The 72,089-nt window shown below is 36.2% G+C and overlaps 3 protein-coding genes across 4 annotated transcripts in view; 1 reads left to right on the top strand and 2 right to left on the bottom strand.

The window, feature by feature from the left end:
* Positions 1-22,342: 22,342 nt before the first annotated feature.
* Positions 22,343-29,238, top strand: LOC121425341 (coiled-coil domain-containing protein 172-like). The gene is made up of 7 exons (XM_041621369.1): positions 22,343-22,348; positions 22,918-23,034; positions 23,661-23,826; positions 26,033-26,134; positions 26,831-26,933; positions 27,439-27,607; positions 28,631-29,238. Exons 1-7 carry the CDS (start codon positions 22,343-22,345, stop codon positions 28,823-28,825), a joined length of 858 nt encoding a protein of 285 aa, XP_041477303.1. The 3' UTR covers positions 28,826-29,238.
* An 8,535-nt stretch (positions 29,239-37,773) lies between these two features.
* LOC121425174 lies at positions 37,774-65,641 on the bottom strand. Of its 2 annotated transcripts, none has more exons than XM_041621176.1 (12): positions 65,608-65,641; positions 58,358-60,759; positions 57,818-57,977; positions 52,414-52,844; positions 51,658-51,719; positions 50,250-51,146; positions 45,321-45,655; positions 44,556-44,634; positions 44,070-44,253; positions 40,262-41,125; positions 39,641-39,787; positions 37,774-39,016 (listed from the first exon to the last, which is right to left on the bottom strand). In XM_041621176.1, exons 2-12 carry the CDS (start codon positions 60,681-60,683, stop codon positions 38,142-38,144), a joined length of 6,360 nt encoding a protein of 2,119 aa, XP_041477110.1. In that variant the 5' UTR covers positions 60,684-60,759; positions 65,608-65,641; the 3' UTR covers positions 37,774-38,141. The 2 variants fall into 2 exon arrangements, with proteins under 2 accessions (XP_041477110.1, XP_041477111.1); XM_041621177.1 differs by having other exon boundaries at positions 65,612-65,641.
* Positions 65,642-71,997: 6,356 nt separating this feature from the next.
* The window catches only part of LOC121424661 (short-chain collagen C4-like), an 8,561-nt gene continuing 8,469 nt past the window's right edge, over positions 71,998-72,089 (bottom strand). The window contains exon 5 of the mRNA XM_041620397.1: positions 71,998-72,089. This exon is cut by the window's right edge and continues 1,719 nt beyond it. The gene's annotated coding sequence lies outside the window, so the exon portion shown is untranslated.

Raw genomic sequence — 72,089 nt, 5'->3', positions numbered from 1 at the left:
ATAAATGATAAAAATCAATTACAAATCAATTACAAATCAAACCAGAATCTGACCAAACGGCAAATTCAAATCAAAGTTCCGGACCGGTGATCGTTGCTTGTCAGAAAGCACGACGAAGCGTTACTTCTTCTCATTCTACTGCAATTGCTTCTGCTGTTGCTACTACTATCACCACTACTACTACTACCAGATTGACTACAACCACCTTAATACTTCTACTGCTACTAATAGTGACGTCATAAGCTAAAATGTGTTGATAAAAGTCGCAAGCGAGCGAGAAAAATAATATTATTATTTTATTCGGCATTTCAACAAGATGAAGTTACAAGGTACATGAGTACAAAGAGGGAAAAAAACCAGGATGTCTAAGTCCAGGTTGCCTGGGTAGGTAAAAAGTAAAACAACATACTGTAGCCCGCATGCTTTCCACCCCGACCTGGACTTGTAAAAATCTTTTTAAAAATCTTAAAAATCCACATTTTATTGTTCAAAATAGACACCAGAAATGAAATACTCCGAAAATGTGTTTTGCCCAATTGATCGTGGGCCCGGCAGCCGCTGTGCAGCGCCAGATCGACGAGGCTCTATCCCTTTAATTGTTGAACGCCAAACAGGGTAGCAGCAACTCCCATCTTTTAACGTCTTTTGGTCTGACAAGGCCGGAGTTTGAACCCCGACCTCCCGGTTGTGAGACGAACGCTCTACCAACTGAGCCAACACACCGGTAATGTTACATTAAATAATAATAATACGGCTATAACAACATTTTTTTAATTATACGTAGAAGAACACGAAAATGTATTTAAAAAAAAACTTATGAGAAATACGTGAAAATTGTAATTTTATGGCAAACAAAGTATTGGACTGATAATGATAATAATGCAAGTAAAAGACAGGAATTAAATGGTTTGCAATTAATGAACGTTGGTTATACAAAAAGCAAGGTTATCAGTTCCATAATTATACACAGTTGATATAAAAACTGGGGGATCATAATTTTCACGTACATTGACCGAAATCCAAATTAAAGTTCATGTATATATTATATCAAGGCAATACTGGTAAGGAAATATAAAATGATGTTATTTAATCATCAGCTGCCTCATCCTGGCCCGTTGCAGAAAGAGTTGCAATCGATCGCAACTCTAAAAATCACGCGTAATTTGATTTTCAACCAATCAACAGCATTTGGGACTTGCGATTGAATTTTTGACTTGCGTTTAAACGCAACTCTTTTTTTGCAACGGACCCCTGGTCGGTTTGTATTTTCTCCTTTTTATTTTCTTCTTCGTGGAACTTTGGGGGTAATTTTCAATTACATTTTTTTGTCAAAGAAGTTGTTAAGTCCAGTATCCCTACTATCATTTCCGATGTACGGTTGCCCTAATTCTTTCCCGTCTCTACCACGGTTTCCATATTTTAGCTATAAATTATACTAGCAATTCTAATGGGAAGCCGCAGTGTGATGTCATTCTCAATGTTACTTCCCTTATAAAATGTAAAGTTATTTAAATGAATATTAATCGAGCTTGATTTCTGGAAATATTTGACAATATGACACCAATAAGGGCTATACCCTGCATGTGGAAATGAAATGTGAATAATGAATAAATAAATAAATGAATAAACAAACAAATAAATTAATAAATTAATACATGAAATAATAAATAAATAAATAAATAAATAAATAAATAAATGAATAAATAAATAAATAAATAAATAAATATATATATATATATATATGTATATATGGTATTATTCGTAAATCGCGAATAGCGATGTAGCGAGTGGGGAACCTTCGCAGAAATTTTGATAGCCTTCTTCTCGTTACCTTCTTCAGTTCCCACAGTGAGCACCAGGCGATCATTCAGGGTTTTTTTTAATAATAATCTACATGTTTTTGTCCCCTTGATATGACCATGCTACTATCTCGAACTCACAAGATGTCGATTTTACTAGCGTAATTACAAGGGAGGGGGCGCTTATAAAAGCCACCAGGAAGAGAGAGAGAGAGAGCTGTGAGGGAGGGCATGGCCTTACGTATATATAGGAGAAATGATATAAAAATAAACAAATGAATAAATGAAATAAATAAATAGATAAAATGAATAAATGAAATAAATAAATTAATCAATTAATTAATAAATAGATACATAAATAAATAAATATATAAATGAATGAATGAATGGATATATAAATAAAAACAACAACAACATAACAAACAAACAAATAAAAGCATTTTGCACAAAAAAAATCACAGCATTCCAGCACCAGATCGTTCAATTCGAATCCAAAGATACAAAAAGCATTGTTTTTGTTCACCTCAGTTCAATAGCTTGCTTGTACGTATTCTTGAACAATTTAAGCATATTTGTATTTTTTATTTTAGGAAGAAGCTTCTGGGTATGAAGCCAATTTGGGAGGGGGTGGGGGTTACTCGCCCCTTGGTTACCTTAAGCAATTTACTCGCTACGTTAGGTACATAAAGTTCAAACCCCTCCCCACCTTCCAAAGAAAGTGGACGTGATAAGGTGGCCCATCTTATCTACGGTAGAGAAATTGGGAGGAGGGAGATGGAGCGAATTAGGCCATTTTTTTTACTCGAATGAATGACTGCCACCCCTCAAGACAGCAGTCCTTATAGGTATAGTAGCTCACTGCATCCTACAACTGAATAAATAATGATAGATATAGTCAGACAGTACTAAAAACAAACACACCACCATTTAGTGGTAATAGTATGCTCCTCTTCAGTAACCGTAACCGCTTGAACAAAAAAAAAACAATCGAGAGCAGAACAAGTTCCTGTTTGACTGTTGGTAGACGCCAATAACGGAAATGGTTTATGGGATATCAAGATGGATGAGCTTCCGGGGCAAGTGTCAAGGCCCCCATTACACTGGTCATAAGACTTAAATGGCCTTTCGCTTCACTGGTTCAAGTTGTTGAAAATGTTGATGTAGGCAAACTTGAAATGTTTATCTTAAACTTGGTTTTCCTTTCTGATAACTTGTGTTTGTATTATTACTATCATGAGTAAGAGCAAGAAATTACTTTCTGATCTGATCAGGTAATCGAATGACAAGATTTTTTTTTCAACCAGGATATATTGTCAAGGACAAGAGCCTGGATGACCCACACAATGGCTTACATTGGTCTCTAGAGTCTTTATGAAACAATTTCTTCGGGCATACCTTACTTGGTACATTCATAAAAATACCAATACTAAAATTCGAAATTATTATTACAAATCAACAGTGATTGTTAGTAAATGTAATATTTGAAAATGGAATCCTGGTAAGACCGTTGTCTCGCTTGTTGGAATTAATCAAAATGCAGATGATAATCATGGCACGTGTGCTTATTTAAATCACGGCGTTTTTTAGAGAAAATTTATGAGACGTAAAAATACAGTGTATCATCACGTTACATCATCAACAATCAAATAACTTTTAACTGCTCCAGATGTGTCTATATATATTTTTCTTTTAACAAATCCACTTCTTTGGAGCATCTATTAGAATTAATCTGGCCAACATTGATGAAAAATGCGAGTGAACGAGAGACAGAAAGCCAGAAAGGAAAGCGCGCGTAAGAGTAATATCATTCCCTACATCACGGACAGGCTTGGCTCTTGCCAATATGGAAATCAATACAGAGAAAATCATTTCCTTTTGGAATCAAATCGAAATCAGAATTGCTCTGGAATAGGTGAATGTGATAATTAGTGACTGCGATTCTTGCCAAAACGAGTTAGCTTGACAACAAAACCCAAACCGTAACACTAGTCTTTAAGTCCATGCGTTTTATGACTTTAGTACACGCTAAAATATGATTAGGAGGAAAGGGGTAAATCACTCTTTAAAAGGGATGAGGAGTGAGATTAGGAGTGTCAATCCTCGGCCCTTTTCCGCCCTTTTTGCCTTTTTTTTAGAGTGTATAATCACTATCCTATAACCTCTCACCTGCTTTCTAAAGTATTACATCAATTCATATGGGATCTAATACTACTGTTTTTATTTTGAAAGTCCTGTGAAAAAAAATAGTACAACTACCACGTCAGTAATAATTCGGTGTTCCTTTTAAAAGCAGTGCTGAATGACAAGACTAGTTCTGTAGTGTGTCATAAGAGTGAACTGATGTCGAACATAATCATGAATATAAATATGATATTCTGTGACACTGTCACTGGCTCTGCCGCTATACGCAATTGAGATATAATTGGTAGTGACGCGATCCGATCTCTTTAATCATTTTAAGTTTAGACATCTGCTCCATTCATTCCTTTCTTCATCATTTCAATTCAGTAAAAAAAAATGTTTCCACTTCTTTACTCATCTTTGTTTATCATCTCTTAAAAGTCTACATTTTTTTATTTGTTTGTTAGAATACAGAATTTGATTGATACTGATTTGTCATTATAACGGGGAAATGAAAAGATAGTCCAGTCTCTTTTTAATCCATTTTAACTCTATAACAGAGTTTTGACATCTATGATTGAAATTTAAAAATACTTGTATTTGAATTTCATCGTATATTGTATCGGCTGATATCATACCAGTAACAAAGTAAACCCACTAGAGGAAAAATCTGAAGTAAAAAGGCACTTTTTTTGTTATTTTTCAATTTTCTCACCGTTTATCTAACAAATATTGGATCACTCCCATACCAGCCCTTTAAATAATACATGTAGTCCATCAAACCATGTGATATCAGAATTATAATAGATTGTACCTTTATTTCACCTTGTCTATTTTTCCGTATACCCTCGCATTAGTGATGTCATTTTACCGAAATCATAGGCTTTTACAAGACTATCCTCATACAATTCATGAAGGATTGTTTTGTACGACACACTGATTGCGTAATACAAAATGTTGAGAGATTGGTCTTGAACACGTGATATATCAATAACCTCTAATCGTTTTGTATATCAATTCATCTTTTGGTCACTGCGGTATGATGGAAAATTCAATATCCAAAACATAACCTATTGAACGAATCCTGCAAGTAAGCCTTCCAGAAGAAAAGCAAAAGTATGCGAATATGACTGAGCACTGTGCAAAATCACGTTTTCGGCGCACCAAGGACGCGCTGCGTCCAAATTTCGGCAGCATCGTGGGGATCCCATTTTACTTTATACAAACAGAAAAACTTAAAGATACTCTTATCTTACCGCTAACTTACGGATTTATAACGTAATACAAAGTTCTTTTGGTCATATAAGAATTACAGAAACGAGCGATGGTCTGAAGTCGACTTTAACGTAACTCGGTAGTGAATTTCCGTTGTTGTATTCATCGTCCAGACAGACTGTAAATCCAGACAAGACATTGTTTTTTGCCAGAAGTAATGTCGGAAAGTATTACTCAAATCAAATTGTCATAATCATTCTAGATAGAAATATTTTATGAATTAAAAACAGAAAAGATGCCACTCCGGACATCCAAGCACCTGTTGCCTCATTTATTATTTTATGGCACATTGATTACATAACAGATGGCTGCCACGGCTGCTTTACAAGGGTATAATACCTATCACTTATTTTTTTATTTATTTATGTAATGTTAATGAAGAAAATTGTAGATTTTCAACGAATTACTACAAAGAGATCAATTAATTATCAAGTGATAATCATGAATGAAACATAGAATGAAAGATAGGGATTAATAAATGATAGTTAAAAAATAAGGTAGAAAAAGAAATAAGGAGATAGTAAAAAATAAACAGACAGAAACAGCCAAAGAGTGAAGGAAATAAAGAAAGACAGAAAAGACAGAAATACAGAAAACTGTGAAAGTACAATGGATGGAAAAAGGAATAAATGAGTCGAGAAAGAAGCTACAAACAATGATAGACAGAATGCAAAATTTACCCCCCCCCAAAAAAAAAAAAGGAAAAGGGAGAGAAAGTGAAAGGAAGGAAGAAAGAAAGAAAGGAAGGAAGGAAGAAAGAAAAAAAGAAAGAAAGAAAGAAAAAAAAGAAAGAAAGAAAGAAAAAAGAAAGAAAGAAAGATGGAGGAAGGAAGCAAGCAAGGAAGCAAGGAAGCAAGAAAACTGAGAGAGAGAAAAAATAAAAGAATTAATACATGTGCATGATATTCTCTAAATATAAAGAAAGAATGCAATAATCTAGACGATGAAATGCAATACTAGTACGCAAAGGTTTTCAGAATATCTTAGTGTGTTTTCTCATATACGAATGGGTGATATTTTTCTATCAAAATAAATAAGAAAACTAATAGTGCATTTAGAACGTGTACATAAATACAAGTTATCATATTAAAAAGTTGGGCCTATACGTCATTAAATACCCAATTAACACACAAACTCGTCGATGAAGAGAAGGTCCAAAACAGGGTGCAGCAGAGAAGCTCACAGTGTCATGATAAATCAGTTAAATTGACTTAAATCGGTGTATTGGAGTTATCTTTCAATCATTGTTTGCCCTTCAAACTTCACGCTGTGGTTGGGATTCTATCTCATTCGGGCAGGTGGCCTTACAATAAAACAGTTCACTTTTGACTGATCCAACTGATCAATGGTTCTAATAAGAGGGATGGGGCATATGTCCTCCTAACTTTGGGAAGGGGCTGGTTTGTCAAACCCCTTTTAAGGGGATTTGGCACAGTATCGCTGATAATAATTAGGTCATGTAGGTAAAAATCGCATTTGACATAATATTGTTGCATTTTTTTCTTCTTCAGAATTATTTGTGTGGCTGTGTGTATTTTCTTTAATTTTTAATTTAATTAGGGCACTTTGATTAATTACCTTACGAATTTTGTGATTGGATATCGAAAAACAGCAGATAAAGTTTATATCATGACCGCGATACCCAATTGCAAGGTTGAGAAATGGGGGGAGCCGTCAAATATTGAATTCTTATTGGCCACCCAACCAAAAAAATAAAATCATGCAAATTGCTTAATCTATCACATTTCTGCTTTACAATCTCCAATACCATATATGCTTTAGACATACAATTTGTAATGAATTATTAGATTGACATGATATATATGCTTTAGCGTTTCCTGATTCAGGGACTTACATCGACTATCTAACCATCTCTCACATCTGACAGCAAATGTTAAGGTATGGAGCCACTTGTTGCTGGTTACTCATAGGGCCAGGTTTATTATGGCGACCACAAAGTGCCAGTTAAATTCGATAAAGCTCCAAAACGAGCTCCTTAACAGAGTTTTCCAGCCGTATTACTAAACTGAAGTAGACATGAGTTAAATCCCTCACCTGATCAGCACGGCACGAGAGTGTCCCGGATCAAAATAACAATATGGATACCATCGCGAGAAGCTGGGTAACAAAAGATAATCGAGAGAGGAAACGATCCAAACGGCGAACAGGTTTTTATATATTACCACATACCCTTAATCGCCCCTTTCTATTTTTTCTCCCTCTCGTTCCCTTTTTCTTTCTCTCAATCTCTCTTCCAGATTTTCTTAAGAAACAATTACCTTGAACTTTTAACAAAGATGGGGCAACATTACGTCACTCACAGACATTATGACAGACGAAAGTTGTTTTAATCACAAACTTATTTGATAATTATATGGTAATATATATCATGGATAGTAATTATACAGTCGATATAAAGATACGAAGTTTTACGCCGACATTTTAACATGATAAATGTCATAGTTTGTAGATACTTCTGAGAAGGGAACAAGGAGGAGAGAACTAGTAAAATTGACTCCGTGACGGGGCTTTAATCCTAATAAGGGTATTTTGGAGCGGAAATGATCGGAAGAAATCAATGTTTTTATAAAAATAAAAAATAAAAATAAAAATTTAAAAAATCTAGTAAATTGTTATATTACACACGTGAAACCAAACTTAAAAAGCATATTTCCAGCATAACCCCTTTCAAGGTCTTGGTGTTTTTAATACAAAACATATAGCTGAATCCATGGACTTGTGCTGAAACCATCACATAAGTGCATATCAGTCCAGTACATGCCACTTGTGACTCTAATTCTGACCCAAATGACGATACTTATGACATCATCATAATTCATTCGATTTCACTAAGCAGGAAGTTTATATTCATTCTATTGAGGAAGGGGAAAATGTTATGCATTGTATTCGTAAATCTACACATTATATTCCTCATCAAGCAATATAAAATTGAATCTAATCGGTTGGATAGCTTCCAGGCTCGGCATGAGACGGGCTGATGTTAAAGAGAAAGTTATCTAAGTAGAGCCTATATACGCGTAGGGACTACTTCAAATTGGGATTGAAATTAAGTGAGGTTATGGTGTAAACTACGATAAGAAGTCGTTTTATTGTGTTGCTTTTCTTTTTATAAAAAAGTTGATGATTAATCAATTTAGTTGATTCATAAATAGGCCACTATCGACCAATGTCAAAAGAAAGCATTGGGCAGTTTATTCGGTCGTGCGTTATCATTTCTAAATTGAATGTTCACATACGTTCCCTTTGAGACGACTATAGAGTTGATTGATAATCATTATTTCCGCTCACCCACTCATCCTATGTTTTAAGTTAAACATTAACACGGCAGCAGGGGTGTACGTACTTTCTTTTGTATATCATCTGAGTTGGTGAGGTGTACAGAATTTCAAAATCACTCTATAATATGATGCTTTTTGGAGATTTAGAGCCTCCCTTATATCAAACTATTTTGTTATCAACTTGCCAATGTAATTATATATGGATTTGAATTGCTTAACCGGGTGAAATATGAATACAGAAATGAATAAAACTAATTAAATTTTATTAATACATATAACTATTTCATACGGATAAAAAAATAGAGGCAACTACTGTTGGTCGTGTTCATTGTATCGCTAAGGACACCCCCCCCCCACACACACACACACACTCATCTCCGAGACTTAAGTTATATAGTTCAATTTCTAACATGACTATCTTAATCAGTGTCCCCAAATTTCTTTGAAATAAGCTCCAACCCATTCAGTGTTTTATTTTTTATATGTCTATGATAAATGTACTTGTAGATAAATAGAGATGCTTTTTGGGGGGCTACTTACTTAATTCTCCGTCAAAGTTGTACACTTATATAGACCCTATTTAAAAGTACATATTGTTGCTCTTTATGTTCAGTTGTTTTAAGTTAATCATTAATTCCAACGCTAAATTCAGAGAAAAAATTCTTAACATTAAACTTTGAATATTCATTTTAAACACACTAAATCTCAGAAATACGCTGTATCAAAAACTTTACCATACGCCCTCCAATTATTCATTCGCATAAATTATGCATTATGTGTTTGTTTGTTTATTTATGTAGTTAGTCAATTAGGTAGTCAGTTAGTTAGTTAGTTGGTTGGTTGGTTGGTTGGTTAGTTAGATAGTTAGATATAGTTCGTTAGCTAGTTAGTTAGTTAGTTGGTTAGATATAGTTAGTTAGTTCGTTGGTGAATTTAGTCAGTTATCTAGTTGGTTGGTTGGTTTGTTTGTTTGTTTGTTGGTTGGTTGTTTGGTTGTTTGGTTGGACGGATGGTTAGATGGATGGTTGGTTGGTTGCATGGTTGGTTGGTTAGACGGATGGATGGATGGATGGATGGTTGGTTGGTTGGTTGGTTAGTTAGTTCATCAGCTTACTTACTTACTTACTTACTTACTTACTTACTTACTTACTTACTTACTTACTTACTTACTTACTTACTTACTTACTTACTTACTTACTTACTTACTTACCAGTAGTTATAGGTAAGAAGTTATTTGCCTTATTTTGTCAATGGCTTTATTTTTTGTCTTTCTTACAGAGAGGATAATCTTAGCTTTTTACTTTTGATTTCGTTTTTTTTTATCTTTTAGGCCTACAAAATAATGGTGATGGAGGTAGACCAAAGAAAAATATTATCCTAACAGACAGTGTCCTTGAAATCCAAACCCAAATTAAATTCTGGTTGAAACTAAGCCAACTGTCACTAACATAGTCTTATGAAAAGCACATATCGCTGAGAGCGTATATAGGTCACAAGCACATCCTCTGATTTCCTGTTCTGTAAAACTATTTACTGTGGTAGATGCCCCTATTTTGACCAGGTTTAAGGTCACTAATGATTCATTGGTCTTATTCATAGAACACCAAGGATATTTATTATTCATGCAATTCATTCTAAAGTAATCATTATTCTGATCCAAATTCTTCGAAAAATAATATGCATTCGTATTTCGTATCTTTCGAGACACAGTTCAAATCATGTCTGATTTTCCCGAAATGAACTAATATAGTAACACTTGGTGTTCTGCTTGCTTTTGGATGTGGTCATGTCCATGTAGCATGGTAATCAAGTGGGTCGAATCCCGATTGATCCTTGTTGAAGAAATCATCCTTCAAGATTTGGGTCATTGTGTTAGATGTAGAAGTTTGACATGTTATTATCCAAGGTATGTACCCGTTGAAACAGGTTTTATTCTTCATTCTTGTTTAAGTGTTTAATAAAGGTCAAGTCCACCTCAGAAAAATGTTGATTTAAATCAATAGAGAAAAATCAGACAAGCACAATGCTGAAAATTTCATCTAAATCGGATGTAAAATAAGAAAGTTATGACATTTCAAAGTTTTGCTTATTTTCAACAAAATAGTTATATGAAAGAGCCAGTAACATCCAAATGAGAGAGTCGATGACGTCATTCATTCACTATTTCTTTTGTTTTTTTATTGTTTGAATTATACAATATTTCAATTTTTACGAATTTGATGATTAGGACCTCATTGCCTGAAGCACAAAATGTTAAAATAATGGAATTCCACGTGTTCAGGGAGGAATGAAACTTCATTTCACATGACAATGACGAGAAAATAAAAATATTTCATATTTCATATAATAAAATACAAAAGAAATAGTGAGTGAGTGATGTCATCAACTCATTCATGTTTATGTAACTGGCTCGTTCATATATTTTGTTGAAAATAAGCGAAACTTTAAAATGCCATAACTTTCTTATTTTACATCCGATTTTGATGAAATTTTCAGTGTTATGCTTGTTGCATTTTTCTCTTTTTATTCAAATCAAGTTTTTATTGGGGTGGACTTGTCCTTTAAGTCATTATCATCATGAGAATTAATTCCATCATCACTATGAGTGCTTTTGTATCCCTCTCAGTACTGTGTTTCATGAACCCCTGCGATGTGAAGCGATCGGCTAAAAGTTTTGATGACGCAGGCACGCTACCATTGGTCTCGCTTTCGAGACACAATTTTGCTATTTCTCCTCTCCTGTTCGAGAAAGGGTGCAAGAGACACACTGGTTAAAAAACAGCAACACAGAGCGGGTAAATATCATAGAGAGGGGGTCGAGAAAGAAAGAGAGAGAGAGATCGGATGGTTAGAAAATGAGACTTAACAAAAAGAAGAAACGCCAGCTCGCACTCTGGTGGGTGTTCTTAAAGCTGTTCGTAAGTTAAGAGCGACTTTAAGAACGACTGGTGAACCTTTCTTACGCCCGAAGCTATCACAATGAACATTGAATGGTGCAAATTTACCACAAGAATGGGTCACCAGTCGTTCTTAAAGTCGCTCTTAACTTACGAACAGCTTTATGAAACACCCACCTGATATCCGAAGTTAGAATAGGTAAGTGATAATGAGCGACTTTTCTTTTTGGTATTATATGTTTTACAGGCCATTTTCTGGTAAGATATACACCTCATAAATTTGTTTTAGATGTAGTTACCGAATAATGTCAACTCTGAAAAGGAACTTCTTGACATAAATTGATTATTTTTGCTGTTTCAATTCGATGCCTGTTTCTTGCTTCATCACTGTTACGATATGCCAAAACCAGGGCAGTCGTGAAAAAACAATTCCAATGTTCAAGGAATGTTGATTACCGATATCATTCTTATTGTACGTCCATCATCCTTCAAACGTTATCATCTATCACTCGTTGATAATGTTCCTTAACAATGAATGAAACGGTCACGTGACTTGTCAAGTTACGTAATGTGATCACCTATCGTGTTAAAAATGACAGGAACGCTGATCAATCAAAAATAAGTCTGCAAACTTACATGTTAAAGGGATACCCAAAGAAAATAAGAAAAGAAGTCAAGGCTACAAATCCCCCCCCCCCCTTTAAATTCGAGCTGATTTCAAAAAGAAGACTAAACAAATAAACACGATTGAAATTAAATGTCACTGCAATCTACATGTATAATGTTTGAGTTGTAGATTTGTAAGTTTCAGAAAATAATTTAATTCTTATACCTTGGTCACATTTGCACTACGGCGGCCGTACGGCGAGTCGAAAACATCCGTTTTATTAATTTTGATTCAAACCACCATATGTAGTTGGACCAAAAATGTTAAAACGGCTGTTTTCGACTCGCCGTACGTCCGCCGTAGAGAAAATGAGACCAAGGTATAATACCTTGGTCACATTTGCTCTACGGCGGCCGTACAGTCAGACTACATGCAAATTATTGAGCATATTTAACACATTGCGTCTTTGTAAAATGCAATAAGATCGCCATGATGATTGAATACCGGAGGCATAGTGAACACGAAGTAATAAAAGAAAACATCTATACTATGCATAATAAAATATTGTTATAAATATTCATATCGTTCGTATTGTCATAATGTCATTTACACTTATGTATTCTGCTATTCCATAATACATTTCTTTTCACGATTGTCAATCATAGATATACATGACGATTGCATTTAATTGCAAATGCTTCAAATCAATTGATTTACATGAAAGGTTTCACATTTCTGCACGTTATATCAACCTAATTGTGTGTTAATAATTAATTACAATAATAATAATAATACTCCCTTATCATAGTAATTAACTGCAACGAGTTTCATCGACTACAATTTACTTATCATTGGGGAATCCAAACAATGCAACATAGATTGAACGGTTTCCTTTTCAAATCTAACGAAAAAAAATTTACAGAGAAGCAGATAGATGACTGTTTGAACAAAATCCGACAATCAAGCATAGTTAATAAGATTTATCAAAAAAAAAAAGGTATAATGCTTCTACCTGTGGGATTTTATGTTGACCTATCATGCTATTGTCTTCATGTTGATATATGGTACAAAATACTCCTACATATTTTGTTCCAATAAACAAAATTGCTAAAATCACATATTGATTGGTGGTGATTGTTTACCTGATTGCTAAGAAAGCATGAATGCTTGTAAGCAAGCAACCAGAGGACCGGCAGCTTAAGGTCCTCTCCGAAGGACATGGTAATGAGGATTAATGCCTTACCAAAGGGCACTAGCGCATCAAGTGGGAATCGAACCCGGGTCACCGGAATACGAATCCCCCGCTCTACCGACTGAGCTATCGCGCCTCTTCGAAACTTTCACTTTCCCTGTCAAGATTGGGTTCCCCTTTTTCGTTATACGATCCGTCATTCATTTTCACATTGCCTGCATGGGACCTATGAAATTTTTTGGCAAAAAATATAGTGGAATGTGTGCTTCTGATTATTGTACATCTCTTTAATGATAATAATATTTTAATAACGCGTATTGCCTGCGTATCTGTGTTTGCTTATCTCGTTGATATAATGTCGCCCATGTCATAACATACACGAGATTGTGACAACTATAATCATCCGAATGTAGCTATATTCACACTCTGCATTATCAGTTTTGTTAAGATTTATTTAGTTAAAATCCTATTTTTATGTTTATTTTGTGGAATCTCGTTTTATTGCCTAAATGAGAATTGTCTTATGTTTTGACAACTTTTTATCTGCATCAGTTAAGAACTATTTCGTATTTTACCTAAAATTCAGAGGAAAAGTCCCACTTTTTTATGTGCAATGCTAGTACTGCCTGAGAATTGTTCGTCGATTAAAATATTCTCATTTCTATTATCATTGGAAGTTAGAGAGAGAGAGGGGGGTGAGATAGAGAAGACAGACAAACAAACATACTTACAGACAGAGACATAGAAATAGAGAAAATAATATATATTTAGTTCGGCAATATCATCTTTCAATTTAAGTCCTCATCTGTTGTTCAAAATGATGGAACTTAATGTGTCTAGAAATAAATAAAACACGTGTGGCTTTAAAAAAATGAGATTAAACAAAGGAGAGACGAAAGGCCTGTGATATCTTTTAAGGGAAAATATGGACCTATGAGTGAGAAATTAATACAAATTTGAGAAATATCACTGTCGCATGGCAGAAACCATTCGGAAAGACATATTGGCGAGCAGGCGAAGGTCAATTTCCAATAAAGAGAAAATAAATTCAGGTTGATCATGAGTAAAGAAAATTGGGTGGCATTTAGTTATTAATCAAATTAATGAAAACTCCTTTGGGTCTGGGATGTGCGGTGCCTATTTCTCTTCCCCTATATTATGAATCAACTCTTGAACAATTAATTGTATGATTAATCATATCACGAACGAATGTGTGAACAATACCAGACAACCTATTGGTACACTTCTTATCATAGAATTAGGCGCCGTCTTGACTACTATGCTATCGGCCAAGTGTAGTTTGATCAGATATCAATGCCCCGGGCGTGTGGTGAGTGGTAATTATTATCGCTTTTGCTTTATGTTCTCAAACAATATTGATTCCATAATTCTTTTTAATGACGCGTTATCTCGCTAATTTGTTGTACCGAGTTGCAATTAAAGATTAGGCTTTGCTCTTTGTTTGTATAATAATAGTGCCTTTGTGGTCTGAAATCTGAAATGATTTATCACGTTTAGTAGCTTTAGTAAGTTAAAAGCGTGAGGTTATATGCATAGTGCATAATCATTATGTTTTGACAGACATTATTCAAATCTGCTTATTTTTTATTGTTAAAAATAATTGTGAAACTTACAACTGAACATCATGCGCATGACTATTGTTTATTCTTAATTGATGAGTATGATTGCTTCTTTAATCATTACATTATTTGTTAGGTGAGAGTGGTATGCAAGCTAATAACATGTATTGACTGAGCAAGCTGGATATAAATTTATTTCAATGATTATTTAAGTTATCTTCTAGTTAATTCTAAGATGTAAGAAAATGTGGTGGCAGCACCATTCATGTAGGGGCGAATGGAGGACTAATGGGGCGAATTGGTCAAAAATCCCAATGTGTTCGTGAATATTGTGTCCGCCCCAAATACCTATCAAAATCAGACACATTCAAACCAATGAACTGGTCACTGTTTACCTATATTTTTTTCGGACAAACCAACACATCATTTTCAATTATTTTAAGTGAAGGTAATGCCATTCGACACTGTTGTAGAGATAGGGGACTTGGATTGACCAAAAAAAAAAATCACGACCAAGAACAAAAAAGAAGAAAAGAGAGAATTGGAAAAAAAGAGGTTTTATAGAAATTTTGTTTCATACGTCTTGTCTGGACCCTCATTTTTTTTTTTACTCATTATACTTCCATCCGGATTACCAATTAGTTAAAAGTTAAGTGGGACTATGCCGCCCCCCCTGGACATCATGCGACTTTCAAGTTGAGATGGCGCTCTTTGACTAATCCATATAGGGCCCTTCATTCCTTTGAACCAGCTCTATGATGAGAAACGCAATAAATTACTTTGTAGGTCGACTTTTGCATAATAATTGGAGACATTCGATTTTAACCATCTATTTGTGGTTTGTTTTAATCAACAATTTGGTTTTTTCTTTAGTCTGATCCTTGTGGTCAATTATTTTGCTTTCGTATTTTTAAATGAATGCCAATATTGGTCAAAATTGTAATGGTAATTATGCGACATTTTTTTTTGGGGGGGGGTGGGCAGCATGTCATTCTATAATGCAATCACTGACCATCACAATTTCCATTATGAAAAACTATGAAGATTTTACTGATTTGAATCATAACATGATGAGATTGCTTGTCTTACGTTTATTTTTTTTATCTCCCTGTCTTTTCAACTTGTCTCCAAACTTTAAAAATTCTTTTGAGATTACTTGGGATGAAACGCTTTCATCTAATTACTTCTAGAACACGCTATATACCAGTAACTCAACCCTTTCCTCCCTCCTTTCACACCATCAGCCCCCCCCCCTAACTCCCGCCCCTTCTCCCTATTTGATTTACAGCCTGTGATCTAAAGCCTTCTCTTTAATTACCAAATTTATATTTCAGTGAACTTCAACTAAATAGCTGTCTAATTTCTTTACAGATAATTTTCGTGCTTGAACCACCCCCATCTCTTCCTCCAAATTGCCCGTGTCTCCTCGTTCATTACATAGTTCCCTATACCTTTTATTCTTATTTTTTTTAATCGGGGATCAAGTTTCTTAGCAGAGTTTAAATTCTTCTTGTAAGTACTTCATCAGTGGCCCTATGCATTACAAAGTGGCTTACATAGATTTCGTTCTTGAATATCAGCATTGAAAGTGCGTTCTGCCTTCAAATGAGTTTCTCTCTCCATTTTCTCTCCTGTCACTGCCCTTATATATTATCCCTTGGGCCAAATAGCCAAAAATAACATCATGAAAAGAACACACATACTGGATAATGTGGTGCACATACTTCTTCAATTTTGATTTATTATAAATATCAGTGACTATCATCACAACAAAGTAAAAGGAACAGAAAAGAAATCATTGAGCGTAATCTAAATCTATCTCTTTCGAATGCGTCCCTCTGATACTCTTGAAAGGCACTATCGACGACTTCCCGCCGTGGTTAGATGTCACTTTATTGTCAATATCCGAGAGAGATAAGTAGTTTTTATCTTCCGAGTTTCCTTTGACGTTTTCTGTATCTTTTTACCAGTGTGCCTTGTCCCTTTTTATTTCCTTACATCATCTCCAGCTCACAGTCACATCAAGTTCACACGGCTACTATGTTTCCTTGTACCTCTCAAAGATGACGTAGGGCCTATTAAAAAAAAGAAGAAAAAAAAGAAAAGCCTTTCTGTCATGTGGGGATTTTATCACGATTGCTTACGGTCATTGTTATGTTTTTAGGATAACCGTTATACATTGTATTGAACTGTATAGTTTAAAGTGCTGCGAATTAATGCATATTTAATTTATGGGGTGCAAACATTATTTTGGATGGTGAAGAAACGCAAACGACCAACGTATAAACCCAAAACCTGCCATGGCAAGAAATAATGATAATTGTGATATCTGACAAGCAAAGGAAAAATGGATTTTGGAGGGGAGGTTGGCCCTGACGAAAAGTTTATTGTAAAAACAGCAGAAACATAATTAAAAAAATCATGTTGAAAGTTTGAGGAAAATCAATGAAAAATTAAGTTATTGGAATTAACTTTTTTTTTGTTTTGTGACGTCATATACGACGTTTATACGAGCAACTCCCCCATATGCTTTGTCGTATAAAATACGTAAATTTTGAATTTTAATGGTTTCTCGATGACTAACTTTTTTCTCTTATTCAGGATAAGGTATCAGAAGATTTCTATGTAGACAGTGGCGTACTATGGGTCACGGCATGGGGGGGGCACCAGCAAAATTTTTGAGTCACTTAGTGAGCGCGCTTCGTATAAAGACAGTGCCATTAAACGGATATGAATGTCACTGATCAAATAATGCGAGAGCTGAAAATGTTTGATATTCAGACCTAAAAAGGGACATTATAAGCAAATTGTTCTAATCATGATACATAACTGTCTCGCTAAACAAACAATGCGAGCGCGAAGCGCGAGCTGAAATTTTTGTATATATATATATATATATATATATATATATATATATATATATATATATATATATATATATATGTATATATAATTTAAGGACTATATTTTGGGAATCTATTAAGAGCATACATATCTCACCAAGGTCATCAAATGCGAGTGCCAACCGCTTGCTGATTTTGTTAGAATTACATCTAAACACATGAAACACTTGCCGTAATAGTAATTATGATTAACATACGCATCTCACTAATCAAATATTGCGAGCGCGAAGCGCGAGCTGAAAATTTAGGAAATTCAGATTTGAAGAGGGGCATTCTAAGGCTTGTTTGTAGGAATTCATTAAGACCATACGTAATTCACTAACCAAATGATGCGAGCGCTTAGCGCGAGCTGAAAATTTTTGATATTCAGATTAGAAAAAGGGATATTTCAAGGACTGATTTTAGGAATTTATGAAGAACAGACGTATATCACCAATCCTCTAATGCGAACGTAAGCACAGACAGGAAATGTTTCATATTAAGAACTTAGAATTGGGCAATCACTTTAAGTAGTCATGAAAAAGAAACATATGTCACTACATAAAACAATAATTACTCAACGTGCGAGGAAATGTATTTGGTGTATATTGACTTGAAAACAGGTGGTTCAAGTATACAGACACTGCGAGTCCCAGGAACAATGAACACATAGGCTCTAAGCAAATTATGTTTCATAAAGTTATGAAAAAACGTTTCTTTTATAATATAATATAACATAATTATTTCTATAATGAACAACAATTTCTTCTTTCCCACTACCTTTCTCCCTCTTTTTCTCTTTTTCTCCTTTTCCCTTTTTAAAATTTTTTTTTAGCCAGTTTAATGGGGGGGGGGGGGGGCAGCGTGCCATGCACCCCCGTAGTTACGCCACTGTATGTAGATATACTGAACGTTCAATAAAATCTTTGCTCAATTTTTTGAGAAAATGACATTTTTTTTAAATTTTAACCATACCATAATGCCAGAGTCAACATCCCATTTAAATGTGATCATAGAATACCCCCCTTACGTCAGGGATTGCCAAAAATTTAATATTTTTTTTTTCAAAATTGATGTAACTCGTCAAAGGACCTGTTCAGACCTTCAGACCTGTCCCTCACCTTCTTTTTCGTTATCAGTCACACTTCATTCCTCCCTCTACCCCCCCCCCTCGTTTCTTTACCCCTTCTCTCCTATTGTATTGTTAGTTATATTCATTTTTACGCATTTTTCAGATGTTTGCTTTGCAAAGTGTATATTGATACAAACTTTATTTTGTATGTGTGTAAATCAGTGTTGTAGTGCCTTGGTGCTCGGCCTTGGCCTTAAGGCCTACTTTTTCAAAGCTTTGGACTTGAACCTTGGCCTTGAGGATTTTGAGCCTTGAAATTTCAAGGCATTTTCAAGGCATTTTGTATTTTATGCTTTCATTTGTTTTTATATAAGTAATTAAAAATATGTCAATTGTTTTTTTATTTTTTTTGTAATTCATGTTTTATTGATCCTTTTCATCAAAATATACATAACAAAACATTCATGAAATAATGGATCACATATAAAAGTTAAGATGACATTGGCATATAAAATAACATGTCTAATATACAAAAAAATAGTATAAAATAAAAAATAAAATAAAAAAAAACACATATGTTTGTCAATAGTTTTGTATACTTAATCACACTAATGGCCAATACTACCAGTCAGCAGTAGCAGCAATAGAAAGTGCACTAGCAGTGCCAGCAATGAATTATCATCACATATGTAACGAAGAAAACAGTAGTGACGAATGATGAATGAAATCTGCAATGAAATTAAGTTTAGGGGCTTGCCTTCCATACAAGCTTTGCTTTTTGGCAAGCCCCTCCGTTTTAGACTAAATTACAAAAATTATCTGATCAAGCTTAATTTATTTAACTGTGATCACCAACTCTATAATTATGTTATATTACTATGTTTTGTAATATCACTTTGTGTTCCGCATTGTATTATTGTGAAGAGTGATGTACCCAGGATTTTCCAAAGGGGGGGGCAAATTCCTCGGCAAAAAAAAATTGACAAGCAAAAGAAAAGGTCTTCAACCGCCAGTAGAGGATATTTCGTACTAGAAAAAAATATGCTAAAAAAAACAAAAAAACGATAAATGAAAAATGAAATGAAAAAATAATTTGACAGAGTTGGTCTGAATTGAAATTGATTTTATTTTTTTAGGTAGTTAGATTTTATTAGTGTTGATTTTTTTATTTGATTTGACTCCATTTCATATGATTTCAATATGAATTGATTTGGTTTTTAAATTTTCATGGTATTTTTTTCGATAACCGTAATATTACTCAACAATTAAAAACAGGCCGAATGAATCCTGCGTATGTATATTTCTGAACAAAAATTATAAAGCCTCCAAAAAGTGAAAAATGAGAGCCTGGATTAGCACGTTCTGTCAGCTCTGAATATGGTTCGCAGATGAAGAGTAATTGAATTTATCAAGGCCTTGGATTTTATTGATTAACGCCCTCTCCCGACCGCAGCAGAACAGAATTAGTCAACATCTTATGCCGATCTGAATTTGGCACTGAGTTTTCATGTTTCAGCAGCAAAATACATTTCAGAGATGAGTCTGAACGAACTTTTCTTGCAAATACTGGAATCTGAACAAAAAGCAAGGGAAAGGAAGAGTCTTTTAAATGAAAGTAAGTGTATTTCACCTACTATACGATTAGCTGGCCTGGGCTTAACCAAGGTCCCAAACTGGCTCTCACGCCGCCGAGAAGCCGGCGGGCGAGCCCCCTGGGTTAGCCCCTTACTGCGGCAGCCCGAACACAGTGCACTGTGTCGAGGTCACCGGGGCAAGGTTGGCCCCATACTCCATAACCCAGGGAGCCCAGGAGCTCACCGTGCATTTACTCATACTAACGGGACTAGGGTAGGTTGTGGTCACAATAACTTGGAAATAAAACTGTGAAACAGAAATTATGCACTTACCACGATTAGGCCTACATGATGAAGATCTATCATCGTGTGGTAGTATCCTGACATCAAGGCAGAGACTGAAACCTCAAAAAACCGAAAAGTTCTCTCCTACTCCAGTCTTGATTGGCCATTTTGTTATGAATTTTGAAAGAATTAGGAGAGGTATCGTGACAGAACTTTTCGTTTTTTTTTTGAGGTTCCAGTCTGTGCCTCGATATCAGGATACTCCCACACGATAGACCTTCATCCATCATGATAAGGGTAAGTGCATAATTTCTGTTTTCAAAATTTTATTTCCAAGTTATTGTGACCACAATGATTACCCTAGTCCTGTTAGTATGAGTAAGTGCAGGGTGAGATCCTGGGTTACATACTCCATAGCTATACAAATAATGATTGTCCATGGCATGAGTGCAATGGAGAGATTACTCCATGACGGCATGAGGTGAAAGATGAAATGGATTATCCATTCAATGAGGCGAACCGAGTGAAGTTTTCGGTCCATTGCACGAATTATAAGAACATATTTGGTTTAAAGTTAGATCTATATGACACCTGAAAATAGATTTGTATTCATATTAAATTTATGAATTTTGATGCAAAATATGTTCATGCAGTGCGAGCTCGGTCTGTTGATTGTCGCATACATAACTATGGTCCATACAACATGCGCGCTGCAAACGAGTGGTTTTAGGTGTGGTATGGTGCCTGCAGTCTGGGTGAGCAAAAACAATGGACAAAATCGTATGCATCCAAAATTGCACGGTTGATGACGTCATTGTAAAATGGACTGAATGATCGATATTTGTTGCAATTGGATAGTAAAAAAAAAATAATAATCTAGTCTACAGAGATTTTCAGGCAATATTATTGTTTGATAACAACATTCTGTACTTCATCCTGAAATTTGGAAATGGGTTGAAAATAATGATTTAAGTAGGGTAGTCCTAGTATTATTCAATTGTTCCATGTATAAAAACCCTTGGCTTTGGCATTGACTTGGTTTACTAAAAAAATATTCTTTTAAACTATGACTTCTGTTTCAATTTGAATCTCTTTTTTATACAGTAAAAAGCAAAGTTTTGTCGTTGAGACAAGAACTTGAGGCAACTCAAATCGAGGCAAACATGATCCATAATGACTTGGCTGCAAGGGCAAGTATTTTTTTATATACGTTCTTCTCCTTAACTTCTCCTTCTCCTCCTCTTCTACTCCTTTTTCTTCTTTGTCTTCCTTCTACCTCTTCTTTTTTCTCTTCTTCCTCTTCTTCCATTTCTTCTTCTTCCTCCTCCAATCAGAGATGGCAATCAGCAGCCAATACCCTTTTCATAAACCTATCCTCCAGTTAGCCGCCTAAGAGTAATACAGATAATTCAATAAAAATTGCGTTCACAAACTCTGAAAATAAGCCGCATTATTTTTAAGAGCGCCCGTCCTGAAAAAGGCGGATAATCGTCATGACAACTGGACACGCCCCCTCCGATGCGGTTGTGTTGGAAAAGGGTGACCTTGTGACCGCACCATGGCAATTATCCGCATTATTTGGAAATGCGTTCATAAACTCAAAATCTTGTCCCGATGCTGCTATTATGCGGATAATAGCAGCATCAAAATAATGCGGATAACTCTTGTCCTCCTCCAATTTTAAGACCCAATTATGCTGCTATTTAGCCGCATAATTGGGTTTATGAAAGGGGTATTAGTAAACTTTGTACAAGTAGATATGCAGGTGCATGAATGTCACTTTTGTCAAGTAACTAATAAAGAGGTTATTTGCTAAGAAGTAAAGATCTCTAGTAAAGCTATCACTATATTTCCTGTCACAGACTAGCCACTTCTTGACAACATTCAGGAAACAGCTAATATTCTTTTAAACAAGATTCTTTTAAAAGTATGGAGTGGAAAAGACTCGGATCATGAACAAACTTTTTTTTATGCACTTTCATTCATTTTATACAACTTGATTCCAGGATTGCATTACATTTTAATTTAATAGTAAAAATTATCCTGTTTTACATAGCGCTTGATATATTGGAACGATGTCTCTAAGCACTTTAGAGATATTTCATTAACCCAGCCATCAGATTCTGGGATGCCCACAAGTGTGGACTGATGCCTTGCCAAAGGACACAAGGCCATAGTGGGATTCAAACATACAACCCTCTGATTTCAAGGCAAGAGTTAGAACCACTACACCTTGATGCTTCCACAGTTTTAACGGAATCTTTTTAGCACTACTCCCCATATGGTGCTATTAAGCAAGTCCACATCAAATCCAAAATATTTTTTTATTTTCAGGTTCAAGAATTGTTAACAGAAGAGTTGGAATGCCAGTGGATTACTACGAAGGAAGCTATCCTTGAGGAACAACTCAAAGGCCTACTGGAAGAAAAAAATGTGCACAGCAAACGACTGGTAAGTTGCAATTAGTTTCCATTCTGGAATAGTCACACCAATGAAATCAACTTTAAACCGACTGATAGTACAGTATGTCTCTGAGAATTACATAGGAGATTTTATTGATCAGGGGGTGTTTCACAAAGATTTAAGTGTAACTTAGGTCGCACTTAAATGCCGATGGGTACATGATATGTATCAGACGATCTTTTGATTAAATACCCAGTAGTGTGCGTCCTCTTGGCATGATCTGACCAATACTGTCGTGCATCTAAAACAGCATGCAACTAGACATTTAATTGCAACTTTAATTCATACTTAAATCTTTGTGAAACATGCCCCTGGAGTCGGTTTCAAGGACTGACAATGACATTACCAATGATGAAATATATAGATTTGATTTAGTACTATGTAATATGCTGCTTGAGCCATCAAACCTGACCTATTTTTTAGGGCCATTTCGCAAAAAAAGTCTCTTGCCTGCATCTAGGTGCTGCTTTTCCAACGTTGCTCAAAAAGGATTTTTAAATATGAAATTTTATCACATTTACCCAAAGCAGCAATTTAGGTGTACAAGTGATACAATCCTGCCCCCCCCCTCCCCTCTCTCTATCTCTCACTTGCTCTGTCTGTATTTCATTTAGCATCAGGGTGAAGAATCCCAAGCTAAGATGAAAGAAGACTTCTCATCCAGTATTTCAACTTTCATTCATGACTTTGGATTAACAAGCAGAGGCAAGGAACACAGATTGGCTTCAGTCAGAGAACAGATAAAAGAGATGGAAGTTCGGCAAACAGAGCTCCAACAAGGTACACAATTATTCATTTACTTGATTAACTCTATTGTTGAGCATTACAATTTTGCTTACTTTGATTAAGATAAGATGACAATGTATAAAAAAAACTTAAAGATTACAAGGTAAGGGCCCTGCTTAACAAAGAGTTGCAATTGATTAGAATCAAATTTCAAACTCAAAATTAGAATGATGGGGGGAGCATTTTATCTTTGCTTGAAACTGATCGGAAACTTGATCTGCATGATGCAGGGCTCTGAAGGTGATTCTTTTTAAGTGGGGGTGCTGGTTTTGAAGAAAAAATAAGCCACCCCCAAATCTATTAAAAAAAGGTCATTCCAAAAAATGGAGGTGAACTAGGTAAGAAAAAAAAATTACAAGGGATGAAAAGACATTTTCACCCCAAAATGAAGGTGATTTTAAACAAGTCTTACTTTTTGGCATACCAACCCGATTCCGAGGGGGTGCTGCCTGCATGCGGTGTCTGAAAGATATGCAGCAACCCCTAGATAAATATTTGGGGTGCACCTCCGGATTCCCAGGGCCATGATCTGATGGCTATCATGGCTCTTTATATGTCCTTAGCAGGGAAAATAATACACAGGGGCTGGGGGCGATTTAACCCCTAAAATGCTCAAAAGACCCCCTTCACTGCAGTGTTAAATTGTACCTAATGTTGCAGATCTACGCAGTAGGCTGAAAAAAAAGTAGAAAACAAAATAAGTAATCCTGATCCTCAGAATAGATAAGATTATAAGGCCAATTCATCAAACTTCATAATCGAATTTAAAGCCCAAAATCATTATTCATTTAGTTGGTTATCCCCAAGAAAAATTTAGACAAATATCAGAGGTTTTGTTCCATTTATTGATGTGTTATGTATTCTGTATTTTATGGATGTAATAGGCAAAGTTGTTGGCTAACCTCAAGATTGTTATGGAGGTCTTACATGTTGTACGCTTGGATTCTTGCAGTTTTTCACAATGACCATTTAGGATGATTAACCTTTGCCTTCACTGTCTGTATAATATTTAAAGTAGTTCTTGGTTTCTGTACATATTATTTCCTGAATGGATTTTATTCAGTTTTCCACTATTGATTTTGGACAATCACTTTTAATATCCTTTGGCTTTATGAATCCCATTCATTATTTTCCTTTTATAGTTACTTTATACATTTACTCTTTTCAATATGTATATCATACCATATCCATTTGGAGAAATACATTTTTCACAGATTTGTATTTATGTGTGTGTATGTATATATGTATATATATATATAAATACCCTTATTTATAAGGTTTTATTGAGAACAATGATAGCATTATAATTCATAAGACTTACACTAATTAGGTCTATGTCGTGAAGATAGGATGATTGAGATTGACAATTATTTACATTTTACATGTCTTTCATATATTCAATCAATCTGGATTTAAAAAAAAACATTGATTTTGTGGGAAAAATGGCACTTCTGATTTTGATAAACTGACTAGTTTTACATCTTCTCTGGATCTATATGTAGTTTGGGTCTCAGCTAGAGAGGAAAATTAGTTGCCTTCCATACATAGATATAATATCTAAGTCTAAACTCCAACTACTTTTGATCTCTTCATGTACAGTTCAGGGTAGATGTAGATAATTGAGTAAACAATAAATCTAGATCTTAACACCAGTGGGACTAGATCAAAAGATCTCTCTATAAAGACCTAGATGTAGGCCTAACCATGATATTGAGATCAGATTAAATGTGGAAATTATTTTTTTATCATTTTCAACTCTTTGGAAATTGCAGGATCCAGATGTAGCCTACATTCTAATCAACAATTTGCTCCCATCAAATATTTAGAAGAAAAATGTGGCGTGGTTCATTCATCTTATGAAAGAAAAAAGTGGGTTTTTTTTGTATAATGCAAGTATTTCAAGTTCATAACATAGCGGTTGAATTTAAACTCAAGTTCCATGTTTATTTGTGCATGAAGAAGTTTAGAATAATAGTAAACGGCTAGAAAATATCAAAACAGTGCCTATCATAAAAAAAAATCACAAACCAGTCTAGCACTTGCGTGATCGATATTCGACGTGTATTTCAGGGATCTAATTTTGCAACATATTTGCATGCATGCATGGAAATTATATAGTGTAAATGTATTACAGTTATTTGGGGCCTGAAAAATGTATTTCACCAAGCTTCTTCATTTATTGATACCTTTTATTCCCCAGACATTGATACATATGATAGACAGAGAAGGATGCTGAGATGCATAGAGGATGAGAAGGAAACAACAGAGCATATCATGGCCACACTTGAAACAGAGATACGTGGTAAAGTAGATTGACTGAATCGTTTTATATGTTTCATTGACCAGGGGAATATATATTTTAGATACTTCAATCCTCCCCATCCCCCACCTGGCTTGGCAGCCCCTCCCCCTTTTCTGTCTGTGCCATTCTCTATCACTCTCTCTCTCCCTGTTTGTCTCTCATCTTCCTCACATGTGAAAATGTGTCAAAAAGTAAAAAAGGAATAAAGTTGATCCCCACCCTCACTCCGATTTCGCAAAGATGGGGTGATTGCAGTGATGACCTTTCCTTTGCTTGTCAGAAAATGCACAACATGTAAATATCTCCCACTGTAAAATTACATTATTTTGGGTTGCAGTTGGAACTGTATGTATTATAAAAACAAGTATAGTTAACATTTTTACCTGTACAAGGTTTTTAAGAAATTGTACCATACTTGAAATTTGCTTGAATCAAATATGCAATTTCTATACCTGCTGTTGATAATCCTGATATATTAACTTCAAGTTTATATCTGTGACCTCTATTTCAAAGCTTGTACATGTATTAGGAACAATATTATTTTCAGGATGTATTCATTTCTCACATGTAATTTTCCCACAAACTTTTAATAGAAATGTGTGTTTGAGAAATTATTGCTATGGAATGTCAATGTCAACATCTCAATGGCATTATCGAGCAGGCATTGTCATATTATGTTGTCGTCTATCCACATAGGTGTTGAGGAGAGTATGGTGTCTGAAAAGAACAAAACAAAAAAGCTAGAGAATGAGAAGGCCTTGGTATCAGGCAAACCACATTCTGATCCAGAATTTAAAAGGTAAGTCAATACTGTGCTTCACCTTCCTCTACCTAGTCTGCTGTGCAAACCCTTCACTCGAGTGGTCTGAATATGTAGCCTACAATTACTTGTGTACTGAAGGCCCTCTCTGAAATTGAATCATCAAGTTTTATATTTGCTAGTCTTGTGTGAAGACCCATTTGTTAATTGAAGTTTCAATCAGTCTGTGCCTGCAGTCTATCCTCTACCTGTATCTTCCTCAGCATGTCCACTATAGGTGGTTACCAGAAGTAATATACTTTCAGGATGCCTTGTCTATGCATTACATTTTCATTCTGGTGACAACTAAAGAAGCAATGGACAGATGAAACTATCCCAAGAATGCCTATAGTGTTTATGATCTCATTTCTTTTTGCGTATCGAGATGGAAGTCCCTTTGTTCATAGTATACAATTCAATTCAGTTTCTTGTATTAAAAGTCGAGGCTCAGTAAGAGTAAAGCTGTTGGTTCAGTTTGACTAATCAAGATGTTTGATCTGTCCAGGTTGCAGAGCCAGCTTGAGGCCTGCCGTGAGGAGTCTTTGGAAGGGTTGTGCCAAACATTGCAGCAACAGGTTGATCAGCTGCAGAGACAACAGTGGCAGCAGCAGCTGAGGAAACAACATTCTTCAGGTCCTGTCAAGACACAGTCAAAATTCAAATGGACAGCCCAGGTATGTGTTTTTAATTTGGGCAACTTGTCAAGTCTGTAATGCAGGAATCCTGTCATAAAGGCTATGTTTCATACCGGCTTTTCTGCATTTCCCATTATTTAGAAGAAATCTTAGATCAGTAATGAAATATCGCGAGATTCCTGGGTAAAACCACTGCTCTGACTTTTGACCAGGTACCCTATGACCCCGTCTGTTCGACCCTGTTCTTAGCTACTTCCTTATACTAGTTTAGTGGAAACCAGTTTAATATGTCATGAAAACGCTTAAAAAGATCTGAATTTGCATAATTACACGAAATGCACGGTTTCAAATTTCACGGGACCCATAAAACTCCACAAAGGGCGTTCCCATGGCAACAAAACCACATCACGTAAAGCATTATGAAATCAGATCAGATTGTGGTTAGAACCCTAGCAAAGGGATCTTCAAAACTAGTTTTTCAAAGTGGTTTCATAGAGACCAGTTCAGAGTGTAGATTTTGACACCATTCTCACTAACATCCTAAAACTAGTTTACTGCATCTGGAAACTAGTTTATTGGGAATGGTCGAAGCAGGCGCGGAAGCGATCTTCCAAACTGGTTCAGAAAACCACCTCCCGATGAAGTTTTGAAGACCGTTTTGCCTTGTTAAACTGGTGAGAAGTGAGGACACAACCGTTCTTCAGGAAGCAATCTTCGCACATTTCAAGAGCGCTACTCCACATACTGTGTGGAATGCCAACACTGCAGTTTCAAATTTTGCGCGAAACATGTCACCCGAGTGTTCCCATAGCAACAAAACCACTTTACATGAAGCGGTTTTGAAAAACACTTTTGGGTGATCAAATAGGAATGCTAGCAAAGCAATTTTCCAAACTGGTTTCCTGAATCAGCTTCTAGTAAACCAGTTTTAGAAAATAAGAGAACAGTGTCTAGAATAGACTTCTCTCTCTCTGTCTGTCTCCCACCCCCTCCCCCTTCTCTCTCACCTGTGATATATTCTTCTAACTCTCCATATCTTTCTCTCTCTCTCTTGCTGTGTAGCCTAGAGTCCCACCAGTGACATCTCCATCATGGAAGACCACTCCAAGTCAGTCGTCATCACTTAAATGTGCTCCAAGGAAGATTCCTATGGTTACTGCACCAGATATGGACACCAATAGATCAGCATCCAACTCCAGCAAACCAAACCTGGCCAAGCTTACAAGTGCCCTGAAATGCAACGAGAAGCAGAGCTAGAAACTGTTGCAGTTATTTGTAGCCTAAGTTGCCTGCAAAATTCCCCAAATGGATGCTTTGGGACGACTATCTTTTCTCAAGTCACCCCAAGATCTGCAGTATTAAAGAAAATTCAGAAAATCATTTTTCTACACACAGCAGAATAAGAAATGCATTTACTGCATAAATACTTGTTGCACGAAAAGCCTTGAAATCAAAGAAATAGCCCCCAAAATACAGAAAATGCCCCAAATAGCCCCTATAAAAAAAGAATCATTTCATACCATGACTATACTTGGCAGATAACAATAATGATAACATTTGTAGTGCGCTATATACAGGTGTTTCAAATCGCAAAGGTGGGCTGACTAATGTAAACAATAAAATCTATTTTGAAAAATGAAAAAAATTAATGAAGTTGTTCAAGAGGAAATTCACCCTGACAAAAAGTTGTTTGTAAAAATAGCAAAAGAAAAAGTAAAAAAATATTGTCAAAGGTTTGATAATAATCCATTTCAGAATTAAAAAAATTATTTGAATTTCAAGTATTGAATTTCATTTATTTAAAAATAATTAACATAGTGTTTGCACAGAAGCTGTAACATTTTTTTTTTAGATTAAGTTCTGCCAGGTTTCCATTTACCTCACCTGGGTTTGGGGCAAAAAAAAATGGAAACATTTCTTGCTGAAAGAAATTATTGCCTGAAGTGGGATTTGAACTTTCAATACTTTGAGAAGTAGGAGGTAGGACAGTTACAGCTTTTTTGTTATTTGTCAAATATGAATTTCACCATCATTGATTTGACTACATCCAACGTCCAAATATATCTGTAATACCGGTACTCAATAATCATTACTACTCAGTCATGTTTAAAACATTTATTAGTGTTTATTAAAAGTCTTTGGTGGGTTGGCTTCATGCATCAATGCATTTTGGCTTTATATCTGAAACAACCACCGTAACATCAAATAATAGTACTGAAATTTTTCATAAAAATGTGCAATGAAAATGAAAATAAAAATACATACAATGTTCCATAAGACGTGTAAGAAGCACTTTTCATGAAATTAAACATGACATGAAAGGAATTTTCAGCAAGGTAAGTTTGTGATACAATCTCATATTGTGTTGAATTAAAGGTTGATTAAATTGTTACAGTGAATTGATTAACCCAAGACTAAACTGATAACCTTTTGCACCATTATATGATTTAGGTGAATTCCCACCTGGTCCAATCCCAATATTGGATATTTCCCACATACTTAAACCAATTTGGTCTAGTATTGATAGGTCTAATGAGAGTTTGGTGTACATTTCACCCAAGCCATTACCATTTTCCCAATTAAGTGATGTCAGTATTCGGTTTTGCCTTCTTTCCATTACAAAGGGAATTTACAAATTGACTACAAATTCACTTGAATTACCTATATTATAGCTTAGGCTTAGCCTTGAAAGCATATTACAGACAGACCATAAATGAACTAAGGAGGGTGTATAGAGGAATCGTAGCTCAACCATAGATAAAGATAGTAGGACGACCGGTTCAAATTGGTTAGTATGCCCAATGCTGCTTTGCCAGGAAGGTACAGAACAAAACATATTCCCCACGTTTAAAAAAAAAATTTCAACGCCTTAAAAAAAGGTTTGCCATAACGGAGGGAGAAAAGAAAGGTAGATCAGTCATTTTAGTTTTTTCCCCTTCCCATGTCATGAATGACAATGAGCCAGTAAAAAATGAAACGAAGTTGGCAAAACAATGAAAATCAAGGCAGTCGGCACATTTTAGGGTCAAATATGAATAAAAACATTGGACAAGGGTCAGTTGGATGGGTTGCGTCAAACCATCGCTTTGCGGGTTTTCTGTTTTGCCTTAACGGGCAATACTCGTAGATGAGCACATGGCCTAATCACTGTACCTCTATATGGCTCACAGAGTCAAGGGTTTTGTTTACATTGATTAAATGACATCTCCACATGTAAATTTTATTATTCATCCTCTGTACGTTATGATCATTTACATCCATGGAAGAAAAATTATATCAATTATTTTACTGAAATTAGGAACATAATTTCAATCATAATATATGTAGACCACTTGTCACACCATGTACTAGTATCCTGTACTTTCTTTTTGTCTGAAATTGTAATACTTGTATGTTGAAGTGCAAATGATATAAATACTAGTGCCCGATCTTACAAAGAGTAGTGATTGATCTAATTGAACATAACTATGGAAAGCCAGCAACTAAAATTAATGTCAATTTATAAAGTGTTTTCTATACATTGTGTATACCCATGCATGCATCAATGTAAGTGACGAATTTGCGTGCATCTTATTTCCAAAGGGATTTGTGGACAGGATTATGACATTTATGGCTTTTCATAGTTGAAATAGAATGGGGTTGTTTCCTTTAAGTTGTTATAATAACAAATTTGCAAAAGCACAGTTTGAAGCTTCTGAAATCCTTCAATCTAATTGGCTGGTGGTAGTAAATTTGTTACAGAAATTGTACATTTGTTATCATAACAAGTCTCTATGAAGAATACGAAAACATACTTAAATCAATTATGTTCTGATTGGGTACTTAATTGAAGGTCTACTTATCTTCTATTGTTTGAAGGCATTAATAAAGAAAATATCCCACTTAATTTTATTAAGTAACATGTTTATCTAAACCCCTCAAAAAAGTTTGGAAATCTGTGTTTGGCCATTAATTTCTCCCAACTCCAATTTTACACAATACATATTTTACATCATTCAAAGGATCATTTAATTTTCTTTAAAATTATACCATGCTTGTTATGATCATGCCATCATGAAAAGAGCAGGATTGAAGTGTTGGATGAGGTCTGAATTGAAAAGCTGCAAAACGAGCAGAAATAGTCATGAAGGGTCAATACAGAACATGATTCTTTTGTCTGTGTTAGTAGAAAAGTCCATTCAAATCAAGCCCCTTCTCTAGTGATGGTTCTGTGAGATAACATAGTTTGAAATACCGATGCATGTTTGTTTGTTGTGTTTGCTTGTGCAGAGGTGTGTTTGATTCCATGTTAAGTTGATGTTAAGGTGCATGAAAACAATTAAAAGAAACCGCTGAGAAACTGTAGTCTGCAGGCACAGACCCTGATTGGAACTTTGATAAACAAGTGTGCCTCCACGCGATGACAAGCACATACAAAACTTGCTGTTCCTGAGCGAGAGAGCCTTCAGTACACAAGGCATGAGTAGGCTGCACATTCAGACCCTTATTTCGAGTGAAGGGTTTGCCCAGCAGACTAGAGAAACTCACTCATCACCACTGAAAAAAGAACAGTGACTTCCAATATTGTGTCATTTTGCAACTTTTGAATTTTGACCTTGCCCCACATTTCAAGGCACTGCACCTCCATGTGAACCATAATCATATCATGTAGGGTATCATTTTAAAGAGAATTAAACGCTCTATTCATTGCTATTAATTACTTAATGATATTTACTAAATCCAAGGAGGGATTAAAGATCAAAGTCGGATTTCCAAACTTCTTTTTTAATTTAGATTTCCGGAACAAAAGAATTTAAAAAACTCACTAGATTGACAAATTCAAACAGGAAATATAAACCATGAAATGTAAAATTCTAACCACTTTAGCCCCTTTCATAATTGGTGGTGCAACTGCTTACAACCGTTGCAATTTTGTGCAACATATATTGTGACCAAGTGATCGCACGAGTATTTGTGAAGGCCCTATTATCTATACTCTCAAAATATTATGAATACAAAGAACAAATAATATAAAGTTCAATAAGAATGCATGCAAGTTAAACATTTTTACATCGTAGTATTACTTATGAGCAATCAAACTTCTAGTGAAATGAACTATTTCTTTCAATTTTGAATGATATATTAAAGTACTTGAATGAACAACAAACTTCTGATGAAAAAAAATATTCATAAAACTAGCGATTGTTATGTGTTCAAATATAGCATAAACATAACTTTTTTTTGTCTTTCTTCTCCATATACAACCTTGAAACTTTTCTTTCAAATATGAGGACTGACATTTCATGGTGAATTTGCACATGAGAAACTCTTGCCATGAACGCTATACACATATTTTGATTCTCATGCATCTTAGAGGCCGAATTTGCAATACCAGGGGGCCGTTTCACAAGCTGTTCGTAAGCTAGAGTGAAGTTTAAGAACGACTGGTGATCCTTTCTTGTGGTAAATGATATTCATCAATGAATGTTCATTGGTGATTATTTTACCACATAAGGTTCACCAGTCTTTCCTTAAGTCACTCTAAAGTCGAATAGCTTTACGAAACACAGGTTACACTGTTCTGAAGTTACACACAATATTGAACCTGTATAGAATGAAGATTGCTGAAAAACATGATTTCAATCTTGAATTCACAAATGCATGATTACTTTTTTTCTAGTACGGATCAAAATCAACTTGCAATGTATTGTAAGAGGGTTCTGTAAAAAACTTTCGTTCTTACGCAATTGGGAGTCAGAAATCGGATTTCATGCGTGAAATAGAAGAACTTACTGAACATGTTTGCTGTTGGAGATTACATCATCATGGGTGCCAATTTTTGTGTGTATTGTACAACGCCTAATTAGCTTGTTGCACGCGAGCAAATGGGAGACTGAATGTCAAACATTCGTACCGTTGCACACACGACGTCCCATAAAAAATGTACCCTCCAAAATGTACTGTTGCACGGCTTTAGGAGGTGACGTCACAATACAATTTATTGTGCTCAGTAAAATGAAGGTGCAATACGCACATAGCCTGCTGGCTAAATGCACAATGCTGCCCAAGGTCATGTGCGCTTGTGGGATTTTGCTTTTCGCTTTCAATATTTTTGCTCCCTTTTTATAGATAACTGCAGGGAAAAACTTTTTTTTTCATATTTTCACTAGATTGTGGGGGTGTCGTACAAGACAAATGGCGAATATTCTTATTTGTGCAATGGTGCAAGATTTTGCATTCTGTGAAAGAGACGCTCTATTCAACTCGGCTAACGCCTCGTTGAATAGAGCATCTTACTTTCATCTCATGCGAAATCTTGCACCATCGCACTCATGCCTATTTGCTATTTGTATACCGGACACCAGCTAAGATTTTGACCCCAACCCTCTGACTTTTAGGTATCAAAGCAAAGCTGCCAACCTGAACAAGAATATTTCAGTATTTTAGTAAGAAAATTAGTATTTCCAAAGAAATACCATAGGACAACACAGAAAGCTAAAACTTTAGAAATCTGCATTTTGCATGAAACCATCTGTCTTCTCATTTTTCAATCCTACATGTATATACTGAAAATCAGTACTAATTGTTCAATTAAAAAAAAAAGAAACTATAGTTTTTTATTCCGATTTCATCTCAAAATACACTAATGATTTACAACCTTCCACTTTAAGAAAATAAATAGTTTAGAGCAAATAAAACTTTCATAAATATGATGCAAACTAATTTGATACTCATACCTGACCAGATCAAGGTTCAGACATGGCCAGACAGTGGAGCCAGAATTCAGGGGCCCGTAACAATGCTTCACAATGATCTTAGAACATTTTTCTATGATTTATTGCATTGACTACAATGTACAATCAATCGTAGAAATCAAGCGTACAATCAATCACTAACCTTTGTGTTATGGGACCAAGAACATTCTAATCAGGGGCCCGTAACATAAAGCTCAGAGCTGATATTTTCACACATTGATTGCACTGACTATTAAACGTGTAGCATCAGTAATAAAACTCAGCCCCACAATCAATCGCTAAGCTTTATGTTACAGGGCCATGATAATAGAATCCGATGGGTAAGCCATTGCTGACACACAAGTGCCTGCTTGATCAGGACCCTTTGTTTACGATACCGGGATATTAAAGCAGAATTTGACCATATATATGAAATGTACAAGCTATGCCTTTAGACATTATTTGATAAAATGTGTATAAGTAGATCTCTTTTTCTTTTAGAGACGGTAGCCTATTTAAGAAATCATTTTCAAAATTATATAACCATAAATAAATATAACCATATTGTGATAAGCAGAATTTGACCAAAAACGAAATGTACTAGCTACGCGTTTAATGTGCATCTAATGCACAGAGCTCTTTTTCTTTACAGAAGGTAGCTAAGTTAATAAATCATTTTAAAAACTAACATAACCATAAATAAATATAACCATACTGTGATGAGCAGGATTTGACCAAATACAAAATGTACAAGCTACATCTTTATACATTATTTGATAAAATGTGCACCCACTCAACAGTGCCTTTTCTCACTAGTTTTACAGAAGGTAGCTTAGTTAATAAATCATCTTCAAAGTAACATAACCATAAAACAAATCTAATACTGGGATAAATAGGAATTGACCATATATGAAATATAAAAGTGTCTTATTTGATATAAATGTGTATATAATGCACAGAGCTCTTTGCTCTTAGAAAAGGTAGCCTCTTCAAGAAATCATTTTCAAAATTATATAACCATAAAGCAAATGCTTATTTTAAAGCCAAATACCTCAACTCCCCACCAACAAAAGACCAATGTCAAATATTGTAAAAGCTGGATTCTGTTATATCTAACAGTATGTACAAGTACATGGAAAAGAGAAGTACAACAAAAAAAAAGTAAACTTCAATATACATCTTCAGGACTGTTTGACAGTAAGCGAGTCATGTATACTAACAGGTTAAATTTGAAACAAATTTTTAAGCACAATTTTCTGACCCTGAGTTTGTAAGCGTAAATTCCAAACTGAACATGAATATTCATCGAAGAGTAAGGTAACTTTAAAAAACTTTTCTTTCCGTACAATGTACCTTAACAGGACAGCATGGTATTTCTTTTCTTTTTTTAGATTAAAACGCAACGATTACTGATATATAGTAAAAATATTGCATCTAGCAAGAGTACTTCATTTCAGAAAATCTTTGGCAAGTGAATACTGTACACAGATTAAAAGAGCTACATGCTGTGTATATCAAAATAAAACAGCTTTCAACAACAGCAAAAATATACTTCATTTTGAATATCTCACACACACACATATATTGTTAAAAATGTTTTTAACCTACATGTAATGTGAACTAAAACCAAATTTTAATGTTGTCATGATTACACATAAAAAGCATCTCAGAATTATGTACCTTACATATGTTATCACATTTCATACTAGTATGCTATTCCTGGATTTGTTGCGGTCGACATCTCATATTCAGCTCTTTTGTGGGTTAAAAAAACATAAATTAAATGAATACATTAATAATTTCAAAACCCTTTTTCAGTGTTATCCTTTGTAAAATTGTCAAATTAAAACCCGAATTGGGAGAGCTGTTTTTATACTGGCAAAACATCTTGGCACTATCCATTTGCTGCAGAAAGATATGTGAGCCACCACCCCAAAATCAACATTCGATATAGCAGCAGTGCTGACTTTGAAAACAGCTACTGAATAATTATTCACAAAAGAAAACATTCATATGATAATAAAATGCTATGTCCAAAATACGATCATATGACCCAAAATGACCTTTGACCATGATCGTGTGACCTAGTATATAAGACATGAACAAAACAATCATTCACACTTGATTACCCTTATGTCTATGTTTCATGAATTAGATCCATAAACTTTATAAGTTATGATGCCAATTCAACAAATACCCCCAACACAGCCAAAGTTCAATGTCCTTAAATGACCTTTGATCTTGGTCATGTGACCTGAAATGTTCACAGGATATTCAGGGATACATTGTTGCCCTTATATCCAAGTTTCATGAACTAGATCTATAAACTTAAAGTATGATGATAATTCCACAAATACTCCCAACATGGTCAAAGTTTGTTGACCCTATGTGACCTATGGCCTTGGTTATGTGACCTAAAACTAAGGCAGGATCTTAACCCTAAAAAGACTGGGAGGGGGCTGATTCAGCCCCCCTCGACATTTTTTGCGATAAATCCGTCGCGCAAATTTTTTTGACCGCGTCGCTCGCTGACATTTTACTTTCAAGTCTCGTGCAACTTTTGAGACCAAAATTGTGACCCCCGGGTACACGGTTCCGAAATTACGCAACATTTTTTAAGTGCATGTAGACCCAAAATTACTGAAAAACGTGAATTTGTGTACAAATCCAATGCAAATAGTGTTTTTAGCCAAAGTTCATAAATGTATCATTATTTTTCCTTTTACTGTTTAAAACCAATTAATTTTATCTTTTTTATGGTCAAAATAAAGTCCCCGACAATTTCCATTGAAAAAACAATAAAAAACAAAAAGTCGAAAAACAGAAATACATAAGAAATTTAGAAAACAATAGAATACATAAGAAAATAAATGTAATGTTGAAATTCTTTTTCAAATAAATTTGATCAGATGCCTATCTAGAGTATGTGAAACAAAAATTAGCATTTTAGGGGCATTATATTATCAATTAGAGCAAACTTATGATTTTACGCATAAATTAGCATAATTAATGAGACATGAGATTTTTTGCAGAATTTGATGTTATAGTTTTGTAGATAATGCCATGGGTAATGCGTGTGCCAATTTTCGTCGCGATCGACAGCCGAGATCATAAGGGGGGGCTGAATCAGCCCCCCCCCCCAGTCTTCTTAGGCGTTGAAATAGCCCAGTCTATTTAGGGTTAAGTGTTACACAATTACCCTTAGGTCTAAGTTTCATGAACTAGGTACATATACTTTCTAAGTTATGATGACATTTCAAAAACTTAAACATGGTTATAAGATTTTCATGTTTACGACGCCACCGCCGTCTGAAAATCATTGCCTATAGTATAGTCTCGATCTGCTAAGCAGGCAATACAAAAATTGAAAATTGAAAATAAGCTTTTCTGAAAAAACAGAAAGATAAATTCTGTCAAAATTTAAAATTGTAAAGTAAACTAAAAGATGAGATACAAAAGATTTCTTGACACCACTTTCTTTTTCTAACTTGGAAACTTCAAGATAACAAAGTGGCACTTCTCATGCTTGAGTGAACTTTAAACCCAAATTCTTCTTATTCTTCAAACAAATTGAAGCTCTCACTGATTTTTTTTTTACATTCCTTCTGTGGGTTACTTTTTTTCTAATTTTGACAATTTACATCTCATTTTCAAAGCTTTAATAGGATGTGCTTTTTCAAGCTGAAAAATATCTCAAAAATTATTTCGGGAGACTTATTGTTAATTTTGGGGTGACAGGTCACACATAATTTTTTTCATGACATACAGCATTCTTCAATAACGTCTTTCAAAGTCACCCATCTCCAGAGACTAAAGATCGTCCTATTAACATTGAAATCTGTGAATCAATCAATGATCATTCAAGGAGTGTCGCTCCTCCCTTTAGAACTCAACCAGCTGTGTAAGGCATCTTCGTTGATGGTAAGTGTGTAGGATTTCTTTCTCCTATTGCTGTTCCATGGCAAAGCATCTGGTTTGATTGTTAATGCGTGGAAGTGATTTTCAAGAACTTCTTGGATGGCATACTTAGTGTTCACCAACTTGGAAAACTCTTCTGAAGATAAGATGCCATGTTGTTGGCCACGCTGCAAGTCCATCAACTTGATGTTGACTTTAGTATTCGGCCTAGACTTTCTCATGCCTCTGGGTTGATCCTTTGGTAAAACATAGCATGCTGATGGCACTGTCCTTCCTTTCTTCTTGAGTAATCTGGGAGTGCCTTTCATTTGAGGCACAGACTGCTTCCTTGCTCCACACCGTCCCTTTCCAGCAAACCTTGCAGACTTCCTCAATATCAAATCCCTACCAACATCTACGACACTATTAGCACCAATTCCTGCTCCATCTCTCTGGCCAGCATCCTTCACCTGTCCATCCTGGTGACTCTGCTGGTGATGGACCTCATCCAGGAGTGTCTTCAAGCAGAAGTAAATCTCTGCATGGGTAGCTCCGACCATTACTGTTGATTCCCATAGATCAGTCTTGATATTCCTGTACATGGGGTAGATCCCAAGACCCATCCCATAGTGAAACACACATAGGGCATCCTCTAACCTATCATCACCTTTCCTCTGCCACATAATTGTCAAGAGCTTCCTGATGATCGGTGGAGGAATGACTAGATAAGACTCCATCATTTCTTCAAAGACCATCATGGCTAACTCATCATCTCTTTCTGTATCTAAGATCTTGCCTAGGAGATTGCTGTAAAGCTGTTTACATGCATCTCTACAACCTACAACAAAAATAAGATAAAATTTTCTCTGATATTTTAGTTTCCTTAATTTAAAGTTAATAATTTTCTATTCAAATTTACCAGAAAGGTGTATAAATATAAGCTTTGAATCAGTATTTCAGATTTTAATTCAGTCATGTTCAATTTCCTCCTAAGTATTGTTTTGCTAAAATCTGTATTCAAATTGACTACCGGTAGAAGTAAATTTTGTACATAAAAAAAGCTACAGGTCAACTGCATTAATTGAAACATTTGTAATTTGGAGATAAGCGTTTGGAAATAAACTCTAAAACAAGACATACATTGGAGGTTTAGTGACAGTTGAAAATTTTCCTTATAAGTTCTGTTATTAATCTACATCAGAAGTAAAAAGTAAAATAAACAAAAACATATTCTGTAGTTAAGATTATACAACAGGCGTCCTGCATCAGATTTAATCAACTCCTACATTGATTGAAACATTAATCCAAATTCAACACATTTTATGAGAAAAAAAATGAAATATTTTTATTTATAGTCATTTCTTACATCAGTATGCAATTGGGAATTTGCAATGCATGATGTCAAACAAGTGGCTCGCAATCTGCTAATCAGGAACCACTGGTATAAGATTCTTCAACTTACCGTCATACGCGATGAGATTAGAGAGAAGCACTCGACACTGCCAGAACTTTTTGCAGTCAAGTAGTGCCTCAGCCAATGCAAGAAGTTGTGACCCAAAGGAACGATCCTCTTTGGAGATTTCTCTGACAGTATGGCCCCATCCAAGACCTGGGTTAGTGTAAGAAATAGCGTACAGAGTTTTAAGGAGGGCATAAAGAAATATAATACATGTTCTGTGTAACAAGCTTCTTGCTTTGGGAGGATGACACACAGCTGAAAAGATATTGATCTGTTAGCTTGTGTGCAGGGGAAGATGCTGGTGGGGTTGGCTCAGGAGGTGCTTATCCTATCTTTACAATCTTGCTTACATGCTGCAGGCTATTTGTGCTCTGGTGAGCGACAGGATAGGAGAGATATATTATTTTACCATCATTATTCAAACAATCACACTAAACATTACATCATGCACAATGAATCATAAAAAATTATAACAAAAGCTCTGTACATAACTAGAAATTGAACCATTGTAATATGTAGTAGCTTTACAGAATTGAACTGCTAATGGACTCGACGCACACAGAGCAATATTGATCTTGTGTGAGTCTGCACAAAAATTGTTTCTGGCATTTAATGGATAGTTACCCTGAACAACAGTGAAAGCCATTGAGGGATCAAAGTCTGCCAACACACCAAGCACATCCCGTACAGTAGAAGAACAGTCAAATCCATGCAAGAAACCTGGTGATGCATCTTGAGATGCTACATCTGACAAAGATGCTAGAACTTCAGTTAAAGGGAGTTTGAGATGGTGCAACATCTGAAGAACACAGTAGGCATCCTCTCTAGGGTTGACAACTATTGGCTGATCCTGAATCTGCATAGATTCGTCTTGGATCTCAGTTGTGCCCACATGATCCTGGACCTGCATGGCTTGTTCCTGTACCATTATGGTCTTGTCTTGGGTCTCAGCAGTCCCTGAATGGTCCTGGATCTGCATGGTCAGCTTTCGGGCCTCAGTTGGAACCTGCATGGTTTCTTCTTGAGTCTCAGGGAGCCATAAAGAATTAGAAATCTGTGTAGTTTGGTCCAGGGTCTCCACTACATGTGCTCCCTGCTTGCCCTGGACCTGCATTGTTTGGTCTTGGGTCTGAATTGTCCCCAGCTCTTCCTGGATCTGAATGAGGTTTTCATCTTCACTTGATGGGGTGTTGTACGAGGGCTGATCCAGGAGCTGTGCAAGAGAGCACTGATCTTGATTAAATATAGAAAGGGTCTTTGCTGGCAGCGACCGGTCCTGGACCTCCGGGGATTGGTGTGTATTCACCTTGTGTGGTTGGTCCAGAAGATGTACAGGTTGGTTCTGAGACTGATGTGGGTCATCTTGCACTGGTACTACCTGGTCCTTCGATTGGTTTCCATTTTGTTCTTGGTTCAAACATCGAGAGACGACAGATAAGCCAAGCTGAACCAGAATGCACTCATCATCGTAATCCACAGAATAGTAGCCTATAAAAAATAATAAGTCCATTTATACAGTGCGTCCCAAAAAAAAAACGAAACCGAGATTTAGCGATGATTTATCATAACTTATTCACAGATACAATAGACAAATGACCTACCATTGTAAAGCTTTGAATCTCCTCTTTCATCTGAAATTACTTAGATTATTTCTCATTCATGCATGAGTGAGCAAAAACAATTTGAAGAGGGGATACCAACAAGTCACCACATTTTAAAAAAGTTCAATATCTGCTCTTTAATTTGATACCTCAATTACAGATATTGGTCAAGAAATAACAAAGCTCTGATTATTTGAAATAAGTCTCGAATTTCAATAATTTCATAAAATGAAGAGGTTTTACAAGCTAGCGTTCAAACTCACTTGACACTCTGTTTTGTTGACGATCAGCCATGCACTAAGTCTTTTGTTAATTGTGCGATAGCTTCTGTGGGAAACCGATGAAAACACGTTTATTTAATGAAATTATGGAAATACAAGTATTGTTTCAAGGGAACATAACTTTTTAAATTCTTGATCATTTTCTGTGATTAAGGTATCAAATAAAAGAGCAGATATTGAACCGCCAAATAAGTTTTTGGTATCTATTCTTCAAATTGATTTTGTTCACTCATGCATGAATGATGAATAATCTAAGTAATATTAGATGAAAGAGAAGATTCTAAGCTTTATATTGGTAGGTCATTTGTCTATTGTATTTATGATTAAGTTATGATAAATCATTGCTAAATCTCGGTTTCGTTTTTTGTGGGACGCACTGTATGGTGTAGTTACTATGTGCAAATGCTCTGTTGTACAACGCCTACTTAAACTGTCGTACGCGAGAAAATTGGTTGCTGATTGTCACAAAATTGGCACCGTTGCACGCATACCAAACGAAATGTATCATCCATAATGTACCAATGCGAAGTCAGGAACAAGATGATGTCACTATAAAAATTAGGATTCAATATATTGCGCTTAGTAAATGCCTGTGCAATACACACAGGGCTTACTGGCTAAATGCTCACTGCTGCTGAAGATCAGGGGCCTGTCTTACAAAGAGTTAAGATTGATCTGATCAATCGCAACTATGGAAACCCAGCGAAGTCAACATATGAAATGCATGTTTATTCAAAAAAAGATTTCTAGATATAAATGTAAATCCATTAAGTCATTGATTTTTTGAGAATTTGCTGTGTTTTCTTTTGTTAACAAAGGATATTTTGCAAATTTCCTGTAGAAAAAATTTTGACACTGATGGATTTCCATGGAGTTATGACTGATTGGTCATTCGTGACCCCCCCCCCCCCGAAATCCAACCACGGATTGCTCGCGCATAGAGCCAGATGTAAACTACAAGACTGTATAGTAACATTTTTAAAAAATTAATTGTTTTGATTTTTGTATTAATCAATTTAGCAAATAAGCATGTGAAATTTGCCTTATTTTGTTTTTTGTGTAAGTTTTTGCCTTTAACTCAATTTATATAGTTAGTAGAATGCTAATTTTTGGTGGGAGTATCAATTATTATATTTCTAACAAATATCTACAAAATAATTGCAAAAATATAATTTATTTCTTATGTATTTTATTGTTTTTTTTATTCTTGTGCATTTCTTTGTTTTTAACTGTTTTTTCCAATAAACTTTTTCAGGGACACTTTTGCAATCATAAATAGCATAAAATAAATCCATTTACAGCAACAAAAGTAAAAATAATTATACATATATGATTTTTGGTTGAAAAACACAATTTGCATTGACTTTGTTCACGGAATCATGTTTAGAGCAATTTTGTGTCTGACAATTTACAAAATGTTGTGTAATTTTGGAACTGCGCACCCAGGTGTCGCAAATTTGGTCTCGAAAAATGCGCAAGACTTGAAAGTAAATGTCAGCAAGCAATGTGGTCAAAAAAATTTGCGCGATGGCATAGTGACGAAATTTGTCAAGGGGGGGAGTCAAGTCAAATTGACCCCCCCCCCCGTTTAATAAGGGTTAATTCAACCTCAAAGACGTGCATTTTTGAGCGGCACTGCACAATTAGTGTGCAGCACTGTCCAATTATGGTTGCATCATTTTAACCAATAAAAGCGTGTAAAAACTGAGCCGTCATCTGAAATATGCGTTCTTTCAAAGGAAAAGTGTGCTGTCCACACTAGACGCGCATACTAGAAACATCTCTGATTTCATAAAAGAAAGCAGGTTTGACCTCTTCATCTGTGTGATTTTCAAAAAAATTTAAGGATTTAAACAACCTTCCCATTAAAGATTCATACTGCCGACCCGTTTTATGAAACAAATAATGCACAATTTTAATTTTTTTATGTATTGGCAATGCAAGTATCTTGGATAATTCACAACAAAATGCAAAAGCACTTGACGCAAGGGCCTTGTACTTGTCGCACATTGCAAATACCCTCAAGTGTGCTGCATCGACACAATACACTTATTAATGTGCATTATTTTATATCATTAACTCCACATTATGTGTATAATATAATTCACTTTTCAGATCCATGGTATGATGCCCATCCATGTTTACATCTATCCCACTTCCAGAAAAGAGATGATGTAGAAAATCTTTTATTATCCCAGGTATTTTCGGGTAAAAAAATAAATATGAGCTTTTTGTAGAAAATGTAAAGACAGTTCCTGAATTTGTTCTCTATTGAATTCTATAATTCCCATTCATTTTGTGCCAAGACCGCCTATTTTCAGTATACAATAATTGAAGTCAATAAAAACAGGTATCAAAGATGGAAATCTCCATGGATTAGCATCCTCTATGAAACCACATTGTTCCCCCCCCCCCCCTATTTTATCAAGCTAATAGAATATACGCTTTGGTGTGATATATCCTTTTTTTTCTTCTTCCGGTGATGCATATTTTATCTTTTTCCCAATTAGAGATTTGGTACTATTCCTTTCAGAGAAAAGTGTGGTTTACTTTTTAATGAAGCAGCATGGAACCCTGCAACAAATGTACAGAAGCTCTGAGAAGACTGGTAACATGCTCCCATCTCCAACCTCCTTGCAACTGTTTCCAAGATCTTTCTGTCTCTCCTAAAGGACAAACCTGATCGACACCACTCTGAAAGCAGCTTTCCAACCAAAGACACATCTTCACATGCCTAGAAAAGAAGGGAAATGATTTATACATTTTGCTTTGGTAGATTCAGCAATTTAGCTCCCCTAAAAGTAGCAACAAACTTAGTATGGTCAAGTTTAATTGACCCAAAATTAAATTTGACCTTGATCAAGTAGCCTTATTATTAACTGAATCACCATCACTGTTTTTATCATCATCTTCATAATCTTATCCTACAACAATATTATTTTCATTACCACCGTCCTAATATATCCAAAAAAAAGAAGAAAGAAGCATCCTTTTTTCTTCTCATCATATCACTTAAATTCATAACACATAGCATACCTTGATCTGATCTAATGCTTTGCTTAAAGAGGATGGGGTCTTGATGACTTTCTCTCTAATCAGATCATTACTTTTGTTTCTGCAAAAATAAACAGAATGCAAATTAAAAAACATTAATTTCATGACATAGAACACTCCTGGGCCCCGTAACACAAAGGTTAGCGATCAATCATGCGCTTGATTTTCATGATTGATTGTACATTGTAGTCAATGCAATCGATCATAGAAAATTGTTCTACAATCATTGCTAAGCTTTGTCTTACGGGCCCCTGGAATCAATTGATTCACCTCAAAAGTGAATTGCGATGAACTAGTTTATACAGATACGGGCAGCAGTGCACAACTAAAACAATCAAGTTGATTTCCAACTGGGATACATGGAAGTATTGCCGAATCTTGATGAGAATAGGCCTGTTCAATAAAAAAAATACCCTACACTAAAGTCCCATGTTTTCTCAAATCCAAATTCTACCATAATTACAGCAACTGTGAATAGTGAACATCTCAGAAAAAAAAGCTTCGTTTTAATATAGAATTTCCATTTCTGATTCACAGTTTTGTTGATTGGACTTGCTCTGATATTCTTGATATCCACTGCAAATTTCCTGATTCCCTTTTAAGTTTTCGGGGCCTTAAGACTTGTGCTTTCCATGAAATTTCAAGAATTCTGTTGTCTTCTTGGGTTAATTTATTTATTTCTGTTTTTACATCACTGGGGACTTTACTCTATCCCAAATAAAAGAAACCTTATATACTTCAACTTACATGTCTTGCAAAGGAACAGGACCACAGTCATTGTTGATATCTTTTCTTGACTCTTGGTCATTCAACAAAGATTTATCTGGAAGTTCAGTTTGGAGGGTGTTGCTGTTGTTGTCTTTAACTGGGTATGAGGATTGGTTACCCAGCAGTAATGCTCCATGTCCTACAAGTTCATGGTGGCCATTGTCATCGTTGTTGTGGCTGATGTGAGTTGACTGGTCACTTAGTAGATTAGTTGTTTCCTTGGTCTTTCCTGCCAAAACTGTCTTCTCAAGACCAAGGTCATCACTGCAGCCATCACAAACCATGCTCTCTGCAAGATATGGTCTTCCCAATGGCTGCATTTCAAATGAAAAAAAAGAAAGAGAACTTTAATAGCAAAAGGTACTGATATTGACCCCTACTATCCCACTATCAGGAAAATTTTTATGTTTTAGCTAGGGCTATCATTTTCTCCACGTTGGGGCGATTGCAGAATTTGCAGGGATATGTCTTTCACTTAATGGGCTACTTTGTAGGGGCAAAAAGCAGTGAATGCAAATATGGCCGGGCAATTCCATGTTACTCACGTTACACAATTTAGGCACCTTAACATATTGTAAATGCCATTTTTTGCTTAATGTGGCGTTTGACAATCTCTCTTTTCTGCACAAGGTTTATGACAACTCAATACACCTTGGGGCAGTTCCACAGATTGGTGGACATGAGCTTAAAAATTCAAATTCAATATTTTCTTGAATTTTTTAATACTTTAAGTCCTTCAAACATGATAGTTTCAGGAACAAGAAATAAAAAGTTTATTTTCATATGTATACTTAGGAAAAAAATGGTCAAAAGTTGTGTCTTCCATTGTGTACCAAAATACAAGAAAAATAGTGAAAAATGAAATATGCCTTATTACCATTTTGTTATTGCAACAACATACCACTTTATATATTTCTGAAGTTTAGAAGAGTCAAATTACTTAAAATACACAACCGCTTTTCAAGTAAATTTGTAGTACTCATTCAAAAATGAATATTGCAACCTGCTCAGGTGATGTAACGTGAGTAACTGAAAAAACTGACTTTGTTTTCTGAGAGAAAAATTCTTCACAGTTAATTGGTGGGATTTTAAATTCTCTTCCTTCAAACAATCTTTGACACAGTGATGACTATCAAAATCATTAAAAAGTATAATTTTTTATAAATATGATGAAGATAAACTGTAACGTGAGTAACTTTGTGACGTTAGTAACCATCATGTAATGTGAGTAACCAGTAAAATTATTCAGTTCGGTAACATTTTCTGTGGGATGTCAAGTTTTAAGTCTCATGGTGAGTTGTGAAGTTATTTTTGATTAATTAAAAGCAAAATGAGGGTACATCTCTTTGATGCGACTCTTTGTTCATCAAAATATCAGTGGTCATACAAGCACACAAAAAATTGAATATTAGTAGAAGTATTCACAATGCGAGAATGCATTAATAAGACTTGGTTTTGATTAACCAAACTTTAAAGGTTCAAACAACACATTGAATGCCCTTACCTGTAACCCAATCTAGGCCAGGGTATTTTGGGAGTTGATATGGCCCGGGGGGGAGGGGCTCCCAGGCCCCCCTTGAGATCTCGGCCATTGGCCGCACGATCATGCTGAAAAGTTGCGTGCAGGTTGTCTTGGACATAATCTACAATACTGTACAGTAATTTATTTCATGCAAATTGGTATTAAGCGGTTATGCTAATTTATGCATAATTAGTAAGCGAAATCATACTTTTCCCTCCTACTCCCTAATAAAGCTCTAATAGTTCCATTTTTTGGTATAAAATCTTTTTTTGAAGTTCCTAGCAATGAGTTTTACACACATTATTGACTTTTTAATGACATGTGTGTTGTTAACCATACATGGACAAAATGTAACGTGAGTAACTGTAATGTGAGTAACCATATTATCTGCACCCCAAGTAAAAACCATGTGTTCTTTGTTTTTTGAATTATATACAAAGTTTGTCTCTCTAATATACTTCTTTGAAATGGATATAATCAACTTTCATAAAAGCCTTGTATGAGGAGACTTTTCACTAATGTCGACTTTTCATTTTATGCATGTCAAAATCATGTAACGTGAGTAACCGACACATTCCAAAGATTTGCCAGGAGCATAATAGAATTTCCCAAGTTTTGTTTTTATACGAAGGATAGTCAGACTGTGTACTTTCTTGTGATAAGGAGATGTTTAGTTCCTATCAATAATTCTGGAGTTACAGCTCCAAGTATGAGTCAAGGTGTCTCCAACTGTAACGTGAGTAACCGTGGAATAGCCCCTTGGTATATTACCATAATTTAGTTTGACTATTCTATCCAGAAAATATAGGCAAGCAAATTCTTGTTACTCACGTTACATTTTTGGACCACATAAATCAAGAACATGACTTTGTTCAAAAAGTGTCCTCATACTGAGTGGAATAACAACTAGTGGGTTTATCTTTGACAAATTCACCAAAATTAGCATTACTCACGTTACACGTTACTCACGTTACATATTGAACGTAACTCATTGCCATGCTCCTGACCATGAATATTTGCTTGAAAGTGTACATTTAGATGTAATTAACTATTAGAATTTTTTTAGGCATAAAATGGAACAGTTTTATAAACCTCTTTTCTCAAGAATGACTGTATTGCCCATTTTATATGACTGATCATCAGCAATTACCACACATACACGTACGATGTCAATTTTAGTGAAAATACATGAATTTTGTAGGTGATGTGGAGTGAAAAATATTCTCCTTTAATTCTATTCTCCTAAAATGAAAGTCCTTTCAAGTTTCTCTGAATCACTGAGTCAGGAGACACTTGAACTTTACTTAGTAAGTCGTTTGAAGATTTTAATAATCGTGAAGCAAAATATCAACTGGCAGAATGAGTATTAAAAAATATTCCCCTAGACCCGACACAACATTTATGTGCAATCTGATCCAACCTCACACATGAACTTACATGTATATTTTATATACTCTATTATGTTTCTCTTTCATGAAATCCCATGAATTAATTAATTGTACTGTATGCAATATCAAGCAAACCTATCTGATAAAGTTAATGTGCTTGCTTAAAGATTAAGGGAGCAGAATTATGTGTTAAACAGATAATAAAGTAATTCTGACCAAACATTCTATCTAAATATTGCATTACAAGGTTAAGAAATTATCATATATCCCTTCCCCCTTCAAAAAATGCAAATTGTGAAAACACAAATTTTCACCTTTAACAAACTAAAATGAAATGTAATATCTTTTATGCTTTATCCATCTGTAATTATTAGCCAGCTTAATAATTTATGAAATAACTTATTTCTAGTACATGAAAGCAATGCACCAAAGTTTAGTGTTGGTATTTGAACATTAGGCTATATATGCAAATCATGCAGACTCTTATAAGCAAAGATACAAATTTATTCATCTTTATTGATGAAAAGTCTGAGAAAGGCTTAAAAATGAACAGTAAACTTGAAAGGGCAACAATTGTTAGCTACATCCGGTTTATCTATGTTAATGACAAAAGAATGTACATGTATGTAGTTGCAGCAAACAATTATTTCATGGGAAAGTCTTTAGAATCAAGGTTGATTGTCATTCTATTATAGATCTAGATAAATAACATAAACTTATCTTTGTGAAATCATGAAATCTTAGCTAAAAACTGACAACACTCATGATCACTAACACAGAAAAGCATATGTGGGACAGTGTACATGTATCAATATTGCTTGGAAACATCCCTGACTTTTGATGGAATTTACTTTGCTAATTTCTCAGCAATTACACATTTTCTTCAAGAGCCATTTGGCACATTTTTATTTATTTTTTATTTATTTAATATATACAAACACTTGGTTGGTCATTTCAATTGATTCTGATTGAACTAATTTTGTGATCTTTACCACAACTGGCAAATTTCTCTTTAATGACATTAATGACCACTTCAAAATGGTCATTAAAGGTCATTAATGGACCAAACTCTTTGTTTTTACCCCTTAGTCATACAGTAAAAGGGTACTGTACCATAGCCTGTGAAAAACATATCAATATCACAATTTTATGTCGTTACTCACGTTACACCATCGTTACTCATGTTACATTGTTACTCACGTTACATTTTTTTGGCCTCATTCATTGTAATACCATGACATGTATACAGCTCCTACTTTATTTTTCTTATCAGGTACAAGGAGAATGAAGAAAATTTCCATTGGCAAATTTTTGAATGGAAGGGAATATTAAAATATCAAACTTTTTCAGTTTTTTCGTTACTCACGTTACATTGGTTTAAGCGATGGGGTGGCATGCTTTTTACCCACTCATGGGATTGGAAGACACTTTTGTGTCTTTGGCAACTCAAAACTAATGCTCCATACATTCTAAAAATCAACTAAACAACTGCTGACCATTCTTTAATTATTTTTTAATTCAAATTAATTCTTTAGGTAAATTTTACTGTTTTTTCTCAATAGAGTTGTAAGTTGAGTTCAAATTTCAATATTTGCAATTCTTGATGGAATTTTTGGAAAAAAATGCTGTTCCGTATGCCCAGAAGTATACTGAACAAAATTAGGTGGGTGACAAGTTCCAAATTATGAATTTATTTTTTCACCCCATGGCACCCATCTCATGGAATTGCCCAAATATAATTCTGCCATTGTTAGAATATATTGTCTAAATAATCATAAATTTTTTTTGTGACAGATCTTGGGGCTACTCTAAGAAGAATGGTGCCACAAAGCATGCATTTGGGGGAATTTTAGGGGCTATTTGCATCTCTGTGTGTACAAATTGTGCGATATGCAGCCATTCACAGGCTAAATATGCATAAGAGTGACTGCAACAATACAAACAATGATTAAAAAATATCCCCTAGTATCTTCATAAGAATACTATAACTGCACATACCAGGATATCTGATCTCGTATCATAATTATGATCATGTGACGCTGCCATGTAACCATTGAGACCAATGAAGTGCCCGTTTGTGACCTGGTGAGCTGTTGTGCCATAGATGTTGCTGCCTTGATGTTGGAAGACTCCCTGCAGCACTGGATCAGGGAGATGATGATATCCTGGTACTGAACAGGCAGTTAAGGATTCACAAGATTTATGTTCCTGTGGCTGATCAAAGACTGGAACCAGCCTTGGTCTCAGGTCAGGCATAGTGTTTCCAAGGATCGTATTTGGGACATGGTTGAATCCAGCGGATGTTGCCATGACCTGAGGACACAGGACAGATAGATGGCATGCGGTGCACGGTTGAAGGAAATCATGTTCACAAACTGGAGGAATGGATACAGAATGCTGCTGCTTCTGCTTCCTCAGGTTCTTTTCCAATGCTTCCTGATCTGAGCTGAGGTACAGTGTTCTTGAAGGATTTCCTGGACATGGACACCCAAACATACCAGGACCTCTTGGTGGTTGCCGTACATGGTAGATCCTGTTGGATGTTTGATCTCCGACTCCCTGACTCCCTAACCAAGATTCCTCAGGAACAAAGCATGTCCCATCCATGAATTCTTCTTCAGCTACACTGATGACATGCCAACTACCATCCACACGGCTCTTCCACAGGACCTTTTGGATGCACCACCATTTCTCTATGGCATCCCATTCTCCCATTGGCATGAAGAAAACGCTGTTGGTATTGGACTCAACTAGAAAAGAAGGAAGCCACACCTCAGCAACTGCATGGTAGCTTTTCTGACCTCCTGGGTGGATGAAGACTAACAAAGGTGAGCCATGATGAGCTAGCTTCAAGATCTCCTGAACACCAATTCTTTGATCCTTCCTAGAGTGGAACTGAAAATGAAAGAACTTTTGTGATGTTGTTTGCATTGCATTATACAGTGTACAAACAGCTTTTCTCTAGACAATAAACCAATGAAAAGGTTATTATTTATATGGTTTCGCATACCCTAAGAATAATGTAGCACAGGAGGGACTATGTCAATGGCAAGCAAAGAGTTTAAGATGAAGGAAAGTTGTGGTAATGTTTGACATAATTTCTATCCGTGATACTTATGAATATCATGAAAAATTGGTCCACTGCTAATGCTCTCACGTTCAAAATAACAGCAGAAACTTCAAGGACAATAATTTGGGTGTAGTACCACACATGCTTAAGAGCACCTATGGCCTTCATCATAATTTTTATAGTCAAGTAGTCTGTCGTGTCCATTGCCGTTCAGCAACTACCAGTCTTTAGGTGCATTATAAACAGCCTTTTACAATCACTTTGAGACAATTTACTCATTACTCGAAGTCAAAACCAATACTAAATTGCATTTTTTCAAAAAACGTGTAATCTCACCTTCCGATCTCGTGGCATATTTTGCGGACCCCTTCTGTCTGATTCTTGAGTCATTACATTTCCTGTATAACAATTACCAAAGAATATGAAAAAAAACAATGAAATAAAACCTCCAATCCAGTACAGCACTAATGGAAAATACGATCCCTTGCAATGTGACACAGGCCGGGGCAGATCTAGCTTTTTTTACCAAGGAGGGGGTTTGACCGCTAAATTTGACAAGCAAGCAAAAAAAGGGTTTAACTACAAAATGACAGGTCATTTTAGGGAATTTTAGGTGGGCTTTTTTATTTTTTTTCCCCCCGGACATAATTATCCTTCCTCAAATTTTTAACATTTTTAAGCTTATTTTTCCAACATTGGACTAACCTATGGCTTAGAAATTCATTACTTGCTTCATTTTGTTTAATTTCAAGCCAGTAACCAAGGTTTTGGCTTCTAAATTTGTTTACTTATTTTGCACCGTTCAGATACTCTTGTTTATTTAGTATGAAAATCATGCTCATAAACAATGCAAAGACCGATAATTGGATGTAGCGTTGTGCTTGCATAGACTTTTGTACAGGCACCATATGATTCTGATAGACAATGGGTTCATAGTATGAACATATGTCAACTTTGGCCAATTGATAGAATAGGTTGATGACCCAACATGGTGTTCACATTCCAGTATTCCCTAAAGTTGTGCTTAACATTATGAACAGTATTATGAAACACGCCCCTTAACTAGCTATCAACAATGCCAATGATAAACACCTGGAACTGGTGTGCTCTGTGACCTATCTTCTATACCATCACTCCAGCTCAGTGGTCTGTTGACTATCTCAACGCTCCTCCTCAGTGACCTATTGAACATCTTATTACTTCTCTTGCTCTGTGACCGATCGTTCATCTCATGACTCCTTCCTACATCTTCGAGCTCTCCCGTCATTTCCAAGCCAATCTTCCTGAGAATCAGCACCTGCCACTCTACCAGGGGTCCAAATCCTGGACCCATCTTCCACGCTCTTGTAGGGTCCCTACAACCTTGAAGAGCAACCTCACCACCACCTCCAGGACCACGGTGAGGAGAGTGGATCAGTTGGTCAGCTAGCGAACAAATGGAGCGTTCATTGAGGAGAAATTCACAGATATTACGTTTCACTCTTGGAGGGGTCCTAGGATGTATGACATCCACTGTCTTGCTCCTGTACAATTGAATAACAGGGTAGTATGATTAAAAAGTACCATGTCAAAATGATTTCCTGCTTATAATTGGTAAAATCAATCATTCACACAACTCTCATCATAACAGAATTCTTATCTTTACAGTACATGAATATATTAACTGATGTCATGTTAAAAAAAATACTCTGTTCATATCAGCATTAGATATCACAACACATTGCATGTCAATGCTTAGCAACAAGGATCACCATCAATGCTAATAGCAAATTTGTGTGTAATGCAATATAAGGCACTGCATAGGCAAAATACCTTTTTTTTTATTCTTACCTAAAAGAAAAATAAATCACTGCAAGCCAACCAAAAGTTGGCCCGGAATAACAGAGTTTGGCAGACAAACTCATAATATCATTTGATGTGTATTCACGATGTACGTGTCATCATAACAAAATTATGATCTCATTGTAAGTGTGAAACGTATCATGCGTATCAGAGAGAGGGATCAGAGACAGTGAATGACATGACATGACATGACAAAGGCCCAGACTGAGACAATTCTACGCAATTGCACACCTCACGACTGGTCTACCAACGCGATTTTGGAAAAAACAGCAGTTTGGTTATTTTTGAGTACTACTACGATGAACAAAAAATATTCTAAATTGAGGTTCAGGATGACTATCAGAATGCTTTTATCAAAATGTTCAATTGCAAGTGTTCAGAGTAATTGCCAAATTAGCTAGTAACATTCAATAACATGAATCTATTAAAAAAAGCAAATTTCCTTTTATAGCTTTGATTAGGAATGATATAGCCATTACCAGTGATTTTTATCTGACAATCCATTTGACAATTCAGCACTTAGCAATCTAGTTTGTTCCACGATTTAATCTTAATATCAATCGTCTACATTCTATTCCAAATCAAATTTGGACCATATTTGTAAGGTGTGCAGTGGCCTTAGGACTTCCTATCCATGAAGCAGAAATCTGCTTAGAATGCACATGACAGCTTAAAGGTTAGTCCCAGCAAAGGTAGGAATTAACCAAACAATACCAAACTTAGGGGATAAACATACAAAATGAGCAAGGAAGGGCCCCATTAAAGTTCAGCCCCTCGCCTCCCCCCACCATATATAGGATAGGTCACAAGTCAGTCATGTGATACAGAGTAGTTTCTCCATCCATTATCTCTCGCAGTAATTTTTTGTGTTTTTTGTGATGTATTCAGAGTAATATGAGAAATGGAATTGGGTAACAATGGGTAAATAATTAGAATAAAGTTTTATATACAGAGTTTTGCATGCTTATTTTGTTTGGACGATATCTGGACCAAATTTGTAAGGTGTGCAGTTGCCTTTAGACTTCCTATCAATGAAGCAGAAATCTGCCTAGAATGCACATGACAGCTTTAAGGTTAGTCCCAGCAAAGGTAGGAATTAACCAAACAATACCCAACTAAGGGGATAAACATACAAAATGAGCAAGGAAGGGACCCATTAAAGTTCAGCTCCTCGCCTCCCCCCACCATATATAGGATAGGTCACAAGTCAGTCATGTGATACAGAGTAGTTTCTCCATCCATTATCTCTCGCAGTAATTTTTTGTGTTTTTTGTGATGTATTCAGAGTAATATGAGAAATGGAATTGGGTAACAATGGGTAAATAATTAGAATAAAGTTTTATATACAGAGTTTTGCATGCTTATTTTGTTTGGACGATATCTGGACCAAATTTGTAAGGTGTGCAGTTGCCTTTAGACTTCCTATCAATGAAGCAGAAATCTGCCTAGAATGCACATGACAGCTTTAAGGTTAGTCCCAGCAAAGGTAGGAATTAACCAAACAATACCCAACTAAGGGGATAAACATACAAAATGAGCAAGGAAGGGACCCATTAAAGTTCAGCTCCTCGCCTCCCCCCACCATATATAGACCAATTTCACGGCCGGTTTATGTATTTGGCCCTCTATCGGCGACGCCATTGCTGCGGTGGGCAAGTGCGCTGACCGCGATTGGCTCTGTGTACAAATTCAATGAAAGATTACAGATAAGCTCTGATACTGTGTCATTAACTTCATCATAAATCAATAAAATAAAGCATGGACACCTGGGTAGACGATGTAAGACAATGGCCATATCTGACCGATGAAGGTATGATGAATTTTTGCACTTTGGCTACTTTTTCCCCTTAGTTTTGTCAGTAAAAGTGAGTTGATGATGACCAAGAATCGCTGTTGGTTTTCATCAGGGAGCTCACTTCTTGTTGCTAGTAAATTGTGTTAGAGTAGCGGGAGAGCGAACGAGACATAGAGTGAGAGAGAGAGAGAGAGAGGATGAGAGAGAGGATGAGAGGGGAGAGGGGGGAGAGAGTATGTGTGAGAGGAGGGGGATAGTGAGAGGGGAGAGGGGAATAGTGAGAAAGGGGGGGTAGTGAGAGAGAGAGAGAGGGGGGGCTAGCGAGAGTGAGTGTGAGAGAGGGATAGTGTAATACAGAGAAGGGGATAGTGAGAGGGAGAGGGGGGATAGTGTGAGATAGATAGAGAGAGAGAGAGAGGGACTGATATTTCCATCTAAGCATGATCAAATAAATCCCCCCTCCCTCCCCCCACAAAAAAACCACCACCACCACATTTTATGCAGGCCTATAAGTATCCAAAAGGAGGGGGCAAGGCAAGAGAATAAAACAGAGAGGAAGGAGAAAGGAGGAAGGGGAAGAGAGGGCCAGGGCCCTGTTTCATAAAAAGTTGTTATGATAGCAACTCCTGCTGGAATGTTAACTACCATGGTAACAGTGAGAATGCCCATTTCATAAAAAAAAGTTATGATAGCAACTCTTGCTGGAATGGCAATTTTTATTATAAAAGCCAATCAGGAAGCAGAATTCTCACTTTTGCCATGGTAGTTACCATTCCAGCAGGAGTTGCTATCATAGCAACTCTTTATGAAACAGGGCCTTGAATGGCTTTTTTGGTGAAAGTTGTCATTCCAGCAAGAGTTATTGTAACAGCTCTTTATGAAATGGGATCCAGATCCAACAACATAATGCTTTTTTCATCTAAGTAAATCTACCTATGGGCCATCCACTCCCCCCCCCCACTCTCTCTCTCACACTCACACACACACACACCTATGCAGGGAGTACGGCTTCACACACAAACAGGCTTCATGAGTCCAAGGCGAGTGAATTTCACATTCACTTTGCTTCCACTCCTGAAGCTTTCTCCAATTGTTGTGGCAATTGAACACAGCACAGCTGCGACCTGAACTTCTCAGATTAATGCTCATTGTGAATCTTACAAGAAATCTGCTCAATTGGTACAAAATTAAAAAAAATCGAACGAATGTACCAAATACCCTATTGACTTGTGTACTATAAAAGTTGATTCGCCCACCGCAGCATGGCGACCAGTCTGCTGCCCTCTCACGTTGTGAAATTGGTCTATAGGATAGGTCACAAGTCAGTCATATGATACAGAGTAGTTTCTCCATCCATTATCACTCGCAGTGATGGAACTTTTTTTGCGTTTTGATGGTCACTTAAAGGTATTGTTTAACTTTGTGAGCAGCCAATTTTAAAAATTCTTGAACCAAGATGAAACAGGTGTATAAGTGCATGTATTAGAACTAATTAACCCTGAAAACAACCATTATTGAGAATGAAAAGCTAAAACTACAAGGCAAACCCCTATTTTGTGAATAGGCGTCTTATAGACACCTGAATAGTACACATAAGTGTATGGGATGAAATTAAGATGGTGTTTCCGGTCACTTTATATTTCAATTTTTGAAGCACTAAATAATCATTTTCGAACGCAATTTTTTCTGGGCTTCATTTTTGGAACATATCACAGACACAGGTGACAAGTGTGACCTTCTAGCTCAGATTTTTTAAAAGTAAAACCAATGTTAACCAATCACTTTATGCCCACAGGCTCATATTGCATTGTAAATTAGTTTGAGTATGCACAAAATAAAGCGTCATTGGCTTTCAATTTTTGGTTCCATTTTTCTCTCATCACATGCAGTGACAATCATGCAAGATCTAGATGAGAACACGCAGTCTACATATGCACTAGCGGCAGGGGCAGAAATCTGTCCCAAAAGGTAGGGGGGACAATTAAGGAGCTGGAAAATTTGACAAGCAAAAATAAAAGTTTTCACCCAAAATTTACGCTCATTTCGACGAAAATAAATTTGACAAGCATCACAAAAGGTCATTTCGTCCTTAAATACATGTTTTATTTCGATTTTTACTGATGTATTTCTTACCATCATAAAAGACCACAAATAGTAGGGGGGACATTTGATATTGTGTTCCCCCTACTAATTTGAGTAGGGGGGACATGTCCCCCCTGGGATTTCCGCCCATGACTAGCGGTAAAACTTTGCACAAAATAAAAAGTGCATTGACCCTAAATTGTTTTGTTGTGAGAGTAATACACCTTTGTGACGTCACAATTATCTTGCTCGAGATGTAAATGCTTGCGCGCTGTTCACATAGGCACTGGCAATTATAGATAAAATCAATTAGAGTGATTTTTAGTAGGAAATCTTACTTTTTCAAAAATCAAATTCTTTATTGAAGAAAAAAATGAACATTGGTTTCTTCTTTTAAAGTGGTATGGTACCAGATGTGGAATATACAATCACCTCTTGATTTTGGGTGATGAGGCAAAAGTATCACTTTCTCTGCGAGTTAGATGTTCTCTCTATCTAAAATATCCTCAGCTTTGCTTCAGAAAGAGAGCTACATCCAGCTTGCCTGCCTCAAAAGTGATAGTTTGCATATCGCCTTCACCAACAATGTATTACATATACATGTATAAACTCTTATAACTTATAAAAATCCCCATACACAACAATTCCAAATGGGAAAAAAAACATGAGAAAAAATAGCCCCCATGATGGAAAACAAATCCAAGGAAATTCAACTTTGAAAAAAAGACCTTGAAGAGATTAGCCCCCCTAACGACATAAATTTCCCTAAATACTCACCCAGTTTCCTCCTCAATGGGCATGTCAAACCCTGAAAGTGATCCTAACTCAATGCCAGTGAAGATAGGAGATTCCGCAAGCAAGGAGAAGCAGTCATTGTCTGAGAGTGGGATATCGCTTTCCAGGGGGCACATGGCAACAAACTCATGTAGGAGATCATCTGCATTTATTGAATAAACGGTGCAAAAAAAATATATTAAACCATGTGCAAATCACAATGGTGTGTGAAACTGCCTAAAATCAACTACCCTCCATCCTAATTGAATGTAACTTCACAATTTATTTCAGTATTGAACACCATTTCTATCAAGTTAATCCAATCATTACAACAACCCAAGGGTCAATTAAAGCTGAAATAGTTGCAAAAGTCAAAATGTACAATTCTTTTACAATGATACCCTTTATTAAGTGCTCAAGAGAATGGATAGACATCTTCCAAAGACCAAACATAACACTTGATATACAACTTTCCACACCTCCCACTTTCCTCTCCCTGCATATTCTGAGCAAGTCAACACTGAATGTGCAACTATTACTCACCATCCAAAGTACTCTCCAGTTTTTCTTGGTTGATGCTCGACTCTCTCTGTGAATAATTCTCAGACTTTTTACAAATGCCAGTATCAGTCCACAGTTGTTTATACCTTTGGTAGCTCTCCTTCAGACGAAGTCTTTCACTACGCCTAAGGTTCAAACTTGAGGATCGCGGTTGTACTTTATCTTCCTGTGTTCTTCTGGATCTCTTGGGCTTTGAGACTTGTTTGGCATCAAAACTGATGTCACTGATACCACTATCACTTCGTAGTTTCCCTGTATCATTTGTTTGGTTGGTGTTTGTTTCAATGACAAGGTTGTTGTTTGCATCAGTGACCAAGTTATTGTTTGCTTCAGTGACCAGGTTCTTGATTGTTTCAATAGACACATTATTGTTTGCTTCAATGACCAGGTTGTTGTTTGCATCAGTGACCATGTTATTATTTGTTTCAGTGACAAAGTTATTGTTTGCTTCAGTGATTAGGTTCTGGTTTGTCTCAAAGGTCATATTTATGTTTCTTTCAATGGTCAGGTTATTGTTTGTATCAATGACCAGGCTTCTGCTACCACTTCCAAACTGTGATTCATCTCTACCTTCCTTTCTCCTTGTGGATATTGTTCCTTCATCACTGATACCTCTATTACATTGTGATGGGGATGTTTCCTGTAATGCATCTGAATCCATGATGATTATATTGTTGTTTTCATCACATATATGTAATCCTTCTCTGGATTCACTCACATTCCCCTCTGCCGTTGTTTCACAGTGATCTGTTGGTTCGAGGTAACTGCCAAGTTGGGTGAGGTATTCATTGATGTTCAGTGTGCATGGGTTATTTTCATCTATACTGAAGTCTGGATTGACAAGTCCTCGAGTAGACCCAGAAGATGCAAGCAGATTCTGCTTTGATGAGAAGACACCAAACTTTTGTTTCCTAGACCTAATACAGCACTTCCTAAATTGCTCTGCATTATCAGGTATCTTGTGCTCTGAATTAATCTTCCCATCCTTGAGCAAGACAGAACACTTACTTTGCCGACCCCGACACTTAAGAACTGGACTATCACTTTTTGAAGACGAAGTCACTGTCTTTTGTAATTTCCTTTTGTTTCTGGGTCTGCTAAGTTGTTTAGGCCCAGCAGCAGTTGAACCTGAAGGCATTTTGTTTACACCCTTCAATTTATCTGATTGGCCTTGATGCTTTGGTTGTGCACAAGATGAGACAGAAATGAGTAGAGATTTGGATGCATCTTTAGACCTTTTGGGCCTGCCTCTTAGCCTACTACTTCCAGAACCTGTATGAGAAACTGTCACAATTTCTTGCAAATCCTTACACTTTGTATGTCTACCTCTTGGCTTAGAAGTTATAAGACATGATTGAGAAACTGGCATAGTCTGTTGTGAATCCCCTAAACACTTCCTTTTGTTTCTTGTCTGATGATTTGCAGGAGTTGACTGAGATATTGGCACACCATGATTTACATCCTGACACTTCTTGGGTCTGCCTCTTCGCTTAGAAACTTGTTCAGAGATTTGTGAATCCTGACTTTTCCTGGATATCATACCACGATTAGACTTTACAGATACAGGAGATTTTGGTAACTTCATCTTTTTAAGAGATTTGCATTTACCCATTGGCCTTATGAGTGCTGATTTAGAACTTGGAACTGTAAGTGTGTGCACTTCATCTTCACATTTCTTTGGCCTGCCTCTGCGCTTATGAAGTCCTTCTGTGACTGTTCGTGCTGCATTCAACTGCTTCTTAGGTCTGCCTCTGTGCTTTGTTGTCGTCTTACTTGCAGGTCTCATCACCTTTTCATTGTCATGTGATATTTGTTCTTTCTGACAGATCCTACTTGTAATCGAAGAGCCTTTGTGCGGACTATTTTCTGGCTTTGGCACACCATAGGGTTTAGATTTTACAGTCAAATTACAATGTCTGGCGACTCTCCCCATATTATACCAATTGCTGAATTCAATCAAGTGCAGAACAGTCCTGTCTACAACAAAGTCCTGGAGACGTTTTGGCAGTCTGTGATTTCTGGTTGGTGCTTTCCAGCAATTGAGCAGTTCGTCACAACTTTTTCTTCTGTTGCCTCTCTTGTACTTGACATCAGATTTAGCAGCTAGCTCATGTATTTCCCTTGGCTTACAGGTCTCACATAAGCTCTGTAGATGCTCTCCTGGCCAAGCAGACTTTGGTGTCTGTATGTCTCGAAGGACAATTTTGATTTCCTTGAGTCTTACTGCTGAACAGTCCTTTCTTTTATCTCTTTCAGATTCAGGAACCACCTCTGGATCTCTGGGTTCTTTAAAGACTTTACCTTCCATGATGATCTTCTCTTTGTGACCATTTTAAACTCTATCTTTGTACAGTCGCATTCTCTATTCTCTAGTAATCGTTGATCTGAAAGGTAAGTATACATTCAGTGTTAGCACAAAGTGTAAAGTAACACATGGGGCTTTATTCAGATATAATGCACCAAAGTTCAGCATAATTGTTCAGTGTACATATACATGCATCAAGTCTCAAAAAGTGGTCAAAATTGCCCCAACAAACTCATGCCATCATATTGCATGTTATTTGATGTTATAATACCTGTCATTACATCACAAGGCATGTTAAAGTTAACATCAAAGGGTACATATTATTCAGACAAAACTCTTTGTTTAAATTTGCATCCACTTTGATTGATATTCAATTGTAACATTTTTCTTTTTAACTCGAGTCCCCAAACCTAAGCAGATCACTGTCCCTCTGATCTATGAATATGAACCAAGTTTGATGTTGACCCCTTAAAATTCATTATCAGTTGTCAAATTTATAAATATTTCAACATTACCACTATGACCTTTGACCTTGATACTCCTAAAACTATTAAAATAATTGGTATTCACATATGTATACAGGATTGTGATTTTTGATTAAACATATATTTAAAATATTCTGACTTCATTGGTTGAAAACATTGCTCTGAAGATGAATGCTAAGGTATATTGTGAATAGAACATCTTTTTAAGAAAAAAATGTAAATTGTCTATAAAAAGATGATGCAACATTTGGAATGCCTCAGGTAGCCTCACCTGTATTATGCGATGCAGTAAAGCATCTAAGATGATAAATCATTCATTTAAAAAAATACTCATATGATAATAAAATACTAGGTTCATTGACCTAAATGACCTTTGACCTGGATCACGTGACCTGAAGCTTGTGGAAGAGGAACAATAGTACTTGATTACCCTTATGTCCAAGATGATGGCATTTCAATACCCCCAACATGGTGAAAGTTCATAAGCCCTAAGTGACCTTTGACCTTAATAAATCAAGTTTCATGTGGGCGCGTCATGGTCTAGTGATTCTGACTCTCAACTTTCAAACAGAGGGTCGTGGGTTTGAATCCTAGCCATGGTGTGTTTTCCTTCAGCAAGAAATTTATCCACACTGTGATGCACTCGACCCACGTGAGGTAAATGGGTACCGCCCGGAAGTAATTCCTCAAAAAGCTGTGCGTACCAGAATCGGTAGACTATCTTAGCCGGGGTAATATAGGAGCACCTTCAGCACCTAGCAAAGTAGATATGTGCGCTATACAAATCCTATATTATTAATAGATCCATTTACTTTGAAAGTTAAGACATTTCAAAAGCTTAACTTGGTTAACAGTGCAATGTTGAAAACCCTAAAGTTAAAGTTTAAAGCTTAAAGTTTAAAGCTTTAAGGTTAAAGTTCATTGACTCTACCTGTAAGTGAGCTTTGACCTTAATCATGTGACCGATTACCAAGAACTAATAGACAAAAAAGTTATAACATTTTTTAAAAATACCCCAAATTATGTCCAAAGCTCATTGACCCTAAATGACCGTTGACCCTAAATGGATGACATAAAAATCATACAAGACAATCAGTGATAGTTGATTGCTCCTATGTGACATGTCCAACTTACATGCAATAGACCTACATACTTTGTTATGATGCCATTTCAAAAGATCGAAGGGCAAGTCCACCCCAACAAAAAGTTTATTTGAATAAAAAGAGAAAAATCCAACAAGCATTTTATTTCTAAAAATGTGAATAAATACAACAAAGAAAATGAACACCTACTTGTAAGGAGGTTTGATTGATAATTGATGAAAGGAAAATAAAATAATGTTCGAATAATTGTTCAACAACTCAACATGAAACATAACAGAGACCAAAATGAAGAATTAAGTAACAAAGAGATCTGAATCATGTGTTTACATCTATCTCTATGCATATTTATTAAAATATCTGTCTTCTTACACACTTTGCCTTCCCAGGCCCCCATAAAAATAGGTTCTGCAGTAGCGTAACAATATATAAATTAACCTAAAGGTAACCAATGAAATGTCATAAAAAGGAAGAATGAACTAAAATGTAGTAAATCCAACCCAAATCATTAAAAAAGGAGGATGGGTATTAAAATGACCAGTAATTATGTCATGAAAAAATGTTCAACAAAAGAACCAGATGTGAGGATGGAATGAACAAGCATATCTGAAAAGGAAAGGAAAGGAGATGACTACAGAAGTAGGACAGGATAATGGCTGATGTGATAAGAACACAATCCAGACTAAAGAAAGCTTACTGAAATACATATGAACTAAACTGAACTGAAAATCAAACTGGAACGAATTTAGTATGCCTAATTAACTGAACTAAACAGAGGTCAAACAAAAGCAAACCAAAATACAAGATTAGAATATAGATATAGATCTAGTGCCTATAATATTATTACTTTTACTGTTTTTTTCTCTGCCAGTTTCCTTTTGATCACCTTTTTACACAAATGTTTGCATGATCAGTGTGACATTGTGACCAACATTTTTTTATCATTCATTTGAATGAAATCTTATATTTATAGTTGTAGATCTAGTTACTACTTGCATTTGTAGATCAAAATCTAACATTAACTTAGAGGGAAATTACTGGAGCAGAACTGGAATATAATAATAGATCAACTAACCTAATATTGAATTCTGAAATATGGTCTAACCAAAAAACTTTTCTGTCACAAAAATGAAATCAATTTCTGGATATTGTAAGTTAGATCTAACATAACAGTCTTGATTTTACTTAATATCTACTCATCAAAACAGTAGCTTTAAGTTAGATCCAACATCAGACACAAGTTTTTCTCCAAGCCTAACATGGGAATTGGCCCTGGCCCTTAAAAATTTGTAAAACTTAAGAGCAGATCTACGTTAGGCAGGGCGACCAGACGTCCCACATTTCCCGGGATCGTCCCGTATTTTGCTCCTTTGTCTCAGTGTCCCGACAAACCCTTCCCGGGACGCCTACCGGTATTTGTCCCCTATTTCAGAATATTTAACAAAGGGTACATTAATACATTTAAAAGTGACAAATTTTCATCAAATAATCAACAGATGACGAAGCAGAGCCAACAATAAAATTGTTAACTGTAAACTTTTGCAAGTTCTGCGGTGATTTTCTTGCTAACCCAATTAAATATATTGCAAACGAACTGGCCAACTAACTGCCTGTGTGTAGCAGGCTACTATAGCCAGGCATAGATCGGAGCAGATTCTCAATGGTGCAAACAATCTCACATGATAAACAGTTTTTCCACCAAAATAATCACAGAATCGGCAGGACATTTTATAATAATATTATGGATTCTCAGATTACTGATTTGGAGATGTAATCGGAAGAACAAAGTTATTGAGTTTTCATAACTAGATCTAGTTGTTTCAGCTTTCGTTTTGAGTCTTGGTGAGTATGATGCCGTGATGTTTCATCTAATTTCTAAGTTTGACAATGTTTCCATTTAAAATTTTATTCATTTCTAAAACATTTTACTTTTTAAGATTTTAAAATCATATTTAAAAAACTTTTTAAGATTTTAAAATCATATTTAAAAAACACTAAATATCAAGATTTTTGTTAGATTGGATTTTTTTTGCTTGACGTTCAAACTTTTTTCCTTTCTTTTCTTTCGTTCTTTCTTCATGATCCTTCTATCCTTCCTGTTTGCCATTTTTTGTTCCATCTATCTTCATTTCTTATCTTTCTTTCCTGAACCTCTCTCTCTGTTCATTTTGCTTTCTTTCCTTCTTTTTCTTACTTATTAAATTTCCGTTTTTTATTTCCTTCATTCTTTCTTTCCTTAAACTTTTCTTTCTTTCTTCCTTCTCCCATGTTCAGTTTTCCTTTTCTTTTTTGCCCTTTCTCTCTTTCCATTATTTTCTTTTTTTTCATTACGCTCCTCCCTTTATTCTTACCTCCCTCTCTCCTCCTTTATTTCATTCTTTTCCCTTATTCTTTCTTTACCTTCCTTCCTTCTTTCCTTCCTCCCTGTTTTCTTCTTTCTTTGTTTTTATCACAGAATGAAGGAAACATTTTTCTTTCCTTCATTCTTTCTTTCCTCCTCCATTTTTCTCTTTTTCTTTTTTTCCTTTATCTGTTTTATTTTGTCTTTCACACATTTATTCATATTTCCTTCCTTTCTATATTCATTTCAAAGAATGACAGAAACCTTTTTTCTCTCTTTTATTCTAAATTTCTTTTATATTTCCTTCATATTTTCTTTCTTCTCAATTCATCTCTTTTCTTTCTCTCCTTTATTCTTTCGTTCACCCTCCTTTCCAATTCTTTATATTTTTTTCACAAGTCTAACACTGTTTATAATAGCCTTCTTTGTTGATCTTCATTTTTCAATTGTCCCGTATTTCATTTTGTGAAATCTGGTCACCCTGACGTTAGGTCTAGTCTGACTGTTAAATAGGCCTAGATCTAATAGACCTAATGAAAGTGTCATTAACTTCTTCGTTACTTGACAAAAGTCAAAACTCAAAACTTTGAGACCAACTTTTTGGCTTTTGCATATTATAGATTCTTGAGACTTCTAACATGATCAATTATCGATGACAATATTCTTTATTTCAAAACATTGCTATTATTACTTAAGCTGAACTGACAAAAATCCGATGGACGGCATGAACAAAAAAGCAAAATGGCAAAAGGAGAGGAGGTCCTCCGCCAACTTCGGGGGGACGATGGAGCTCCAATCCCCTGACTGGCCGGCTTAATAACAAAGCAGAGACCAGAGTGAAGCGCATTTACATTTTTACTGCTACTAGGGCCTACTACAGTACTAGTACCGTACTAGAACTGCCTTGGTGTAAATTTCAGTGAATGAGCGAAACACGGCAGATTTAAATAGGATGTAATTGAATCAAGAACTGAAAAAATGCTTAATGAGCGACTAAATACTTACGAGACGTCCGGACGGGTACACCGCATACAAACAAGCAAGGCCAGTACAGGCGCTTTACAGCTTATACTCGTACTCGTATTATCCCGGCCGCGCGTTTCCGTTTTACACCCTGGCGAAGGCATTTTCCGGAAAAGTAGCCAAAAAGCGACTAGTGAAGAGTCTACGTCTACGTTTGTTTACTTTATCAGCTGGGCGCGCGATCCAAAGTCCACACCGAAGTTATCCGCAGAACATACCGTAAATGCAGCTGAGCTTGAATGTTTGCCTTGATCATTTGCCTTGCCGATTTGCTGATGTCTTTCTCTCTATCTGTCTTCTATCTCTATCTATCTATGTAACTGCAGTATCTATCTATCTAATAATCTTCTCTGTCTCTCCCATTCTTTATCTAACATCTCAAATTCTCTACCTCTCTCTATCCATCCATCTGTCTTTCTCTATTTTTCTCTCTCTACCTACCTATTTAACCTATCTATCTGTTAATTAGTCGCTCTTCTCTCTCATTCTTGATCTATCTGACATCTATCTATCTCTCCAATTCTCCAGCTCTCTCTCTCTATCCATCTGTCTGTCTTTCTTCTATCTATTTATATCTATGAAACTACAGTATCTGTTATCTTCTCTGTTTCTCTCATTCTTTATCTATCTATCTAACATCTATTTATCTCTCAATTCTCTCTCTCTCTCCCCCCATCTATCTATTTTTGTAACTACAGTATCTATCTATCTGTTAATTTGTTGATAATCTTCCGTCTCATTCTTTATCTATTTAACATCTATCTATCTCTCAAATTCTCTCTATCTCTCCCTATCTATCTATCCATCTGTCTGTCTTTCTCTATTTCTCTCTATTTATCTATTTTTTAACTATCTGTTAATTTGTTAATAATCTTCTCTGTCTCTCTCATTCTTTATCTATTTAATATCTCTATCTATCTATCTATCTATACATCTGTCTGTCTTTCTCTCGTTCTCTCTATCTATCTATCTATTTATCTATCTATTTTTTTAACTAGAGTATCTATCTATCTGTTAATTGTTAATATTCTTTGTCTCTCTCCCTCTTTATCTATCTAACATCTATCTATCTCTCTCTCAAATCCTCTATCTATCCATCTGTCTGTCTTTCTCTCATTCTCTCTATCTATCTTTCTATTTATCTATTTTTTTAACTAGAGTATCTATCTATCTGTTAATTTGTTAATATTCTTTGTCTCTCTCTCTCTTTATCTATCTAACATCTATCTATCTCTCTCTCAAATCCTCTATCTATCCATCTGTCTGTCTTTCTCTATTTCTCTCTCTATAATTATATCTATCTATGTATCTATCTATCTGTTAATTTGTCTATCTTCTCTGTCTCTCTCATTCTTTATCTTTCTATCTATCTAATTATCTGTCTCTCAAATTCTCTATCTCTCTCCTTCTCTAGCATCTGTCTGTCTTTTTTCTCTCTCCCTCTTTGTCCGTCCATATTTCTATCTATAACATCTCTCTCTCTTTCTCTCTCTCCCCTCTCCCTCTATATATCGACCTCTCTGTCTCTCCCCCTCTCTCTATTTATCTATCTATTCATCCATCTCTCCCCTTTCTCTCTCTTTCTATCTATCTATCCACCTCTCTCTCCCTCTCTCTATTTCTATCTATCTATCTATCTATTTGTCTATCTTGTCTCTATCTATTTATCAGTCTTCTATATCTATCTTTCGGCAGCTACTAAGTGTATCAATCCATCAAACTTCAATTTGTCTTTCCATTATAAGTATCTGTTTATTTTGATTTTGTCTGTCATTCTATTCATTTAGTTAATAATTTATTTTTAGAAAAAAAAACTCATAAACAACGCGACTGCAAAAGCATGTTCGGATATCACTCCTGACTGCCGCTCTCTCTGAAGCTAGTGCCGAGGAACTCTGTGTTCTGATCAGTAACTGTGCAAATTGCATGCGGTGGTGGACTCGCCTGTGTCGCACGCTGCATGCAACCAGCGACGTGTGTAGACTCTTCACTAGTCGCTTTTTGGCTACTTTTCCGGAAAATGCCTTCGCCAGGGTGTAAAACGGAAACGCGCATCCCGGCCGGCCGCGCCGCGCGCCGGCCGACGCTGCTGGCCTCCTTGATCATGGGACAGATCAGACGGCGCCATCGCACTAATAATATACCATCACCTATCCCCCCCCCTCCCCCACCCAGAAAGTAAGAAAAGAAAAAGCTTGGGGATGGAGAGGGGACAGAAATGGAAGAACTAATAGAGGAATTAAATAGATCTGCAGCTACATGGGGCATATAGGCCTATATGGGCATTCGGCCCTCGGCCGGCCGGGTGGGGGACGGACTGGACCAACTTTTGTAAGCCTAAATCAGGCCTATATTTTAAAGCCCGCCCCCCACTCACTGTTATTTAGGGTAAGCCTATGCTCGTTCCATCCCTTTGAAAGCACCCCCCTATCGAAGGTGTGCCAAAATTTCTGAACCCCCTTTCGAAGGCTTTTCGCGGGCTTTTTCTGCCTTGGAGACCCCCCCCCCACCCCTAAATCCTGAACACTGCTCAGTATGTACCCCCTATCTCAGGTGAGCTCTCATTCCAAGAAAAGGTCCGTATTTTACTTTTCAAAGTGAAATAATCCTGAATTCAGGATTATTCAGGCTCGATCATTCGATTGAGCGATCAAAATTAGCAGGAATTTCAGGAATTTGATCCCGGGATTTGTTTTCTATGTTATTCGAAATATTTGATAACCCCCTTTTAAAATTTCTCAGGAGTCCAAAGAGAGAGATAAAAAAACACCCCCTTTTTAAAGAAAATAATCTCCGGGTGAAAATACAAATACACCCCTTTTTACAATTCGCAGGCCGGACTTGTCCCGCGAAAAGTACCCCTTTGCCGGACATTTTTGGAACACGCATGCGGTCCGACCCCGGAATGGGGGGGGCGGCGGGTTATAAAGTAAATTACCGGTTAGTATATAGTAGGCCTATTTAGCCGGATAGGTCTTAATGCAAAGTGCTATATAAAGTAAAGCTATATTAATCTAAACTTTTTTGCGTATATATAGACCGGGGCAATCATTGTCGGCGGAAGCCAAAAAATTTAGGGGGTGTCCACCTGAAATTTTGGGATGGACACAGGTAAAAAAGTGGACAAGCGCCCCAAAAAAGGTTATCAACCTAATTATATTAGGAGTCATCTAACCAAAAAATTTTGACAAGCAAAAACAAAAAAAAAAAAAGGTCATCAACCTAAATTTTATAAAATTTTAGGGGGGACAACACACGTTTCAGGGGGGGTCCAAGTGAATTTAGGGGGGGGACGCAGGAAAAAAAATTGACAAGCGAAAAAAAAAAAGGTTATCAAAAATAAATTTAGGGGGGACTGTCCCCCCACCTAAAATTTAGGGGGGACACGTCCCCCCCCCCCCGCTTCCGCAGCCTATGGGGGCAATTAACATCGGCCTTCCACTTAGAAAAAACTGAAATGATTTCTCCTTCGAACTTTCTCACTAAATTTTGCACTCTGCGCTCCATTTCATCACACTTTTTTACTTGTCCGCTTTCCGCCAACTTTTACTCGCTCCCTTCACCCTTCGATCGGAGCCATTGGCTGCCGATGTGCAGATGTTTCTTTCAGGAGAGCTCGGTTTAGGAGGTCCAAAATACTCAAGAATGATAATTTAGATCGGTACTAAACAGAGCTACCGAGCTGACTGCCAGAGTGTATTATATATGATCTGAAGCCCCCGCCCCTTTCCAGCTATACCTAACTCCTCAATCATCAATAACTGGGATCTACTATCGTATTTCAGATCAATATTATCGAAGTCATAATCATGTTTATCATCATCATCGTGATCAACGTCATCATTTTTAATCGAGTTAATAATTATCATCGCTTTTATCATGTTTATAGCGAGGTGTGATAGCTCAGTCGTATAGAGCGGGGGTTTTGGACTCCGCCGATCCGGGTTTGATTCTTACATGCCAATGGCAGGAGCCGAGGAAAGGTTTTCAAAGTGGGGGGGGGGAGGGGCTAACTTCTGAGCCAAAAGTGGGGGCTGACCATGCAAAAAATTGCATAAAAACTCATAAAAACTTGTAATTTTTTTCGTTTTCGTACACGGTTTTGGAAAAAAGTGAGGGGGCTGTAGCCCTCCCCCCCCCGTTTCCACGGCCCATGAATGGTGCGCTATATTGTTAAGGGGTCCTCATTAACAGGGGATTGTTTCCGATAGCTTGTCAGATCTGACAATATTCATTGATTGGCTGAAAAGCACTGTTACTATGGTAATGTCGGATAAAACTTCCGACAAGTCATAAAACGCTCCCTGCATGGTCATTATGATGGCCTTCATGGCATCGGAAGGGACCTTATCATTGCTTGCCTTATAACTATCATGCTTTCTTAGCAATCGGGTAAAAAAACACCACCGCCGCTGTCTTACTCCTTCTACCCCTCCTCTTTCTGCTCGATCCTCCTCCTCCGGCCTGCTTCGGCCTCCTTTTCCTCCTACCTCCTCCTCTTCCCCCTTACTCTTCCTCATCCTGCTCCTCCTCCGGCCCGCCCATCCTCTTCCTCCACCAGCAACTCTTCAGGGGCGACGGAACGTTTTTCGTAGGGGGGGGGGGCAAAAAAGGTACATAAATGTCAAAATTGGCATTTCATAGCAAGGGGAAATTTTGACCATGAGATTATCATCTGCGTTGAGTAGTTGTGTGTTATGTAGTAATTAAGTTGAGCAAAGCCTTTATGAAGTGATTTCTGATTGATGGAAATATATGTTTAGGCTTTATTTTTCGCGAGCGAGCATAGCGAGTAAGTGGTTTAAAAAAAAGGTGTGAAACTCACCTTTTGGTCAGTATTATGATCCCGCAAATTAAAAGGGCATCCTTGCGAGATGTTGCGAGCGCGAATCGCGAGCTCAAACTTTTGGACATTTTCATGAATTAATAAGATCTGAAAATTGAACATCCTAGCAGTTTTTGTTATCATGAAAAGATGTCTATCTAACTAAAGAACTGACGAGAAAGCGAAGCGCGAGCTGAATATAAGATACGTATCTCACCAATCGAAGCGCGAGCACTCTTTGTAACCAAGAGCAGAAAGAGAACCTTAATAGTTGATGCAAGCGCGAAGCAAGAGCTAACAAAATTGTGATATTCCAACCTGAAAACTGGATATTCTAAGCACAATTTGTAACCAGAACAGAATGAGTACTTTACTTAACTATAATTGATGCGAGCGCGAAGCGTGAGCTGAAATTTTGTAATATTCCAACCTGAAAACTTGACATTCTCAGCACATTTTGCAACCAAGATCCCCGGCCAAGAACGGAATGAGTATACCTTCCTAAACATTGATACGAGCACGAAGCGCAAAACATTTTGTGATTTTCTAACTTAAAATGGTTTATGTCTTACTTTTTTTCAGTTATTTTCTTTGGAAAAAGGGCACATATCATTTTAAAAAAGGCCACTTTCCATTTTGAAAAAAAAGAATTTTTTCCTACTGTGATTCTTTTTTTTTTTGGGGGGGGGGGTAGAGGATTCTAAATCCTACGGGCTCCTACTGTTCTGCTCTTTCCACAGCTGTGAATATTGCTAATTTAGCATCTACTGAATAGAGACAAACGGTACAGCAACAGCAATATTGAACATCTTTCAGCTGCAATAACGCCCTTCTGGCTCTCATCATGATGTAAGTTGAAATGTGGGAGTAGACCGTCATCTTTATATAAGCTAGGAGCTTGAAATTGATGGTGGCCTCGAAAGGACGAAAAGAAAGTGATGAGGCTATATATGTCTGGCAAAGGGGAGGGAGACATAGGGGAAGGCGGGTAAGTTGAACATAGGGGCAAGTTGAGCCACTACCCCCAGGCTAATAATGAAAGAGTCAGACATTGTGGTGGCGTCATGTATTGAAACTTCAGTTATATATAGGTGAAAAACTTTTCCCAAGAATCAAATTTAAAGGCAAGGTACTGATTTCTACAATATTACCAGTCATATCAATTCTAACATGCAAAATGCAAAAGTGTCACAACTTACCCCGCCTTCCCCTACTCGCTGTGAACATAAACATGATAAATGGGTCTCTGTAACGTTTGTCTCTATTCATTAGATGCTGAATCAGCAATGCTCACGGTTGTGGAAAGAGCAGAACAGTAGAAGTAGGTTTTAGAATCTTCTAGGGGGCAAGTGCTCCCCTCCATGCCCCCTTTCAACCGCCCCTGTCATCTCCTCCCTTTTAAAGTATCATCAACATCAATAATCATCACCACGTGACAACTCCATAGTTAAAACAACGCAATCATCATTCACCGAACCTTACTAAGACACATCTTTAACATAAATCACTGTAACTGAAAGCTTTGGACATGCTGAATAAACAAGAAAACATACACACCTTTTTCTGGTATATTGTCCTTTTCAATAAACCACAATGATTTATAAAGAAAATAGAATATTAGGTTTCCAATCGTTC

The sequence above is a fragment of the Lytechinus variegatus genome, chromosome 12, assembly GCF_018143015.1.
Source record: "Lytechinus variegatus isolate NC3 chromosome 12, Lvar_3.0, whole genome shotgun sequence".
Classification (NCBI taxonomy): Eukaryota; Metazoa; Echinodermata; class Echinoidea; order Temnopleuroida; family Toxopneustidae; genus Lytechinus; species Lytechinus variegatus.
Note: the sequence above shows the minus strand (reverse complement) of the source record. Positions and strands in the feature narration are given on the sequence as shown.

What these genes read in the sequence shown, in the direction of transcription:
- LOC121425341 (XM_041621369.1), top strand. An exon ending in GCAAACAGAGCTCCAACAAG is followed by an intron (nt 23,827 to 26,032) that starts GTACACAATTAT and finishes TTTATTCCCCAG; the next exon opens with ACATTGATACATATGATAGA. An exon ending in AATTCAAATGGACAGCCCAG is followed by an intron (nt 27,608 to 28,630) that starts GTATGTGTTTTT and finishes CTTGCTGTGTAG; the next exon opens with CCTAGAGTCCCACCAGTGAC.
- LOC121425174 (XM_041621176.1), bottom strand. Translation starts at nt 60,683, where the DNA reads ATGGAAGGTAAAGTCTTTAAAGAACCCAGAGATCCAGAGGTGGTTCCT. An exon ending in ACTGGAGAGTACTTTGGATG is followed by an intron (nt 57,978 to 58,357) that starts GTGAGTAATAGT and finishes CAATAAATGCAG; the next exon opens with ATGATCTCCTACATGAGTTT. An exon ending in AAGCATTAGATCAGATCAAG is followed by an intron (nt 44,254 to 44,555) that starts GTATGCTATGTG and finishes CTTCTTTTCTAG; the next exon opens with GCATGTGAAGATGTGTCTTT.